Consider the following 72,089-nt stretch of genomic DNA (forward strand, 5'->3'; position numbering starts at 1 on the left):
TAATATAGCCCCTGAATGTCCTATTATCAGGCATGTAGTTTCTACTAGAACATAGTATTATAGCAGCGGCTGTCTTTGGAATAATGAGTAGCTCTTTGCTATAGAAAGTATGGACTTATTATAGAGCCTTAAGAGTCTGCACAGTATTTCCCTTATTGGGCTTGTTGAGGACTCCACAGTGACCCAACTTACTATCAACACTACAAGTACTATAAGACATAATAGGCCATATAGGAAAAGGGGGAGATACTTACACTGCTGCTAAAATCTAATACAGAATATTCTCTTATTCTGAACTCCAATCAAAACTGACATCAGAATTATATAATAAATTGGTAAAATTAGAATTTTCAAATATATTATGTGCTATCTTTAAGATCTAAATAAGCCTACTAAATAAGAGCTGTCACTCTTTCTTAGGGACAGGAACTGAAAGGTTCAATATTGTCTTTTACCATGTTGAGGGTGACTTAGCATACCAGAGTTGTTACTCACCATCAGCAATTGGATTTTGTTGTTTTTTAGCCAATGAGTTATCAATTTTTGCTATCTCATCTTGAAGATCTTCATTTGATAGAAGAGTGGATGTGTATGAAAAGGAAATTGAAGGCATTTTAACAATACTGGTTCTTTCAGTCTGAGTATGGAGTATCTTTCCATTTGTCTGTTTTATCTTCAGTTTCTTTCTGAAGAAACTGTAAAACACTTTTCAAAGGTAAAACGCTCTTTCACCTTGTTGGTTAAGTTTATTCTTTTTGGCGAAATTGTAATTTCTCTTTCTACTACTCCTGGTTAGTGTATAGAAGTGCTGTGGCTTTCTGTATATTAATTTTGTATCCTGCAACTGTACTGAATCCATCCTTTTATTCTGTGAATCCCTTGACTGATTTTTATGGATATAATTGATTTTACTGCTTTTTTGCTTTAACTTCTATACTAGTTTTATAATGATTAATATACTACTTTTATTATATTTAACAGTGAAATTTTTTTCCATAAGGAAAGGCCCAGTTATGGCCTCTCCTTTCTACTCAAAGAATTTACTTTACCCTTTCTTGTAAGCCTGGTTTAGTGGTGATGAGCCCCTTTAACTTTTGTCTAGGAAACTCTTTTATCTCTTTTTCTATTCTGAATGATTGCCTTGCTGGATAGAGTATTCTTTTTTTTTTAATTTAAATTCATTTAACCAATGTATAGTACATCATTAGTTTCAATATAGTGTTCAATAATTTTTCAGTTGTGTATAACACCCAGTGCTCATCACATCATGTGCCCTCCTTAATGCCCATCACTCCAATTATCCCATAGCTGTACCCATCTGCCCTCCAACAACCCTCAGTTTGTTTTCTATAGTTAAGAGTCTGTCATGGTTTTTCTTCCTCTCTGATGGCTTCCCATTCAGTATTCCCTTCATATATATATTCATATGAGTATACATATGAATATACATATACCTTATATATACCTGAGTAATATTCTTATATATATATAAGAATATATATACCTTATATATACTTGAGTAATATTCATTATATTCATAAATTCAATATATATATCTTATTTTTTTAATTCAATGGACATCTAGGTTCTGTTATACAGTTTGGCAATTATAGACATTGCTGCTATGAAAATTGGGATGCAGGTTCCCCTTGAGATCACTATATTTGTATCTTTGGGGTAAATACCTAATAGTGCGATTGCTGGGTCATAAGGTGGCTCTATTTTCACTTCTTGAGGATCCTCCATACTATTTCCAAAGTGGCTGCACCAGCTTGCATTCTCACCAACAGTGTAAGAGGCTTCCCCTTTCTTCTCATCCTCACCAATATTTATTGTTTCCTATCTTGTTAATTTTAGCCATTCTGACTGGTGTGAGGTGGTTAGAGTATCCTTGGCTGCATTTTATTTTTTCTTTCTTTCTGCATTTTGAATAAATCATGCCATTCTCTTCTGGCCTACAAAGTTTCTGGTGAAAAATCAGTTGATATCCTTATTGTATTTTCCTTGTAAATAACTGTTTTATTTTCTCTTGCTGCTTTTAAAATTGTCTCTTTATCACTACTTTTTTTGACATTTTAATTACTATGTGTCTTGGTGTGGAATTCCTTGGGGATGATTTTGTTAGGGGCTCTCTGTACCTCCTGGTTCTAGATCTGTTTTCTTCTCCAGATTAGAGAAGTTTTCAGCTAGTATTTCTTCAAGTAAATTTTCTGCCTCCTTTTCTCTTCTTCTTCTGTGATCCTTATAATGCATATATCATTATACTTAATGACGTCATTGATTTCTCTTAACCTATTCTCATTTTTTATTTTATTTCATTTTGCTGTTAAGGTTGGTTGTTTTCCATTACTCTGTCTTCCATCTCACTGATCTGTTCTTCTATCTCCTCTAATCTACTATTGATTCCCTCTGAATTTTTAATTTCAGTTATTAAGTTATTTATTTTTGATTGGTTCTTCTTTATATTTTCTATCTCTTTGTTGAGGGTCTCACTGAGATTATCTACTCATTTCTTTAGTCCAGCATCTTTACGGCCATTATTTTGAATCCTTTATTACATATATTGCTTATCCTGTTTCATTTAGTTCTTTTGCTTTTGTCTTATCCTGTTCTTTCATTTGAAACATATTCCACTGTCTCATTTTATCTAACTCTCTATGTTTGTTTCTGGTTTTAGGAAAGTCAGTTATACCTCCTGATCTTGAAAGTGGTGGCCTTATGAAGAAGCGGTCCTGTGGTGCCCTGTAGTGCAATGCCCACTGTTTGATAGAACCAGGTGCATCAGAGTATCTCCTTATGTAGGATGTGTGAGTCCTACTATTGTGACTGAGTCTAGTTTACCTTCAGTACAGTCAGCCACAATGGCCCACTTTGCTTGTTGTGGCCCAGGTTTGGTTCCTGTGCTTTGAAGAGGCCAGTCTGAGGTCTTTGTAGGCTTGTAGTTAGGCAGCGGTCAGATCAAATCCCTGCCTTTAGCTGGTTTGGCAAGATTGTGATTGCACCAAATTGCAGGACATTCTCCCTGAATTTTCCAGAGAGGCCTTTCTTAGTCAGCAGGAGTATCACTCAGTCCAGGTACCTGCAGATGCACTGATTGGTAGGGTACTCTGCACTGCCAAGGTTTGATGGCTGGGACTGTGAATATACTGTAAGTATACTGGTCTGTGTGGTCATCTTCCCCTTTCCTAAGGGCTGGAGTCACCTTTGAGTGGCGTTGGTCCCTGCTGGGGCTTGCTGACAGGATGAGACATGGCAGGAGCCATTTTGGAGGGACTCCTGCTGAATGGAATAGGTTTAATGGGGTGGATCCAAAGGAGAATACAGGGGTAGGGCATGATATTAGTAAGTTAGTTGGAGAGTGTTTCTGTTGGTTCTTGCAAGTGTCTGTGTAGATAGTCTAGAGTGGGGAATAAGGGACAGAGAAATTGCATATGCCAGCTCTTATTTTTTGGAGAAGTTTCCTAAAGATTCCTGCCAATCCAGCATGCATTCTGAGATTAGTAAATAAATCTCCTTCATATATACCTCAGGCACTTTTCAAACTGCTGCTTATATTCTGTATCTCAGTAGGACTGCTTGTTATTTTGTCTTTTTAAGGGAAGGACTCAGTTTCTTATCACCCTCAGGTCTCCCAAGCCAAACCCACTGATTTTTAAAGTACTCAGAGTTAAGCTTTGCTAGTTGTGAAAACTCAAGAAGTTAAGACACACACATTTTCAAAGCCCAGTGTTATGGGGACTCATCTTGCTAGTGCAAGTTTCCCATGTCTGGGGTGCCTGTTTTCTCTCTCATCTGTCTGGGGTCTGTTTCTCTCCCATCTCTGTGCTTGTGGTGTCCCTTTACTTCGTGGTTAGTCTCACTGGGAATCTGGTTCCTGACTGCATCTCCATGCCTCCTACTCTTTTTAATGGGTCTTTCTCTCTACAACTGAATGTGGAAAGTCTGTTCTGCCAGTCTTCAGGTAGTTTTCTGGATTGGATGCACTGATATGACTATTAGCAAGGTGTGTCCTTGAAACAAGGTGAGCTTAGGATCCATTTACTCTGCCATCTTCCCAGTAGTTGTCCAACAATTACACCTTAATTCCATTGAGAAAACTTTAGGATGAAATATATAACACATAATTCAATGTTATCTGTGGAGTGGGAAAACTGGTGTAGTTATATGCAGATTCCCATCAATCATTTGTTGAGAGCTCCTCTGGTTAAGGAGTGATACTAGTGGCACTTCTCATCTGCCAGATTGAAAATCTAAATATGAAATTCAGATAAATAGAGGTATAAAATTCAACATGACCTTGAATAGGAAAGATTTCTTAAGGAGAGTCTGAAGTATGCCAGTCATAAAGGAAAACTGGGCAAATTGGATTCCATTAGAATTGAGAACTGTTCTTTATCAATACTCATCGTTAAGAGAATAAAAATTCAGGCCTTAATGAGACAAAATATGCTTGTAATTCATGTATCTGAAAGAGAAATCATATTCAGTACACACACACACACAAAAGAAAAATTCATAGGTCAACATCATCCTGATACCAAAGCCAAACAAGAACACTACAAAAAAAAAAAACAAGCTAATATCCCTGATGATCATAGATGAAAAAATCTTCAATAAAGTATTAGAAAATAGAATTTGATGGTACATTAGGAGGACCATACAACATGTTCAGGCGGGATTTATTCCAGGGATGCAGGGATGGTTCACATCCTCGAATCAATAAATGTGATATGCCACATTAACAAAATGAATGATAAAAATCATGGTTATCTCAGTTAATACAGAAATAGCTTTTGGCAAAATCTAACTTTTTTCATGACAAAAGCTCAATAGATAAAGTATAAATGAAATATATCTCAATGTAAAAAAGGCCATATATAACAAACTCATAGCTAACATCATATTCAGTAGTAAAAAGCTGAAAGTCCATTCAAGAGTAATAAAGTGAGAAAAGCAAATAGAAGAAATCTAAATCTGAAAGAAAGAAGTAAAATTTCCTGTTTACAGAGAACATTATTTTATGCATTGAAAGTCCTAACTACCCCACCAATGGGCTGGTAGAACTAGTAAACAAATTCAGTAAGGCTGGAGGATACAGAATCGATCTGCAAAAATCAGTTATGTTTCTATATACTAATGACAAACTTTCAGAAAAAGAAATTAAGAAAACAATCTCATTTATAGTAGCATCAAAAAGAATAAAATATTTAGGAATAAATTTAATTGAGGCAATGGAAATGTGTATACTGAAAGGTGTAAGAACATTGATGAAGAAATTCAAGAATAAATGAATATTCTGTGTTCATGAATTGGAAGAATTATAATGTTGAAATGACCATATTACCCAAAGTGATCTACAGATTCAGTGCAATCCCTATTAACATTCCAATGGCATTTTTTAAGATTTATTTATTCATGAGAGACACAGAGAGAAAGAGAGGCAGAGACATAGGCAGAGGGAGAAACAGACTCCATGCAGGGAGCCTGATGTGGTACTCAATCCCAGGACTCCAGGATCATGCCCTAGGCCAAAGTCAGGCGCTAAACTGCTGAGCCACCCAGGTATCCCTCCAATAGCATTTTTAACATAAATTTAAAAAACAATATGAATATGGGCCCAAATATCCTAAATAGCTAAAGCAATCTTGAGCATGAAGAGCAAAGCTAGAGATATCACATCACACTTCCTGATTTTAGAAATAAACCCATTCATATATGATCAATTAATTTTTGACAAAGCACAAATAGTACACAATGGGGAAAGGATAGTCTCTTTAATAAATGGTACTAGAAAAACTTGTACTTGCATCCACTCAGTGAAAAACTATCTACTTAAAAAAAGAATGGAATTGAACTATGTTATATCATACGTAAAAATAACTTTTTAAAATGTTTTAAAAAGATTTATTTATTCATGAGAGACACACACAGAGAGAGAGGCAGAGACATAAGGCAAAGGGAGAAGCAGGCTCCTCCTCACAAGGAGCCTGATGTGGGACTCAATCCCAGATCCTGGGATCATGTCCTGAGGTGAAGGCAGAATCTCAACCACTGAGCCACCCAGGCATTCCTAACTTTTTTTAATTTAAAAAAAAATGTTGAAATCCTAAAAGAAAATAAGAATAAGCTCCTTGACACAGGTTTTATCAATGACTTTTTGGATTTGGTAACCAAGTACAGGCAACAAAAGCAAACAAACAAAAATAAGTGAAAATACATCATACTAAAAAGCTTATGTACAGCAAAAGAAAGCCATCAACAAAATGAAAAGGCAACCCATGAAATAGAAGAAAATATTTTCAAACCACATATCCAATATGGGGTTAATATCCAAAATATATAAGGAAATAATACAACTCGATAGCAAAAGAAAAAAATCCAATTAAGAAATGAGCAAAGGACTTGTATAAACATTTTTTTTCCTAAAGGAGACACACAGATGGTCAACAGACACATGAAAAGATGCTCAACATCACTAATCATCAGGGAAATGAGAATCAAAACCACAATGAGACCCCCAACACCTGTTAGGATGTCTGTTATCAAAAAGACAAAAAATAACAAAACCTGGCCAGGATGTGGAGAAAAGGGAACCCTTGTATGCTGTTGATGGGAATATAAACTGGTACAGCCACTATGGAAAACAGTATGGAGGTTCCTGAAGAAATTAAAAATATAGCAGTCAGAAAACCCAGAAATCACACTTCTAGGTATATATATAAAATAAATGAAATCAACATCCTGAAGAGTTATCTGCAAATCCAAGTTCATTGCAGGATCATTCACAATATCAAAGATATGGAAACAACCTAAGTGTTCATTGATGAATGATTTGGTAAAGCAAATCCTATACCTAAAATAGGTTTTTAAGCCTATAGAAGAAAGAAATCCTTATATGTTCAAGAACACGAATGAATCCAGAGTACATTATAATAAGTCAAATAATAAGACACAGAAATATAAATACTGCATTTGTGATATATATTCTAAAAGCCAAACTTACAGAAAGAAAATAGAATGATGGTTTACAGGGGCTATGCGGTGAAGAAAATAGGGAGAAGTTGGCCAAAGGTTACAAGTTTCATTTATGTAGAATGAATAAGTTCTGGCTATCTAAAGTGATTATAGTTGATAATATTGCATTTTGCTAGGAGAATAAATCTTAAGCATTCTCACCAAAAAATGAATGAATGAATGAATGAATGAATGAATGAATAACGATTTGAGGTGATGGATGTGTTACCTTGGTGGAAATCCTTTCACAATGTATACATATATCAATCACATTGTACAGTTTAAATATATTATTTGTCAATTGTACCTCAATCAAGCTAGAAAACCTTAAATGAAAGAAATAAAAATAGTTAAGTTTGTAATTTTATATTATGTGTATTTTGCTGTAATAAAAATGGGGAAAGTGAAAATAAAAGATTGAATTGATAAAAAGTAGATAAAATTGATAAAAGATTGAAATGATAATAAAGTAGAAAGGGCACCTGGCTGGCTCAGTTGGTTACGCATCTGACTTTGGCTCAGGTAATGATCTGGGGATCCACCCCTACATCAGGTTCCACATTCAGCAAGGGAGTGTGCTTGAAGATTCTCTCCTTCTGTCCCTACCCTCATTTGCACTCTCTCTCTCTCTCTCTCTCTCAAATAAATAAATAAAATCTTTTTTTTTTAAAAAGTACAGATAAGTGTATCGATGGAGTTGATCAACAAAACCAAACCAAAAACTAGTCCACAAAAGTTGGTTTTTGCCTAGAAATATAGACAAATCTACCTGATTAGAAGAAGAAATAGCTATATTTAAACATTTACAATTCAGACCCAAAATTGAGTGGTGCTATGGCTAGAATCATCTAGAGTTTGCACATGCTGATTTCTTATTAACTGTTTCTCACTTAGGCAAGTCCATGTAGCACAACTCCCCAGCCCCCCACCCTGCCGTGGTGACAGATATCTCAAGATAGTTAATGAGTATCACTGGAACGTAAGCTACTTGAACTTTCATTGTATGTTCATTTTTAAAATACCACCACTTAAAAAAATGGATAGCATATATAACAATCTCAGTACTCATTTGTTGAATCATTGACTTATCCAAATGATCATGAGAAACCTGCTCATAAGTGAGCTTGCCATTGACAATTTGGTTTAGGGCAGGACTGAGTCCTAAATAGAACTTTAAATTGAGAAAAGAGACATTTCTGATAAAACACTGTACACCTTCTCTTAATTTCTTAAAATATTTTATTTATTTATTCATGAGAGAGAGAGAGAGAGAGGCAGAGACATAGGCAGAGGGAGAAGCAGGCTCCATGCAGAGAGCCTGAGATAGGACTCCATCTTGGGTCTCCAGGATCAGGCCCTGGGCGCAAGGCAGTGCTAAACCACTGACCCACCCAGGCTGCCCACCTTCTCTTAATTTATGGATCATTTGAAACTATAGTTTTGAAAAGACTTGATAAATCAACCATTCAAGCAAATGGAGAGAATTGATGGAATAGGAACAGATAATAAACCAAGAAACCATAGGGAATCAGATATTTTTTTTATGTATATTTAGATCAAGCCTCCAATATAACTTTCAGTTATAGGAAATTTGTGGGTTGAAGAAACATGTTAAATAACCATATTTATACCACCAGCAAAATCCAAATTGTAGAGAACCACATGATGAAGGACCTGTTATCTTCAACAACAACAAAAATTATAAGGAAAAAGAAGTGGTGGAAAGAATATAAAGAATACCTATATTTTCAAAATGATTGGTGAATTTTAAATTTTGAATATGGATGATGGATACATGTGGTTTATTATCCTCTCCTTGGACGTATGTTTGAAATTTCTCTTAATAAAAATTAAAAGAGGGCAGCCCGGGTGGCTTGGCAGTTTGGCACCTGCCTTTGGCCCAGGGCATGATCCTGGAGACCCGGGATCAAGTCCCATGTCGGGCTCCCTGCATGGAGCCTGCTTCTCCCTCTGCCTGTGTCTCTGCCTCTCTCTCTCTCTCTCAAATAAAAAATAAAGTCTTTAATTTTTTTTTAAAAATTAAAAAAGTAAAAAAAAATTAAAAGAATATCTATTAGTGGGTATTTATTAAGAATCTATGCTAAAGCTGTTGACAAAGTAATTTTCATATACTATATCATTAAAGTATCTTGTAAATTAGGAATTTTTCTTCTATTTCAAATAATTAAATTATTTTATCTGTGGTCAAAGCTAATAAGAGATTAAATCCAGACCTGATAAAGTATTTTTAGGTTATTTTTCTTCTATGTAATTAATACTCAATTTTAAGAGAGTTGATTTCTGAGATCGTTTTCTAATTTAAGGAGGAAATAGTATCAGAGACCACCCTTATGCACTACTTTTTCTTTGTCCATATCTTAATACTCAAGGAAGTATGTATGAAAATACCTATCTTGTCTTTTTTTTTTTAACCAGTTTCTTATGCCGTCCACAAAAATAAATTAAAAATGGAGGGTATTATGCTGAGTGAAATAAGTCAATCGGAGAAGGACAAACACTATATGGTCTCATTCATTTGGGGAATATAAATAATAGTGAAAAGGAATACAGGGGAAGAGAGAAGAAATGGGTAGGAAATATCAGAGTGGGAGACAGAACATGGAAGACTCCTAACTCTGGGAAACTAACTAGGGGTGGTGGAGGGGAGGAGGGCGGGGGGTGGGGGTGACTGGGTGGCAGGCACTGAGGGGGATACTTGATGGGATGAGCACTAGGTGTTATTCTGTATGTTGGCAAATTGAACACCAATAAAAATAAATTTATTATTAAAAAAATACTAGTAAAATAAATAAATAAATAAATAAATAAATAAATAAATAAATAAATAAATAAATAAAATACTAGTAAATTTTCTCCACATTGGTATATGTTAAAAATATCAATAATAAAGAAGTTGAGTTTAAGTTTAAAAAATGGATTAAAGACCTAAATATGAGACAGGAAACCATCAAAATCTTAGAAGAGAAACAGGCAATGCCTCTTTGACATTGGCCATAGCCTCTTCTTACTAGATATACCTCCTGAGGCAAGGGAAACAAAAGCAAAAATAAGCTATTGGGACTTCATCAAAATAAAAAGCTTCTGCACAACAAGGGGAACAATCAACAAAACTGAAAGACAGCCCCCTGAATCACTGAAGATTCTTGCAAATGACGTATCTGATAAAGGGCTAGTATCCAAAATATATAAAGAACCTATAAAACTCAACACCCAAAATAATAATCCAGTTTAAAAATGGACAGAAGACCTGAATAGACATTTTCCAAAGAAGACATAACAGACACATGAAAAGATGCCTTATCTTGTCTTAAATGCCATATATGTGTGTATTTGTGTATGCGTGTGTGTGTGAGAGAGAGATGTATACATACTCTCTCATTTATATATGAGGGAGGAGAGAAAGGTGGGGAAGTTGATGGACCTTGTTCATCACATTTACCTATGCTTAGGGAACAAGCCTTTTATGTTTTTTACATATCCATAGACATCTATAGGGGACAGTTAAAAGAAGAGTATTGAGGCTTCAAAAATAATAACTTCCAGTATAGTGTCTCTAGTAGGTAAAGATAAAAGAACATGAAATAAATAATTAATTAATATTAAAGGTGCTCTAACCTCTCTTTTTTATTGTGTTCATGTTTAAGCATTAGTTGGTTTCCCATTATATCATTTTGTTATTGGAATGTATTATTTTTTCCAAAAACTTGCAAGTTTAACCTTGGAGAAGGATACACATAAAACTAGCATCATAAACAACCAAATGTCATACTCCTGTTCATAGTATAAGAAAAAGACAATTCCTCTTATAATTTAGGACTAGACTTCTTAGAAAGAATTCTGAAGGAAAGGTTGAATAATTAACACTGCAAACTAATTCTTTTAGCAAAGCTTATTTTACAGTTTTGCTTCAGTGTTCACCAGCTGTAGAGAAGGCAATTCAAACTCCCTAAATTAATCCCAGCTGCAGTGCTTGCAACACAATTAACACATTTAAAAGTGATAAATATATGTTAAAAAAACAACAATTTGGGGTCAATTTAGAATGAGCTGTCAGAAAGTCGGAGATTGCCTAAATCCTTTTCATTTCTTGTTTGTTAATTGTAAATTTCCATAATTAATTTGGGTGAGGGAAAGTTTTCAAATTACTAAACTACTAATACTATTTTCAAATACGTGTGTACTCTTTAAATTCAAGGTTAAGAATGTGATGAGAAGAACGTTTCATTATTTCAGAGAATTTAGAAGTTACTGGCTTATTCATTTTAACATTTCAGAGAGAAGGGAGAAAAATAATTATTGTGCAGTTATCGAGGGGATACCTCTTGGATAAATAGTTATAAATAATATACATGGCTGCTGTTAGACTGTCTCAGTCATCCACATACCATGTGATTTCCATGCCTTACAACCTTTACAGTGGGAAATAATAAGGAATTACCAGGATTCAGGAAGTGGCAGTTTGATAATCTGTGCACATAGGACTAGTTTGGAGGCTTCCTGCTGCCTTTTCTCACCGCAATCCCACATCCCTGGAATCCATATTCGAAAATACACCCAACTTGGTGAAGATAGTATTTACTTAAAAATAATAATTTTTGTTCCAGGAGCTTTCAGGATTTTAGCTACAGAATAAATTATACTTTTCCTTTTGGAAGCAAATGGAAGGTCTGTTGTATAATTTTTATTTTCCAGTTTATGTTTATTTTATCATTTTATCTTTACAATAACCATTTGAGTATTATCTCCATTTTCATACTTGGAGAAAGTGAACTTCATATTAGAGATTTGCCCAACAATAAAGAACAGTATTCACATGCTAATAAAAACACACACAGTCATTTTTTACTTAAATGTGCACAGCGTTTTTAAACATTTCACAGCTGTATCACTTTATATATTTTGTCTTCATGAAATAAGTGAGAGATATAATACCACCCGTTATTTGAAATAATTTAGCATCTTCATTTGTGGTGGGAGTTATTCAACTAATGGACTTGGCTTAGAGATGTGGCAGAGAGAATAGTTAATAAGACCTGGTGATAAATTGGATACAACAGAAAAGCATAGAAGTAGCAGCTTGGTCACTAAGATTGTGAATTGAGATGCCTGGCAAAGTGTAGAGTTGCTACTAACAGCAGTAGCTAGCTTATAGAAAGACGTTATGTTTTAAATTTTAACAGGTTTTATATTTGGAATGGCTATTAAAGTAAATATTAAGAACATGAATACTTTGCATAAATAAATACTTAGCAAAATAAATTCATATATGTTGGTCAATTTAAATTTAAAATGAAGAATATTTAAAAGAAGGAATTAGAAAAATGAAAAATATTAGCTGGTAAAAAGAAATATAAGAAAATTTGACTAAAATAAAGTCAAAGCTATTTAAACACATAATCGTAGAGATAATTCTTAGGAGATAAATTAAGGAGATATAATACAAAAATCATTTACTGTTTGCAATAGTAAGAAAACAAAAGACAAAAGCTAATGCTGGGTGATTATATTAATTAACTAGAACCCACGGATGAAAGACTGTGATGGAAAACAAAATCTTTAGTAAAAAGAAGTTATATTGTTAAACATACAAAAATAAAATGTATATATTAACAGGAATTTGCTAGCTTATCTGATGAAAATAGAACAATTTCATTTTTGTAGATCTTTGCAATGATTTATGCTGGGCACTTCTCTAACTCCCATGTACAGGATTTTTAGTGCTTCTACAGTGTCAGGAAGTAAATGCTGTTATTTTATTTTACATATCCAGATAAACTAAGTGCCTGGCTAGTGATTGCACACAAGATGATCTGTGGAGCTGGGACTCAAACACGTCATTTCAAAGTTTGTCCAATTCTACTTTATAAGACCTTACACAATATCAGATTTATTTAGAAATAAAGAGATACAGTAAGTAATGTGACCAATTTATGGAAATAAACTAAAAATCTATATAAAAATTAACAAGGAAAACATTCCATCCATAAAATTCTTCCCCCGTAGTTTCTGTGACATTATTTACAACTGTTCTACATACTTCTCCATTCTCAGTTTCTAGCTGGGTTTTTTTCAATCTCTTAATGTTAGAATGCCACATTGTTTCAGCATCTGCTTCTACTTCTTCATTCACACTCAGGATTTCACCAGCTGTTAATTTACACTTACTACCTATAAGACATCTCCAAATGTGTGTCCTCAAGAATTTTACTACTAAAAGACACAAACATTATCTTAGTGACTGTGATTATTTAAAAATTGATTTATTATTCTTTTTATAACTGTGATTATTTAAATATTAAATTAAAATATTGTTAATCCGGCAGCCCGGGTGGCTCAGCGGTTTAGTGCCGCCTTCAGCCCAGGGTGTGATCCTGGAGACCTGGGATCGAGTCCCATGTCCGGCTCCCTGTGTGGAGTCTGCTTCTTCCTGTGCCTGTGTCTCTGCCTCTCTCTCTCTCTGTGTCTCTCATGAATAAATAAAATCTTTAAAAAAATTTAAAGAAAAAAATAAAATATTGTTACTCTTTAAATTTTGTGTATTATTTTATTTTATCCTAACAGTTTAGTAGCTGTTTGGATACAAATGCCTAATAGGTTACTTATACTTGTCTTAATAAATAAAACTTTAAAAGGTTATGATTATCTATCTTTTTATCATCTTTTTATCTAGTTATTTATTCCCTAGGAGCACTGGGAAACAATTTCTGGGACACTAGTATCAACACAAACTGAGAGTTCAGGGATCTGTGCTTTAGATTTCAAATTGGAAAAGTAAAATTGGCATTATGAAAAACTCTTACAAATCAGAAAATTAGTAAAAAAAAAAAAACTTACATGGCATGTTTTGTTTAAAGGGTAGAACTCCATTTAAGACATTTCCATGGAATAAAATATATGGGATATGTTCAATATAATGTAACATTGTGGGTTTTCCAATTATAGGGAATAACCAAATTTTTCTAAGGTGATATTATATTTTGGACAAAATTTTTTGGAGGGAGTGAAGATTGAAGGGGGAATCTAACAGTAAGAAAAATAGCTAGATGCCTATTCCAATTATTGGTTTGAAAAACCATAAAAAGATAAACTAAACCGGTTTGGGAGATGTAGAAAGAAGGACAGATTAAATTTTTTTGAGTTTAATGATAAAGACTAATTTTATGTAAGGAATGAAGAAAAACATGAGTAGTCCAATATTTCTAGCTTTAATGACTGGGATAACAATTACACTATCAGCTGGCTTACTAATACAACTTATTATGGGAGAATTTCTGGCTTAAAACTTCAAACATACAAATATAAGTATTACACACTTCTTAAAGCTTAAGCTCAGATTATCTACCACCACCCTTGTTTTCTGTTTAACATTGATTTTCTTTTCTTACTAGTTACTTTTTCTTACAACTACCTCCCCAAACCCAACTTTATACAGATACGATGTCACCCAGAGGAAGGCAGTATGATCTAATGGTGAAGTTGTGAACTATCTGGAGATAGTGTTCACACAATGACATAGATGCCTTAGGATGATTTGGCACACAGTTCAGGAATTATGCAGCAAAAACCAAACAACAAGATTCCCACAGGTCTTTTTTTTTTTTTTTTTCTTGTAACTACAGTACTTACATGATTTAGATTTAATCAGTAGCACTAACCCAAAAATCTAATTTAAAAGAGAATTGTATCTTTAGTATACTGACTGGGATCATGGCCAAAACAGGTGATTCTGTTTTTAGCAGTATTTTCTTTTTTTGTAGAATGGCAGTTCTTATCTCTGTCTGTCACAGAGGACAGACACACAGGACCACTGAAACTCAGATAAAGCTTATAAATGCCTTCTCAGAATAATGTTTAATCAAGTAGAATTATAGTGGAAATCCTAGCTCATGCAATAAGATAAGAAAATAAAATAGATCTATTGGGAAGAAAAAATAAAACTTTTTTTTTGGCATATGATTTATGTAGGAAATAAGCATCAACCAAAAAACTCTTGGAACTAACAAGCAGTAATAGCAAGGTTTTAGGATACAAGCTTAAAACAATTGCTTTCCTATATACCAGCAACAAATGAATAGAATTTGAAATTAAAATCACATTACTATTTACATAGCATCCAAAAAACTGAAATACATAAACATAAATCTAACAAAATATATACAAAATCTGTAAGGGGAAAATTGCAAAACTGTAATGAAAGAAATCAAGGAACTAAATAAATGAGATATATTCCGTGTTCATGGAAGACTTAGCATCAAGATATCAGTTCTTCCCAAATTGATCTATAAATTTCATGTAATTTCAATAAAAATCTCAGCAGTTATTTTATGAATATCAATAAATTGAGTCTAAATTTTCTAAAATAATGTATTCTAAATACTGTAGGTGAACAAAGTTAGATGATTTACCCTACTCAATTCAAAGACTTACTATAGAGCTGCTGTAATCATGACTATGTGTATTGGTAAAAAAATAAACAATTAAATTAATGGAACAAAATAGCCCAGAAATAGACCTACATAAATATAGATGATTGATCTTGACAAAGAAGCAAAAATAATACAATGGGGAAAAGATAGTCTTTTCAATAAATGGTGCTAGAACAACTAGTATCGAAAGAAAGAAAGAAAGAAAGGAAGAAAGAAAGAAAGGCCAAAAGAGAAAAAAAAATTGAATCCAAAATACAGACCTTAGACCCTTTACAAAAATTAATTCAAAATAGACAAAGGCTGGGAAAAGATATTTGTAAAAGACCTAATTGATAAAGGGCTGTTATCCAAAGTATATCGAAAACTCTGAAAATTCACAATTAAGATAATGAACAACTTGATTAAAAAATGGGCAAAATACCCAGATACAGACACCTCAGCAAAGAATGCATAATGATAGCAAATAAACTTGAAAAGATGTTCAACATCATATATAATTAGGGAATTATAAATGAAAAAAAAATGAGATACACACTTATTAAAATGATGAAAAGCCAAAAAATTGAAAACATCAATTGCTGTGAAGACCATGAAGCAACAGGAATTCTTATTAATTGCAGATTGGAGTGCAAAGTGATATAGCCAACTATGGAAGACAGTTCGGCAATTTCTTGCAAAACTAAACATCTTCTTTCCATATGGTTCAGTAATCACACTACGTGGCATTTATTTAAAAGAGTTGAAAACTTACATCCAAACAAAATCTTGCTCACAGATGTCTATTACAACTTAATCATAATTGCCAAAATGTGGAAGCAACCAAGATATCTTTAAGTAGGTGAATGTATAAATAAACTGTGGTGCATCCATTATCCACTAAAAACAGATAAGCTATTAAGTCGTGAAAAGACATGGATAAATCTTAAATTCTTATTACTAATTAAATTCTTATTACTAAGTGAAAAGAGCTAATATGAAAAGGCTACGCACTATGATTTCAACTATATGATATTCTGGAAAAGGCAAAACTATGAAGACAAAAAAAAGATCAATGGCTGCCAGAGGTTAGGACAACAGGAAGGAGTGAATTGGTAGATCTCAGAAGATTTTTAGGGCAGTGAAACTATTCTATATAATGTTATAATTGTGAATACATTTCATTATACATTTGTCAAAACCCACAGAATGTACAACACCAAGAATGAACTCTGATATAAACTGTAGTCTTTAGATGATAATGACTTGTCAATGTAGGTAGCGAAATACCACACTAGCATAGGATGTTGATAGTGGGAGAGGCTGTGTGTACAAGGGCAGAGTATATGAACATTCTCTGTACTTTCTACTTAATTTTGCTATAAACCTGAAACTGCTCTAAAAAATAATATACGTGTAAAAGAAAACAAATTCACAAAGAAAAGTTAGAAATAATGCATCAAAATAGTTTTTAAAGTTTTCAATATAATATTTGTGTTTTACAATGAAATAAATAACATGATCAAACAATAGGTCTATGACTTATCAAAATCATGACATAATGATGAAGGTATATACTTCATCTTTAGAAATTTACAACTATAATGATATAAAATATCTCTGCATTTTAGTTTTCATAGTCACACGTGCTGTTAATTGTATTGTCTATTTTTATAATTACAGATGTTAAAAAATAAATATGTAATTGTTTTTCCCAACCGATTTCTCAGGCACTCTGAATTCTACCCAAATATCTCTTGGAGTTTCATAAAACAAGGTTAAGAGTCATAATTCAAAATGTCTTTGTAGGGATCCCTGGGTGGTGCAGCGGTTTAGCGCCTGCCTTTGGCCCAGGGCGCGCGATCCTGGAGACCCGGGATCGAATCCCACGTTGGGTTCCCGGTGCATGGAGCCTGCTTCTCCCTCTGCCTATGTCTCTGCCTCTCTCTCTGTGTGTGTGACTATAATAAATAAATAAAAAGAAAAATTTAAAAAAAATGTCTTTGTAAGGCAGAGGCAAGTTCTCCTAGAGAGCAGTTCTATAATATGATAATGAGAGTTGATTCTGAAGTCTCAGCCTAGGGTTTCTTTTTCTTTACATTTTTCACAATTAATTTATATCTACACCTCTTAAGAAATTCTTTCTCCTTACTCTAGCAAGACTGGATTATCTTTCTGTAATTAGAAATTTATTATATATAGTAATAAGAATACAAGATGCATGAAGAATTCAGAAATGCAGGTATTCTATAACCTTTCTCCACTAACTCAGTTTAAGTCACAAGAATAGTATCTGTAGAGTTGTACATTTTGAGGTAATAGATGAAATTTCCATTGGGAACTTAAAAAATACATATATAAACAAAACAAAAATATGTGTGTTATCTGAAGTGACTGGTACATCAAAGCTGGCACTCATATCTAGGTATATATTAGATTCCCTGTCTCTTGCATATTATTCATTTCACACCACATTTTTTCCATTTAAATTTCATCCAACAGAAAGAACAAGCTGCAGTGAAGCCCTACTTCTTTAAAAATGACTTTTTGTACAATACTAATTTAGAAAACACAAACTAGGGGCACCTGAGTGACTTAGTCAGTTAAACCTCTGCATTCAACTCAGGTCATGATCCCAGGGTCCTAGGATGAGCCCTTTTGGGCTCCCTGCTCAGTGGGAAGTCTCCTTCACTCCCTGCACCTCCCCCTACTCATACTCGTGTGCTCTTTCTCTCTCTCACCCTCTTTCTCTCCCTTTCTCTACCTCTATTTCTCTCTCAAATAAAGTATTTAAAAAATACAAATAAAAAGCACAAACTAATTGTTAAGAGACTAATGATATTTTTTTGTAATTCCATTACTTAAACAATTTTGGTGCTTCCCCATTTATACTTAAATATTCTAATGTATATATCAGAATAAATAGAACATGAATAAAGTACTCTAAAAGTCTTAAAAACAGAACACTAAACATGTATAGTGTTTTAGTAGTGATACTACTAGTTTCCTCTATATTGCTTTGCTGAGTTATAGTAGGGAAAAATACTAGAGAGATTATTTTATACATAATTTAAGGTTGGATTCTCTTTTATATGTCAAGCGAACAAGACCAGAATATGTAGGGTGTGCTAGTAAAAGGCAAAGAAACAGCAAGAGAAAAGACTTGGAGAGTTCAAGGTTCATACCCAAATAATACAGTCTGAACTATTATCCAAGGCCAACATCTGAGAGCTATTCAAATCAATTCTGCATTATAAATTTTCTGTCCCAAGGATGAGGCTTTTTATGGACTTTTTTTTTCCTTTATGCCAGGAACTTTATTTTGAAGGGAGATTTCAATTGCATTCTGTTGGACCTCAATATATCTGGGCCAACAACTGAACTGCCAGATGGAACGATAAAGCTGAATGAGATCTAAAAAGATTTACTATTAGTGAATGTGCAGAGAGAAATTTATTCAACTATTAAAGATTATATTTTCCAACCAAAAGAAGAAAAAAAAAAGAAAATAACATGAGAGTCAGCCTATATCAACAGATTGCAGATGAAACCCAGAGTTGTTAATTCAGTAGAGGTCTATAGCATCGCCTGTATCATCATCTACATCTCACAGCATTCTTTGATTTTCAGAGAAAAAATGAGAGCAACACACATTTTGTGGAATGCATCATCCTTAACAGTACACACAGAGGAAAGCAATTCCCACCAGTTTTAACCTGTGAATTATGTCTGAAAATACAATTTTCCATTTCTGAGCTGATGTCTGGCTCTGCCCACTTTTCCATAAAGTTGAAATGTTTACATGTGAAGCAAGAGGGGAAGCCAATACAAAATAATATAGGAAGTAATCATGAATAAACTCCTAAAGGATTGATCTGATTTTCTTAAGATGGACAACACTTAATGTAATACTTATTTAAATTAACTTTCTTTTTAAAAATATTTTTTCTTTAATTCTATGGATTTTTTAGTAAAGTCATAGAAATATTACCTCATATGTATATAGATGATTTGAGTATTATCACTTTAGCGTGTCTCTCTGGAAAAATATTGTTACTTTAAAAATGCTTACTTCAGTGAATGAGAAATCAGAACTTAAAAATAGTTTCTCTAGGCATCTCTATCTTTGCCAGTTTACTTCTAATTTATGTCAGCATGAGTATATACATATCAAGCAATATAGATATATTAGCTCTTAAATATTGTTTTTGACTTGACTAAATCGGAGGGGAAATTTATTTTATGATTAGAATAGGACAAAATCAAATGAGTCATTGATATGGATTGGGTTGGATGGATGGACAGATAGGTAGATAGATAATAATTCACATGCAGAATTCTATCTAATCTTGGCCCATTTATAAAGATTACTGGTAATAATACAATTGTCCAGTGTTTATTTTCCTGAAAATAACTGGAGATTCAATTAATATAATATTGAGTCAACAAGAAAGAACCAGTGCGATATATGGACTATGACAACTTTATCCTCACTTTAAAAAATATAGAGAGCTTTTCTATTTGAATTTTCTCAAAGTTCATTAGGTCTTTACTTGAGGCTGAAAAGACTTAAGTGTTTATGCATTTATGTACATTAGCAAACAGCCTCACCTATCATCAAAGAGACTGCTTATCACAACTGTTTCTTTCTACCTTAGTACCAGAAATGTGGACTTCAAAGAGTGATGCACTTTATTTATATTTTGAAATGAGAATGAAAATTTAAAAAATATATGGCTAGATGTAACATAAAAGCATGGTAGCAATTAAAGGACAACAATAAAATTCAATTTTCTTCTTATTGTCTCAGTTTCTCCTATCAGTAAATTGAAAATTTAGTACTTTAGTTATATGTCCATTTATTTTAATAAAGATGCATATGAAATATTTGGCAATCCAAGAATAATGGAGTGGTGGTATGGTTCCTAAAAAAACTATTAAAATTTGAAGTTCACTAAATTGCCCTGCTTAAAGTAAAGAAAAAATAAAGGGGAATCCTGATACAGTTAATAATATTAACTATCATTTTTAAAAATTACATACTCATACTTCCGGTAATTTACCTACCAATATGTTGCCATTTATCTAAAAGAAAACTAGCTTTGGTGGGGAATGTAATTATAAACTCAACTTGAAATGTATAAATTTCATTATAAATTACAGGCATGGGATCCCTGGGTGGCTCAGCGGTTTGGTGCCTGCCTTCGGCCCAGGGCATGATCCTGGAGTCCCAGGATCGAGTCCCACATTGGGCTCCCTACATGGAGCCTGCTTCTCCCTCTGCCTGTGTCTCTGCCTCTCTCTCTCTTTCTGTGTCTCTCATGGATAAATAAATATAATATTTAAAAAATATATAAAAAATAAATTATAGGCATATCTTGGAGATATTGCAGGTTCAGTTCCAGATCACTGCAATAAAGTTAATGTCACAACAAAGTAAGTCAAATTAATTTTGGATTTTGCCAGGTAATATAAAAGTTGTGTTTACACTATAGCCTATTAACTGCATAATAGCATTACATCTAAACAAAACAATATACATACTTTACTTCAAAGAGAATGCTTGAGACATCATAATTCCAGACATCAAGTTATATTGCAAAGCTATAGTAGTCAAAATAGTATGGTACTGGCACAAAAATAGACACATATATCAATGGAAAATAAAATAGAAAACCCAGAATTGAACCCACAATTTATATAGTCAATTAATCTTCGACAAAACAGGAAAGAATATTCAATAGGTAAAGAATAGCTTTTGAACAAATGTTATTGGGAAAACTGGATGGCAACACTCAAAGAAATGAACCTGGACCACTTTCTCTACACAAAAAGTAAATTAAAATGGATTAAATAACTAAATTGTGAGACCTGAAACCATTAAAGTCCTGGAAGAGAACACAAGCAGTGACTTCACTGGCATTGGCTATTGCAAATTCTTTCCAGATATATTTCCTGAGGCAAGGGAAAGAGAAGCAAAATAAGCTATTGGGACAGTATCAAAATAAAAAACTTCTACACAATGAAGAAAACAATCAACAAAACTAAAAGGTAACCTTTGGAATAGGAGACAATATTTGCAAATGACATATCTAATAAAGTCTTAGTATCCAAAATATATAAAGAACTTAAAAAACGTAACACTCTAAAAAACAAATAATCCATTTTATTTATTTATTTTTTTTAATGGGATAAGAGTTTTTTTTTTTTTTTAATTTATTTATGATAGTCACAGAGAGAGAGAGAGAGAGAGAGAGAGGCAGAGACACAGGCAGAGGGAGAAGCAGGCTCCATGCACCGGGAGCCCGACGTGGGATTTGATCCCGGGTCTCCAGGATCACGCCCTGGGCCAAAGGCAGGTGCTAAACCGCTGTGCCACCCAGGGATCCAAATAATCCATTTTAAAAATGATAGAAGACATGAACACACAGTTCTCTAAAGAAGATATACAGATGGCCAACAAATGCATGAAAAGATACTCAACATCACTCACTGTCAAGGAAATGCAAATAAAAACAATGAGATATCATCTCACATAAGTCATCATGGCTAAAATCAACAACACAAGAAACAACAGATGTTTGTAAAGATGTGGAGAAAGGGGAATCCTCTTACACTGTTGGTGGGAATGTAAACCGGTGCAACCACTCTGGAAAACAGTATGGAGGTTCCTCAAAAAAAGCTAAAACTAGAACTGCCCAATGAACCAGCAATTAGTCTACTATGTATTTACCCATAGAATACAAAAATACTAATTCAAAGGGATAGAGGCATCCCAATGTTTATAGCAGCATTATCTGCAATAGCCAAATTATAGAAAGATCCAAAATGTCTCAACTATCTACTGACTGATGAATGGATAAAGTAGTGGTGTGTGTGTGTGTGTGTGTGTGTGTGTGTGTGTATAATAGGATTTTACTTAGCCGTAAAAGTAGAATGAAAACTTGCCATTTGCAATGATGTGGATGGAGCTAGAGTATGTTATACTAAGTGAAATAAATCAGAGAAAGACAAGTACTATATGATTTTGCTCATATGTGGAATTTAAAAAAAACAAAACAAATGAGCAAAGAGAAAAAATGGAAGAGAGAGGCAGAACAAGACAAAGCCTCTTCACTATAGAGAACAAATTGACAGATGGGAGGTGGGTGGGGAAATGGATTAAATAGTGGATGAGGATTAAGGAACACATTTTGATGAGCACTGGGTGTTGTTTGTAAGTGTTGAATCACTAAATTGTACACCTGAAACTATTATTACACTGTATAGTAACTAACTGGAATTTAAATAAAAACTTAATAAAAAAGAAAATGATTTCTTGAGGTAGAGTCTACTCCTGCTGTCATGCTGTGAAGATTATTGAAATGGCAATGAAGTGTTCAGAATATTAGATAAACTTGGTTGAGAAAGAAATCGAAGGGTTTGAGAAGATTAACTCCCATTTTGAAAGAAGTTCTGCAGGTAAAATGCTATTAAACAGCAGCTATCACTTGTTACAGAGAACTCAGTCATGAAAGGAAGAGACAATAGGTGTGGCAAACTTCATTGTTACCTTTTTTCAAAAGATGTATTGATTTGAGAGAGAGCGGGTGTGTGTGTGGGGTGGCGGGGAGATAGAGCCAGGTAGGGTGCACAGAGGGAGAGGTAGAGAGTCTTAAGCATACTCTGAGCTGAGTATGCTTGGAGCCCCACCCAGGGCTCAACCTCATGGGTATGAGATTATGACCTGAGCTGAAACCAAGAGTCAGACGCTTAACTGACTCTGGTGCCTCCATTGTTATCCTAGTGTAAGAAATTGTCAAAAAAATTTTTTAATGAAAATAAATTTGAAAAAAAAAATGCAAAAAAAAAAAAGAAGTTATCACAGTTATCACTATCTTGATCAGTCAGCAGCTATCAACATTGAGGCAAGACCCTCTACCAGCAGATTATGACTTACAAAAAGCTCAAGTTAGCTTTTTTAAGTTAGCATTTTTTAGTCATATTTTTTTAAGTTTTAATTGAAATTCTGGTTAGTTCACACAGTGTGTAGTTTCAGGTGTACATATAGTGATTCAACACATCCATACAATACCCAGTGCTCATCACAAGTGCACTCCTATGGGCATTTTAACAATATTTGTTCTTCCAATACATGAGCGTGGAATGCTTTTCCCTTTCTTTGTATCATCTTCAATTTCTTTCATCAATGCTTTATAGTTTTCTGAGTAGAGATATTTTATCTCTTTGGTTAGGCTTGCTCCTATGTCTCTTATGGTTTTTGGTTCAACTGTAAATGGGATTGATTCCTTGATTTCTTTTTCTGCTGCTTCCTTATTGGTAATGTAGAAATGCAACAGAATTTCTGTACCTTGATTTTGTATCCTGCAAATTTACTGAATTTGTATATCAGTTCTGGCAATTTTTTGGTAAACTCTTTCCAGTTTTCTTTTTTTTTTTTTTTTTTAAGATTTTATTTATTTACTCATGAGAGAGAGAAAGAGAGAGAGAGGCAGAGACACAGGCAGAGGGAGAAGCAGGCTCCATGCAGGAAGCCTGACGTGGGACTTGATTCCCTGTCTCCAGGATCATGCCCTGGGCTGAAGGTGGTGTTAAACTGCTGAGCCACCCAGGTTGTCCTCTTTCCAGTTTTCTATACAGAGTATCATGTAGTCTGTAAATACTGAAAGTTTTACTTCTTCCTTACTGGTTTGGGTGCCTATTATTTCTTTCTGTTGTATGATTGCTGAAGCTAGGACTTCCAACACTATGTTAAATAACAGTGATAAGAGTGGACAACCCTATCTTGTTCCTGACAAGAGGAAAAATTCTCAGTTCTTTTCCCCATTTAGGATAATATTAACTGTGGGTTTTTCATATATGTCCTTTCCTACATTGAGGTGTATTTCCTACAACCCTATTTTGTTGAGGTTTTTATCATGAATGGATGTTGTATTTTGTCAAATACTTTTTCTGCATCTATTGAAAGAATCATAGGGTTCTTACCTTTTCTTATATTAATGTGATGTATCACATTACTTGATTTACAAATGTTGAACCAACCCTTGCAGCTCAGGAATAAATCCCAGTTGATCCTGGTGAATGATTCTTTTAACATACTGTTGGATTCAGTTTGCTAGTATCTTATTGAAAAGATGTTCATCAGGGATATTGGCCTATACTTTTCTTTTTTGGTGGAGTTTTTACCTGGATATGACATCAGGGTAATGTTGGTCTCATAGAATGAATTTGGAAATTTTCCTTCCTTTTCTATTTTTGGGATAGTTTGAAAAGAATAAATATTAATTCTTCTGTAAATGTTGGTAAAATTCTGAGTTGCCTTGGTGCCTCAGTCAGTTAACCATCCAACTCTTGGTTTTTGGCTCAAGTTGTGACCTCAGGGTTGTAAAATCAAGCCCTGCATCAGTTCTGCACTCAGCATGTATTATGCTTGAGATTCTTTCCCTATCCCTTCCTTCTGCCCCTCCTCTGACTCAAATAAATAAATAAATAAATTATTATTTTTAATGTGTATCAAATGTTTAGTAAAATTCACCTGTGATATCATCTGGCCCTGAACTTTTGTTTGTTGGGGGATTTTTTATTACTGATTCAGTTTCTTTTCTGGTTAATAGTCTGGTCAAGTTTTCTATTTCTTCCTGTTTCAGTTTTGGTAGTTTATGTGTTTCTAAGAATCTATCCATTTCGTCCAGGTTGTTCAATTTATTGGCATATAGTTTTTATTTTATTTTATTTATTCATTCATGAGAGACAGAGAGAGAGAGGCAGAGACACAGACAGAGGGAGAAGCAGGCTCCATTCAGGGAGCCCGATGTGGGACTGGATCCGGGGTCTCCAGGATCAGGCCTTGGACTGAAGGCAGCACTAAACCGCTGAGCCACCGGGGCTGCCCTGGCATATAGTTTTTCATAAAAATCTCTTATAATTGTTTGTATTCCTGTAGTTGGGTTATTTCTCCTCTCTTATTTGTAATTTTATTCATTTGGATCCTTTCTATTTTTTTTTTGATAAGTCTGTATAGGGGTTTATCAATTTTTATGAGTTTTATTAATTTTTTTCAAATAACCAGCTCCTAGTTTTATCGATCTGTTCTATTTTTTTGTGTGTTTGTTTTTTAGTTTCTATATCATTTATTTCTTCTCTAATCTTTACTATTTTCTTCCTTCTGCTGGCTTTAGGCTTTGTATGTCGTTCTTTTTTTAGGTCCTTGAGTAGGTTGTTTATTTGAGATTTTTCTTACTTCTTGAGTATATTACTATATACTTCCTCTTAGAACTGCTTTTGCTGAATCCCAAAGATATTGAACTGTTATTTTTTCATTTTAATTTGTTTACATATTATTTTCCCTTTGATTTCCTGGTTGACAAGTTCATTGGTTAGGAGCATGTTGTTTAAACTCGTATATTTGTGGTCTTTCCAATTTATTCTTGTGATTGACTTCAAGTTTCATAGTGTTATGGTCAGAGAATAGAGATGAAATGATCTCAACCTTTTTGTTCTTGTTGAGGCCTGATTTGTGACTTAGTATATGATCTATTGTAGAGAATATCCCATGGGCACTTGAAAAGAATGTGTATCCTGCTGTTTTGGGATAGAATATTCCAAATATATCTGTGAAGTCCATATGGTCCAGAGTGTCATTCAAAGCCACTGTTTCCCTGTTTTCTTCTGTTTAGGTGACCTGTCCATAGATGTAAGTAGGGTGTTAAAGTCCTCTACTAGTATGGTGTAATTGTCAATGACTTCCTTTATATTTGTCATTAATTAATATATTTGTGTGCTCCCATGTTGGGGGCATAAACATTTACAGTTGTTAGATCTACTTGGATTGTCTCCTTTTTAAAGATATAGTGTCCTTGCTCATCTCTTGTTTTTTGCTGTTGTTTGGTTTAAAGTTTGTCCAATATGAGTGTTGCTATTCTGTCTTTCCTTTGACATTCATTTGCATGATAAATGTTTCTATACTCCCTCACTTTCAATCTGCAGGTCCCTTTAGGTCTAAAATGAATTTCTTGTAGGCAGCATAAAGATTGGTCTTGTTTTTCTCATGCATTCTTGCACCCTATGTTTTTTGATTGAAACATTTATTCCATTTATATTCAGAGTAATTATTGATAGATATGCTTTTAGTGTCATTTTATTGCTTGTTTTGTCATTGTTTCTTGAAGTTTTCTCTGTTCCTTTTTTGTCTTTGTCACTTTAGGTTTTTCCTTTTCACTTCAAGTGTCTCCTTTAATATTTCCTACAGGACTGGTTTAGTGGTCATTAACTCCTTTAGTTTTTGTTTGTCTGGGAAATTATCTCTCTTTCTGTTCTGAACGACAGACTTGCTGGATAGAATATTCTTGGCTGCAGATTTTTCCCATTTAGCACATTGAATATATCATGCTACACCCTTCTTGCTTGTCATGTTTCTCTTTAGAAATCCAGTTGCCTTATGGCTCTTCCCTTGTAAGTTAAGGACTTCTTTTGTCTCGCTGCCTTTAAGATTTTTTTTCTTTGTCACTAATTTGGGCAACCTTAATTTCAAAATGTCTTGGTGTAGGCCGGCTTTTGTTGATTTTGATGGGAGTTCACTGTGCCTCCTGGATCTGGATTTGTTTCCTTCCCCAGATTAGGAGAGTTTTCAGCTATGATTTCCTTAAATAAATATTCTGCATCTTTCTCTTTCTCTTCTTCTTATGAGATTCCTATAATATGAATGCTACTATATTTAATGGAGTCTCTTCAGTTCGCTCAGTCTATTCTTGTACGCATAATTCTTCTTTCTCTCTTTTGTTCAGCTTCATTATTTTGTATTATTTTGTGTTCTATATCACTTATTCATTCCTCTACTTCTTCCAGTATTGTGTTCATTTCATCAAACATGTTTCCAATCTCAGTATTGCATTATTCATTTCTGACTGATTCTTTTTTAACTGTTTTATCTCTGCAGAAGGATTTCCCTGAAGTCTTCCATTCTTTTCTCAAGCCCAGTGAGTATCCTTATAATTGTTGCTTTAAATTCTCCATCAGGCATGTTACTTACATCTGTTTTGCTTCAGTTTCCATTCCTGACTTTATCATGTTCTTTCATTTGGGATGAATTCTTCTATCATGGTCTTTTGTTTAAGTCTCTGCCTTCTTCTGTTTTAGAAAAGCCCATTATGTTTCTTGCTCCTGAGAGTAATGGCTTTATAAAGAAGAGGTCATGTAGTGTCCAGGACCTCATGCCTCAGGGAGTGTCTCTGGTGTGGGCTATGTGTGCTCTGCTATTGTGTTTTGAATGCTCTGTCCAGCAGTTGGCTAGCAGGCTCTCCTTGCCTGCTATGGGCAGTGTTTGGTCCTTGGCCCTAATATGGTGAGTTTTAATTGGGTGTGCTACGGTCTGCTTGTTATACGAGCCTTGACACAAACTCCACCAGTACTGAGCCCCTGTAGAACAATCTGGTCAGGAGAATATAGTGTGGGCAGGGGTATCTGCTGGTCTTCTAGGGAAGGGTCCTGCTGCCCTGGGACTGAGACAAGATTAACTGAGAAGGGCAGTTGCTCCAGAGCACAGTGGGATAGGACTTAGTATAATCAAGTTAGGCAGCCAGTGATGGCACTACCCTGCTTCCAGAAGGTGGCTTTCTGTTTCTGCTGAGGGGCAGGGAAGGAAAGTGGCACCAGCCAACTCGCTTTTTTCCCAAACAGGCATCTCTGTGAACACTGTCTCTCAGGGAGTCACTCCAAAAGAAGCAAATAATCTCCCCTCTGTGTGCCTCAGGCATTCTTCAGATTACTGTTTCCATGCCCTCTTCCTCAAGGTTGCTTGCCTGCCTTCTCTCCAAGAGGAGCACAGTGCCCTCAGAACTCTCTCAGCCAAGCCTACAGACCTTTAAAACTCAGGTCTTTAAGCCCTGCTGATTGCAAGAACTAACAAAAATCAGCTCCCTCATCTTCCCACCCAGTGGCTTAAGGGAAGTGTTCTCCTTTTATGTTCCTCTATGTGCTCCTTTCTCTCTTACTTTTCTCTGTAACAATGGCTCCCTTCCCTCTGCAGCACCCACAATATGTTTCTCCCCTAAATCATGTCACTGCAACTCTTACATTATATTCTCTCCCTTTAATTGTGGAGTTTGTTCTGTCAGCCTTCCAGTTAATTTCTGGGATATTTGGAATGATTTGCTAGTTTTCTAGCTGTGTTAGAGGTATGAGATGAGCGTAGGGTCTTCCTACTCCATTGCTGTCTTAGCTTTCAGGCTCCACTTCTAATTCTAGTTCTCTTGCTATTTCCACCACACTTGTAGTTATGTCCTTCATTGAGGTCTTGAACCCCTCAGAGCCATCCAAACATTTGGAACCAGCTTCTTCCGAATTCCTGTTAATTTTGATATTTTAACCTCTTTCTGTGAATCATGAATGTTCTTAATGGCATCTAGAATAATGAATCTTTTCCAGAAGATTTTTCAATTTACCTCGCCCAGATCCATCAGCAGAATCACTATCCATGGCAGTTATTGCTTTGTGAAATGTATTTCTTAAATAAGACTAGAAGTAGAAATTAGTTGTTAACCCAAGCCCTACAAAATGGACATTGTATTAGCAGTCATGAAAACAACATTAATCTCATTGAACACCTCCATCAGAGTTCTTGGGTTACCAGATACATTGTAAATAAGCAATAATTTTTTGAGAGATTTTTTTTTTCTGGGTAGTAGGTCTCAACAGTGGGCCTAAAATATCAGTAAGCCATGCTATAAAAAGATGTATCACCCAGGCTTTATTATTTTATTTATAAGGCAGAGGCAGAGTCCATTTAGCTTAATTCTTAAGGACCCTAGGAATTTTAGAATGGTAAAAGAGCACTGCCTTCAACTTAGTCACCAGCTACATTAGCCCCTAATGAGTCTGTGTATATTTTGAAGCTTTGAAGCAGGTATTGATTTCTATATCACATCTTCTTTCAAAATAAGGCTGTATTGAAAATTGAAAAAAAGTTCCAAAACAACATTGAAAATATATTGTTTAGTGTAGCCCCCACCTTCATTATTACCTTAGCTCAATCTTCTAAGTAATTTGCTGCAGCTTCTTCATCAGCAGTTGCTGTTTCACCTTGCACTATTATGTTATGGAGATGGCCTCTTTCCTTCAACCTCATTAACCAACCTCTTCTAGCTTCAAACTTTTCTTCTGCAGCTTCTTTATCTCTCAGCCTTCATAGACTTGAACAGAGCTAGGACTTTGTTCTGAATAAGCTTTGCCTTAAGGGAATGTTGAAGCTGGTTTGGTCTATCTAGATTACTCAAACTTTCTGCATATTAGCAGTAATGCTGTTCTTTTTGTTTTGTTTTGTTTTAATCATTTGTGTTCACTAGAATAGCACATTTTCTTTGCAATTACAAGTTGGTTGTTTGCCCAAAGAGGCCTACCTTTTGCCCTATCTTGGCCTTTGACATGCCTTACTTACTAAACTTAATAATTTCTATCTATTGATTTAAAGTGAGAGAGCTGTGACTTTTGCTTTTGCTTGAACACTTGGAGGCCATCACAGGGTTATTAATTGGCCTAATTGCAGTGTTGCTATATCTCAGGGAATGGGAATACCCAAAGAGAGGAAAAGAGATGGGGGAACAGCCTGTTGGTGCATGAGTCAGAATCCATACAACATTTATTAATTAAATTCATTGTCTTATATAGGCACAGTTTGTGCACCCCCAAATAATTACAATAGTAACATCAAAGATCACTGATAACAGATCATCATAACAAAGTAATATTAATTTAAGGATAGAAATATTGCAAGAGTGGTGCCTGGATGGTTTAGTCAGCTAAGCATCTGCCTTGGTCTTGGATCACGATCCCAGGGCCCTCCTCACTGGGCTCCTTGCTTGGCAAAGAGCATGCTTCTCCCTCTCCCTCTGCCCTTCTCCCTCCTTGATCCCACACACTCTCTCAAATAAATAAAATCTTTTTAAAAATTAAGAAAAAAAATATTGCAAGAATTACCAAAATGTGACACAAAGACACAAAAACAAAACAAGAAAATCCTTTGGGAATAATGACACCAATAGATTTGCTTGACACATGGTTGCTAAAAACCTTCAATTTGCAAAAAATACAATATCTGCAAAGCACAACAAAATACCCAGGACCTTGGGTATATATTTAGTGTTAGATGAAGATGAAATTCCTTTATGTCTTCATTTAATTAATTTGCAGGGAGAATAATCAATAAACTAAATAAAAATGATATACTACATATTTCACTTAAATATTAAAAAATAATATTATAAAGTATAAGAGAATAGTTATAATAGATAATAATTATAGAGTATAAGATTATAATTATAATAGATAATAATTATATTCTAAACAGTCCATAACATCCATCTGACCAGTAATAGATTTGAGAAATGAGTACTAGAATTCTTAAAATATATTTTTTAAATGGTGTTAGAAGAAAGCACAATGAGACATACAACTATAAGGTTTTAAGATAAAGAAGTCTACTTAGAAAACTCTATAAATATTTAGTAATATTTTCTTTCTCTATAACAAGGGAAGCAAATTCATAATTTGCTAAAGTTTATACTTTGTATCATTAAAAAAGACAAATACATTTTGGATAGAAGTGGTTTTCTACATTTAATACACATCCTTTTTTGTTATCTAGAAATTTGCGGTTCCTTATCTAAAGAATAACATCAAAATATAACTAAGGAATTCTTCACTGAAAAAATGAACTATGATTTACACATTAGGTTTGATGGAAAACACGAGCCAAACAGGGGGAAAGAAAAATTGGAGTGAGGTCACAAATCAGAGGCAATCTTTTAGGAAGATGGATAATATATGAGCAGAAGGGAAAAAATGTGTTTGGAAGTTTTGTAATTTAGCTTAGTATAACACATAATTCATAGACAAATTGGTTTCAATACTTAAAGCTTCATAATGTCCCGATTTCTTTATATTAAAATCATATTTCATTCTGTATTTGCAAATATTCCAATTTTTTAGGCACTATTTATTCACTATGCTTTTATTTGTCTCTCTTCTTCTTTACAATTTAAGCATTAGCATCCTCCATTTCCTTCACATCAGCACATCCCTGGCTTCCTGATATTTGCTTATTATCACCTCCATTGGAGAAAACCAAAAAATAAATCAATAATAAGAAATATATACACTAGTCACTTATTTTAAATGTTAACCATGCTGCTAAAACTTTAAATAAGAAAAGAAGTTTAAAAATATAAGCTCTAATAAAGCTTCAGGATTTTCTGTGAAATTTAACTACCTAAATAGTGACATTTTAGCAAACATCTTTTAGGGGTGAGATTGCAATTTAAAGGAAGGCTATCTTTTAGTTTATTGTCAATAAGTGGAGGAGTATTTGCAAATATTATTTTTCCTACTGATACTATTAAAAACCCCAAAGGAAAAAAAAAAAAAAAAAACAAAGAAACTGAGATCTTGAGAAAATATAGTATTTATGCCTAGGGTATAACTTTAAAAATTATTCAATGAATTAAATTTTAATATTCTTTTTTTTTAAATATTTTTTTAAGATTTTATTTATTTATCCATGAGAGACACACAGAGAGAGAGACAGAGACAGAGACAGAGACACAGGCAGAAGGAGAAGCAGGCTCCGTGCAAGGAACCCGATGTGGGACTCGATCCTGGATCTCCAGGATCACACACACCCCAGGCTGCAGGCGGTGCTAAACCGCTGCACCACCAGGGCTGCCCAAATTTTAATATTCTTAACAGTTTATTTCAAAGATTTGAATTTTGTCTATTTTGGGAGGACTATATATAATATATATTTATACATATATAATGTGTATAGTATTCATTATATATGTTTATGTAATTATATATAGCATAATTGTGTGTATATATACATATGCAAAATTAGGGTATAGTATTTTGAGGTCTATTATCTAAAATCAGGAATAAAAAAAGACATTAGCTCCTATTTAGACTGAATGTAAGAGAATTCCCAAGTAGATAGCAGAATGTGCTAAGGGAGAATGTGAGCTTCTCTTCACTACCTATATTTAAAGTTGTATTGTTGGTTTAGAAAAGACAAAAAGTAGCCCTGCCTACATTTAAAGGCAGAATCTGTTAGACATCCTCAAACTTTGGGTTTTCACGAATGAGAAAGGCTGACAATATTTTCATTTTCTAAGAAAGATAACACTGAAAATGGTAACTGTGATTATCTCTGGAAATGACAGTAAATTTAAAGGATACAGAAGGGATATATATTCACTTTTTATTCTGTATTCTTAGATATTACTTGTTTTATAAGAACTTCTAACCATTTTGCATAAAAGTATTAAAAATGAAATAAAAGTACTATTCAAGATTTATTATATTTACTTACCTGATGATAGTATATTTATATCTCTGTGTCTAAATAACATAATCACTTAATAATAGAATTATTTAAAGTAAAATAATTTAGTAATAAAAACTCATTATACTGTTTTTATTTTATTGTTTTTCAATGGGTCCATTAATACAACCATAATGATGACAGTGGTAGCTAACAGTGAAAAACACATATTAGATGCTAAACACCGTTTAAGAGACATATATACACATAAGTGTGTATACCTGTTTATTTAATCCTCAAGAAAAAATAAAAATAAAAACTATAACACAAGTAATACTTAATTTTCCCATCGAATACGGAGAAACCTAAGCTTAAAGAGACTTAATAACTTACCCAAGATCTCACAATTATATAAATGAAACAGGATCAAACACAGCCAGTTGTTACTAAGTGGCCTCCATCCTTAATATTTTATGTATGTAAGGTATTGCACAAATTCTAAATTTCACAGGGAAGAATCTGTGAAACTAGTGAAAGCAAAGACAGTGCAGACACAAATTTTGAAAATTCTTGGGGGAAAATACAAATAGTAAGGTTGGTTTTTAAAAAAATGTGGTTACACTCATACTGGATCTCAAGAGAAGGATGCCTAACAAATGTTAGGATTTTTGTGTTTCCCTATATTTCAGGTTAGTAAAGAATTAAAGATTTACTTTTTCTAGTAACTTATTTTTTCTCAAGTTTATATCACTATTGCAAATAGATATACTTCAAGTATCCTGTTGTTATCAAATGACATTTTAGGTAAACACAGCAACTTAATATTTTGATATTTTAGTTGCCATGAATGCGTTTCAAGTCTATATATTTTAAATGTGATGATATTCTAACAATAAATATACATTTATATATACGCACATATGTTCATGTGTGATAAAGTTTCTAGTGGCCGTCTGGTAAATTTAAGATTTTGATAAATTGGTATACACATATTAGTTAAAATTTTTAACAATAATAGCAATATTTAGTGATAATGACACATTTTGAGCTCTTATTATTGATCAGGCTATCTGATGTATGTATTAAGAGTCCTAATTTAAAAGCAATTTTATATTCATTAAATTTTTACTATTTTGATTTTAAATATATTTTCAATATAGTTTTAAAAATTTATTAGCAGGGCAGCCCCGGTAGCGCAGTGGTTTAGCGCCGCCTGCAGCCGGGGGCGTGATCCTGGAGACCTGGGATCGAGTCCCACGTCGGGTTTCCTGCATGGAGCCTGCTTCTCCCTCTGCCTGTGTCTCTGCCTCTCTCTCAAATAAATAAATAAATAAATAGATAAATAAATAAATAAATATTTATTAGCATCCAAAGCTTCCAGACCTTGAAGTATGATTTCAGTTATAGATTATTGGACATGATGAGATTCTCCGAATATGGGAGAGAACAATAATGACTAGTCCAAAAAATCGCTACTGATTTTTGTTTTGTTTTGTTTTGTTTTGTTTTGAATTTTGTAGTGAATGCTTTGTCTGTTTGGCTCTGTAAGAGCACCATCTGGTGGCACCCAAGACTTTCAAAATAATATGTAGACATCATTGTTGCCAGTGATTTTGTGGTGGATAACATAAAACTTGCTAGAATGTAGATTTATATCTTTTAGATTTGTTTATTCTAAGTTCAACCAGACATTTATTATTTTGAGTGAATAATCCATACATGAAGTCAAATTCCATTAACAAAATACATAAAAGACTTTCCACAGGAGAAAAAATACCTTTTCTTGATTACTGATTATTAGACAGAAGTTTACAATGACTAGGGCTTAATCACAGGGAAATCAGTTTGCTTCAAATTGAAATGTGTATATCCCTGCTAAAACTATATTTAGGAGCAGAGAAGCTGTTATCAGACAAGGTTCACTGCCAAATATTCTGCTTATTCCAGTCCTTTGTGTTGCAAGATATTTAATAATTGCAGTAACTTTTTACTGAAAATAATACTAAATGTTAGGATTATTTTAATTGAACTTTAGAAACATCTGTTACATTCAGTCTTACCAGTACTATCCTCATAAAAGTAGCCTTTATGTAGCAAAATGTTTAGAATAGTAAGTGGCTGGCTACCTTGTAACAAGATACAGCTCCAGCAGAATATGATGTCAAATTTAACAAAAATACTAAAAAAAAAAATACTATACTGTTTATATTGTTATAAACTTATAATAAATAATTGTTATTTATTGTAGGAATATAAGGAACCAATTTTAGTAAGTCTTAATTTTTTTTCCTGTATTAAGATAAAGTATGCATCAGTATTTCTTCCATTTTGGTTAAAGATGTGCTTGTTCTCCTATATCAAGTGGATAATTAAAATTTACATATATGTGTACATTCTGTAGATTTTTAGGTCAGCAAATTTCTTCCCAACACATGTTCTACAATCCAAAATATTATAAAATAATTTATATCAATTTTTACTTTTTATTGGCAAATTTTAAAATAACCAAGAAAAGACCAGGGTAAAGAATTTAAGTTCTGAAATTGGGCTATCTGGATCTAAATCATGGCTATGCTCCTTTCTAATTAGATGCTCTTGAACAAATTATTCTCTAGACCATAGTTTCCTTACCTATAAAATGTGGATAAAAGCTTCAATTTCAGAAAGTTGTAATAAGAATTAAATGATTTATTTTTTAAAGGATTTTAAGAGAGAGAGAGAGAGGCAGAAGAGACATAGGCAGAGGGAGAAGCAGGCTCCACACAGGGAACCTGATGTGGGACTGGATCCCAGGACCCCGGGATCATGCCTTGGGCTGAAGGCGGATGCTCAACCACTGAGCCACTCAGGTATCCCACATTAAATGATTTAGTACAGATAAAGAGCCTACTTTTATCAAAGCATTAAATAAATAATAATATGTACTGAAATGTTTTATTAAGAGGTATTTATTTGACTCTACTTTTCCTATGGAAATACATTTAACTGATACTCTTTTTGTCTCTTGATGCAGTGTAAGAGTGATTTTATGCAGTGTAAAATATATTTCTGTGGCAGAATTTTTTAACTATTGCAGAAAATGAATTCCACATTCCTTGGCCATTGGCAAGTCCCCGGCTTTGTTTCCATTGTCTGTGAGGATCCCTCTTTGTCACTACAGTATGTTGAACAAATATTTCTAGGTCTTATCTGTGTAATGACACATAAAGGTTTGGGAAACATTGCTCTAAGTTGATGATGTGAAACAATCATACATTACTATTTCAGTAATTTATCATGTTGTTAGAAAGGCTTAGGGTTTAAAATTCATCATAAGAAAACCCAGGCAAATTCCAAATTGGAGATTTTAAACAAATGGTTCATGTACGCAAATGCATGGAATTCTAGTGAGTATCTCTGATTGCCTCACTGAAGGATCATTTTCAATTTCTTTTATTAATAGTTGGTCTTTTCATAACACCAGGTTTTAGAATTCTAGTTTTTTTTTCCGTAAAAATATGCTCTTCTTCATAAGATTCAACATCTTTTACCTATTTATAAAAATGTGTTTTCATTCTGTTTTTTTTTAAAAAAAAAAAACAACTTCACAGTGCTTGACTCACTATTGATTTTTTTTTTTCAGATATCATCTCACTCAAATCTACTTTTAAGTATTTCACGTTGGTATGGCCTAGCAAATCAAAACAACAATTTATGTAGCAAGTAAATTAAATTTCCATCCATGAAACCAATTCAGAAAAATAAAAATTGAAAGGATAAAGAGAATATGTTATTTTGATATGAATGTGTATATAGTCTAAGCCGGAGCTGAATAATTTTACTTTGAAAATAACGAGTTAATGGGAAAAACAACTTTGTGCCAAATTGATTGCACTTATTAAGATTTGGATATAACCAAATAATTTAGCAGGTTCCATATTCTTCCATCTGATTTTTGCATATATGTATTCATTACCTAAGGATAATACTGTTTAAATAGGAATAAAATTTTATAGAGCAAGAGATTACAGAAATGAGTTGTGTACAAATAAAGCACAAATAAACTAAGGTTATCTAAAAGTATAATGAACTGTTGATTAATAATACATTAGCAGTTAACACAAAAATCAAATTAGTCATCTAAAGAAGTTTGCATATATATGTTTCCCTTGTCATTGATGGGGCTGTAATAGTTTTTAAAGCAAGTATGCCTGTATGATGAGTTCATTTGGTATTCAGTGTAATAGCACAGATAATAATGAAGTCATTTGGCTTCCATTATATAAACATTAGATAATGGATACCTATATTAAAATGCAACTTTTATGTTTGTGCTTATTTTTGTCTTCATTTGTACACAGTACTAAATCTTTAAAGTTGAGCTTTTATGCAGATTGTTGACATTTATAACTCTGGATCTCAAGTGAATTTTATGGACAAAAACATTCCATTATACTGTTTTAGACTCCAAGATAAACAACAGTTGGATTTGTTAAAAAGGGTGCTCTTATATTATTACCAGTTGTCTAATCTAATTCTCCCTCTCTCATGTTTTGTTGGTTTCTTTAACGGAAGCAAACATCCACAAAAACATCTTGACAAAATATACCGTTACATATTTTAAATGTTTGATTTTATTTTTTATTTCTTGGGTTTTAATTTTAATTTTAAAATTATAATAAGAGTTTTCATTTCCAAAGGTTGCTACATCCAGCTAGAGGATAATGGTTTAAAATGACGAGTACTTTCAGCTCCTTTTTCTATTGAATGAAGTAATTTCTGCCACATGAGATGGCAAAAACTCTTTGAAGAGAGCAAGGACTATGCTTATTATACTGCTACATGTTTGTGTTTCTAAGTAATTGCACATTTCAGAGTTTGGAGGCACCAAATATAGGCTGATTTTCTAATGTCAAAAAAAACAAGCAGATACACCAAGCATATTAAATTTTTTTGTATATTATATATGCAAAATTTTTGTAAAACCTCATTGTTGTGTATGTATATTAAAACATATAGCTAAAGGGAAAGTAAATAGATAATTATAATTACGTATTAAGCAATCATAATTTTGGAATAAGAATTGTGCAATTTGTATTACTCTTCATTTTTCGTGGCCTGTTACAGAGAATTCCAAAGTAAGTTTTACTTAAACTATGGAGAGGATAGGAGGTTTAGATTAAACTCTTTTGAAAATGCTTTCTCTGCATAATGAGAAAATCCTAAGTATGACACAGCCTTCAAAGTTGATAAGAATGAAAGAAGAAAGGGATTGGTAGAAGGAGATTACAATTAATGAATAGAATTGGTAAATCAGTTCCTGTGTTTTATCACTCCCTTCTTCCTTTTCTGAAAGCATTCACTATAAGCCTATCCTTCCTTTAGGTCTCAGATTTGGAAAGTAAGCCCCTCTAGCCCTCCTTGGATTGGATGCACCTCAGACAGATTTTCTAATCTCCATCTGCATTTAAACTAATGTGATAGGTTGTTTTAAGAGTACAAAACAAAAAATAAAAGAAAGAAAGAAAAAAAGAAAGAAAGAAAGAAAAAGAAAAAAAGTCATCCAGGCTCACTAACACAGACAAGTAGTTGTAAAACAGAATAGTATTTTAACTGCTGTTTCAGATAATGGTGGATATTCTTTGGTACTACAACAAAATTTAACAGTGGTAGTCATCTGCATTGTGAAATCTAAAAACATACCAATGAAGTTTTCATAAGCTGCTGTATGAAACTCCTTTGACCTATCTGGCATTTTGGATAAATGGATCTTTTATCTATATACGATGTTGTCATTATCACACTTTGGTCATTTAGAAAATAGTGAAAATACAGATTTGCTGACTTATACAGGTATCAAAATGATGATCATTTCATCATAAACAATAAAAAATTCATATCTGTTAATATCACTAATAGTCACATCAAAAAACCTTTAAGTATTGGCATGCTCTGAAGCTCAAGGTGGCAGATACAAGTTTTCCAAAATTACAATTTTCATTTCAATGGTTGAATATTATTATTGGTAACAAATATCATCAGTTGGGTTTTTTTGAAGTGTCAGCCTTTCTTAGCTTATTTGTTAGAAAATGTCTACCAAATACCCGTGTATGAATACCAGTAGTTTGTCTGTCAATTGTCATTTCACGTGAAAATGGTTTTGTATGAAAAAAAGGCATACAAGCACTTTTCTTCACCACCATCATATTTAAGTATATAGTAGATATGCTTTATGCAGTCTTCTCATTTTATAACACAGAATATTAAAAAGACATATTCACATGGTCAGTTTTACTTCTTTTACTCCAAATTTTTACTGCTTCATCAAGGATATTCTTAAGTGAAACTAGCTTTTTATTTTATGCTTCCTTACTACAAATGTGTGGCAGTGTAAAATCAAAATCATCAGTTAGCATTTCTGGTAAAAGGTAAACTTAACATCATATTAGCTTTTCAATATGATGCATTGACATAGACACAGTATCACTTCTATGACATTCTCACTAAAAATTCATAACCTAAATTGAATCATTGATAAAGAAAACCCAAATTGAAGATCATCCTGCAAAATAGCTGTTCTAGTCAAGAGTCAAAGCAAAAGTCAAAGCTAAGGATCTGATTCAATAAAAAGTAGACTGAGGAATATGGCAGCTAAATGCAAATGTTATTCTGTTTTGAAATCTGGACCAAGAAAATGTTTCTCCTCATTAATAGGAGTTTTTTAAAAAACAAAAATACAAAAAGGAAAATTCTGTCATATATGTGTGATAACTCTATATACCCCAATGAAATATTTTATCATGATTTACTTAAAAATATAAGCACTAGGATATCAAAGCCATAATAGATTATTAATAACTTATAAAGTGCAAGAGTAGGACAAAACCCAAACATATCCAAAGAATGGCTAGCAACTTAATGCAGTAAACTGACTAATAATATATCCTTGAGATTTTTATTAATTTCTGTATTAGCTCTTTCTTGAAATATAAAAATAAAGGACAGCCCTGGGAAGTCATACAGCTAGTGATGACTGACTATATTGGGTCTATTCGTTGATACACTGGAACAATAGCAATCATGAAAGCCACAACATGGAAGATCATTAAAAATAAGGCTGAACTGTTTATAGAGATACCCTCCCACCCTCTGGCCCCCATTCTCTACCTTGCTTCTCTCAGTTTTGTTTGTTTTTAATATCAGTATATTTTGATTGTTGGAACAAGATTTAACACTATTGTTTCACTATGATATTTATTATCTTTGCTGATATTGACATCATAGTCTGTGTAGTCAGCATTTCTCTTTCAATTTTTTCCCTGAGGCCCTGGGTTTCCTAGTATATAGCTAAAGTGATCTAGAAAACCCAGAAGTAGTTTTTAGACACATTATTTACCCTTGGGAGCAAACAATACCACTGTCAACTACAATAAAAATGGTTTCTTTATAAATTTCTTCTGTTCTCTCCTACCAGGATGGGAAATACAAAGATATCAGTCCTCTTATATTCTCTTTCTAATTTAGATTCTAGTCTCTTGCATATAGAGTAGATTTTGTCTTTTGTTTTTCAATTGTTGCATTTACATATAATTTTCATTTAAATTCAATTTCCTGTAGACTCTAAGCCATCACCTATATGATTGATAGATAGCAACAATAATTATTTGTCCATATCTTCCAGTGGGTAATCCTGTGTGTTCTCATAATTGTGAGGTAGTCTTTATCTCTCCCATGATCTTCTTGTAGTTCTTGCTCTGACTCCCTTTGGCTGTGCTTGTTGTCCTAGAAAACTAGTGAAGTAGTAACAAAAATCTCTTGACCAAAACAATAATGAGCTTTAAGACGCAATTTAATCTCTTTCACACACAGCAATTTTCATTTATAAAATATAATATTTAACATCAGCATTTAGAGTTAAAGTTGATTTTGTAGCTTTCCAAAAAAAATTTTTTTTTTAAATTTGGGTAACTGAAGTTCTACTGGTGAATTTTCTTAAAGAAAAATATTTTTGTTTCAAAGGTTGTTTAATCTTTGCATCTAGAGACATGAAACTACTTGTAATTTTACTCTCATCTTATTTTATATTTTAAAGTTTTAAATAGGGCTTAGTAATCAGCCAGAACACAGGTTTGGAAAGTTGACCCATTTTTGGTCATCATGATTTTCCTTGGTCACAGAATAGAAGATTTAATCCTGACTTCTATTTACAGATCATCTAGATTTCTGATGTGGCACTCAATGAATAATATGTTGCAAGGTATTATGTCTTTCCTTCTTTCCCCATAAAGAGTCCATGGTTCTTCTACAAATGTAGATGTGTGTGGATTTTGTCAGAGCCTTCCATAAATTGCTTCAGACCTATTTAATTTGCAGTAATGACAATTTATAACCATTATTTCTGTAACCATGCTTTTGGTTTAATGTGCCTCTTAAGCATTGTACTGAATGTGTAGAAGACATTTTCCAGGCATTTAATTCAAAACAGGAATCCCTGAATTTTAAAGTATTTCTAAATTTGTGTCATCTGTGGTACATTTTTCCAGTGATCATCAAGGCAATAGAAGACAGTGTTTAGGCGGACTAGAAAGCTATTAGTAAAAGAGAAGGCAGGTGTGTGCAGTAGAATGGCAAAATGCAAAACTGGGGGTGGAAGGTGTTGTGATATACTATTAAAAAGATTGATTGGTCTGCTAATCACTGCATGTTCCAAGTCTGTGAATCATCTGATTTTCTTATGATATCAAAACAAGAAACATATAAATAGAAGATAAGAGAAAAATAAAGCATGTTGAATAGGCTATGAAAGGAACTCACCAATTTACTCATTTAAGGGGAAAAAAAGGAAAAATCAATACATAACATTTTAAAGGAATACGTTGGGATGCCTGGGTGGCTCAGCGGTTGAGTGTCCACCTTCAGCTCAGGTCGTGATCCTGGAATACCAGATTGAGTCCCACATCCCGCTCCTTGCATGGAGCCTGTTTCTCCTCCCTCTGCCTATGTCCCTGCCCCTCTCTCTGTGTCTCTCATGAATAAATAAATAAAATCTTAAAAAAAAAAAAAAGAAGTATCTTTACATAGAAAAAAAAACAAACAAAACCAAATTCAATAGCTGTAATCTCTAATATAATGCAGATTGGAAGCCAAGTTGCTTAAGGGATGGAATCAGACTAATTTGGGCTCAGATTTGGCTCTGTTGGTTACAAAATGTGATTTCAGGAAAGATCTGTAACCTCTCTGATCTTCTGATCCTCAGGAGTTCTTAGAATCTCCTTCATAGCAATATTAGGAGGAACAAAATGAGAATAATGTATAAAAGTGCGTGGCACAGAGTTGGTGGCAAGTAATGGGTTGCTATTATCATTAGTAGTAGGAACAGTATCACAAGGTCAGGAAAAAAATCATAATGCCCTCTTCAGCACTAAACTCATCTTTTTTTTACAATACTTTCTACTTGATAGGCCCAGTGCAAGATGGTCATATCCAGAGACTCTTAAATTTTAATCACTGCTGATGAATTATATAGTGCAGGAGCTGCTCTGAAGGCAGCTTTTGGAATGGAGACTAAACTTTCACTAGTGGTTGGACGTGGATAAATTAATTTATCTTTTCATCTCGGGTGAGCCCTTGGAGGAAATCATTATCATAAAACATTGTAAATCTATAGACTTGGCAGCTTTTGCCCTGCAGAGTCTCAGGACTTGAGTAAATATGGAGATTTAGAGATTTACTGTCTTTTCCTTTGAAGAGGTTATTTCCCTTGGTAGGGAAAGAGGGACATGGCAATAGGAAAAAAAAAATTCTTGTTTTAACTTTGAACCTGAACCAGCTTTGAAATACATATATCTTTTTACCAGGATAGCTTTCACAGCTGCAAAGCCATTTTTATTAAATTACAATATTAAACTTTAGAGCAAAGATGAGCTGCGGGACAAGGTCTAATTCAATATATGCACCACCTATCAAGAATCAACATTAAAGGCTGTGAACCATTATCAGCATTTTCCTCTGAGACCTGGTGAAACAGAGAAACATCATTAGTATACATTGTCAAGCCAAGAAATTGAAAATGGAAAATAAAAGTAGACATTCAGCCTAAAAGTCAAAAGTTGCATTTGTTTGTAACAATTTTTTTAAGAAAATTGTTTGAGTGGATTCTCACAATAATTATTAGTCTATCTAAATTTATCCTGAGATGCACATAATTTAAGCCATTATATATTCTTTAGATATACATCGGTATCATGTGATTCAATAAAATCATTTTAGAAAGCCTCCTGACAAATGTCTAAAGGGGGACACTCTTTAACAGAGAACATGCATCCTTAAAGTTAAGAAATTTTCCATCTGGAATCAATTCTGCATGACAGCACATAATAATGAAGTAGGATTCAAGCATAGTAGTATCTTGCACATAGAATGGAAGAAAGTGAAGGAAAGTAAGTTTTAGAAGGTATATAATGATTACTCTGAAATGGAAGAACTTGTGGCATCGGATAAGTCGGATTGTTTGTGTTTCTCTACGTGTGTCTGAGAGAGAGAGACTGAAATGAAGGAAATGAGAGGGGATGTATGTATGTGCCACCATGATCCAAACTCTCCAACCTTGGGATGCCTGGGTGGCTCAGCAGTTAAGTGTCTGCCTTTGGCTCACATCGTGATCCTGGAGTCCCTGGATCCAGTCCTACATCGGGTTCCCTGCATGGAGCCTGCTTCTCCCTCTGCCTGTGTCTCTGCTTCTCTCTCTCTCTGTGTTTCTCATGAATAAACAAATAAAATCTTAAAAGAAAAAAAAAAAAAAAGCCACCTCTCCAACCTAATTGCTATTGAGCAACCAGAGGCTAAGCCTTCCTTCTTCCTGTGTGTAGAGAATCCTCCTCCTCTTTCTTTTGTGTCCCTTTTCATAATACCATTGAAAACAATTGGTCAGAAAATTGGTTTACAAGTGTATTAGAATTTTTTCCTTTGAATATGACAACAGAGTACTAGTCATGAGCATATGGAACTTTAAAAAAAGATAGCATATGTGAACATCAAATGGATATACCATGTTACGCATATTTAATAGCCAACAATATCTAATGACAGGTCTCAAGAACATAGGTTAGATACATGTTTTGTGCTTTCTAGAATATCTGATATCTACATTACTCCAAGAAGAAATATATATATCCAAAATATAAATATAAATAAATATATATGTATATATATATGCACACAAATATATATGCACATATATATATATATATATATATCCAAAATAAATAGATATATCCAAAATAAGAGTATCCTGAGGAAATGTTTTCAATATTTAAATGAATACAACCTACCTTAGTTTCTTATAATTCTTCAATAATTGAGATAATAAAACAGTAAATATAAGAAATATATCTTCTCAACAAGGAATTCTAAACACCAAATTGTAAAATAAGGGTTTTTTTGTTTGTTTGTTTGTTTTACTATAATCTCCAAGCATACATCTCAATTAGGCACTAAGGACCCAAAGTTGGAAAAAAGGTTATCATCTTGGGCCAACTACCTCCATTTCTGGACTTTATCAAATAAAATTTACCTTCTGCTAACTGTAACTTTGGAAAGAGCTTGTAGATTGACATATGAGGCCAAGAAACAAAACTCTTAATAAAATTATTACTAACTTATTTTTCCTCTTCTAGGATTCTTTTTAAGTCTATATATTTGTGTTTGTAGAAGTGTGGGAAAAGATGGAAAGATATTTAGGCTAGGTAATATCTGGAAATGTGTCAAGAATTCATGCCTCTATGATTGCCTCAGGAGAGTGGGAATTAGGGAGAAATCAGGGAAAAAGTAGGATATTGAAATTCTAATCTTTGCATTATTTGACTACATGTAATGATTAATAATACATTCTTAGGAAAAGCATTAATAATATTAAAGAATTATTCATGTACTAACCTATGGGTTTTCAACCACTATTTTAAGTACAGAGGTCTCTTCTATCTTCTGCTTCTCTTTATATCTTTTCTTTTTGCTCCTTTTTAATACTTTCTTCTTTTTCTTTTGTCAATGATTAAATGGATGTTTCCTAAACTATTATATAAAACCAGAAGAAAAGAAACAAAGCCAGCAAGATCAAAACACAGATGAGGGCAGGAAAGTAGGTCTTATGTACCCACCATTAAGGAGCAGTGCCTTATTCTCATCTATATGGTATACCCAGGCCATATAAACAACCATAGAATTTTGAAGAATACAGTTGGAAAACTATATGGTTAACTAAAAGAAAAATTGCAGTAATGGTAACATTTCTTTTACTACTTTAGAATTTCACTTTCTTACTTTACACCTATAAGATATTTTAGCAATGAAATTGCCTGCCTACAAATTTAATTCCAGTAAGGCAATAATTTCTTCCTACTTCATCTTTATTTCTGAAATTTTAATCTGTCTTGACTTTTTTTTAAAAGATTTTATTTATTTATTCATGAAAAACACAGAGAGAGAGAGGCAGAGACACAGGCAGAAGGAGAAGCAGGCTCCATGCAGGGAGCCGGATGTGGGACTCGATCCCAGGTCTCCAGGATCACACCCTAGGCTGAAGGCGGCGCTAAACTGCTGAGCCACTTGGGCTGCCCTGTCTTGACTTTTGAGGCTAAATGTTTCATATTAGCTTCTTGGTGACCATAAGATGTAACTTGAATTCCTAAATAATGTTGTTCAAAATCTTACAGAAACCATGTTACTTTCCCCAGTTAATAAAAAAATACTTTGAAAATAATTTCCTAATGTTTTGATGAGCAAACTTATTTATTGGATTATCAGATAATTTGCTTGTTTTTATAAAACAAATACATTACCCAAATATGATCCAGTAGACATTGAAATGGTGATGATGTCTTTTGCTCTTCTTTCAGATTAGTGGTCTTCTTATCTATATTGAGAGGGGTAGCAGAGTAAATCATTTCTAAGTTATGAATAATCAGTATGAAATTGATGTACATTCCTCTGGTGGTCATAATATCTGAAACTGAGAATAATGGAGAGTCTATGTGGAGAAAAAAGAGAGCAACATAGCATATACTTCTAGTATAGCCCCATACTGCCTTATTGAAAAAAATAATTTCTCAGCTAACTTGTCTACTTTCTTTTATTCTTCTACAAAGCATTTTATCTTCATCCATTTTCTCTGACCTCAAACAATATATTTTTGACATTCCTTCCTCAAAATTTCTGACTTTGCAAGTGGTGGAGTTTACTGTCATTACTTTCCATTATATTTTCACCTTTAGTATCAGAAGGCACAAATTGACTAAGACATAGTGGGGGCATACTACCTAGAGATGGTTTAGGGCAAACCAGTATGTTCTATCATTTTGTGAAATGATGATTTTGATTATCAATTTTTAATTGGCTTTATTTTAATAAACACATGAAAGCCTTGCTCACATCTAACATCTTTAATAATAAAAATTAAAATTAACTGAAAAATCAAGTATTTATAAATGCTCTAATACTACATACAAATAAATTAATGAAGATATCATGTTCAGAGTAAAAATTCAAGAATCTATAAAAAAGATAAAACACAAGTAAAAATCTATTTTACAAATAAAATTACTAAAATATTTTTTCAAATAGGTCTGGAAAGACATGGAAGAAATACTCTAGAAAAATTATTCAAAAATTCAAAGATAAGGTGGCAAAAAACTTTAAACATGACCCAGTCTAAGAAAGAGGTCAATAGTTGATGAATAAAAGTTCCTGAAAAGAGAAAATAAACTTGGATCACCATCAATCAAAAATGTTGAAAAGAATTTTCCGAGCTGAAGACATAAATATCTAAATTGAAAGATTCCACCAAAGGCCAAATAATAAATAAATAAATAATAAGAATGAATAAAAGTAATCATACTTGGATTCCTTATTATGAAACTTTGGAATACCAAAATAAGGAAATCTAAAAGCTTTTAATGAGAAACAAAATCAATAAAGAAGGTCCCTACTCCTTCAAGTTTATTAGCTGTACAGTGTGCAAGGTGATAATTCCATCAAAATCATGAAAAAGACACTATTTTCAACCTAGGGTTTTATTAATCATTTGTGAATATAATATGTAGATAGATTTAGCTATGAAGGATTTGGTAAGTTTGCCATCTACAGACTTTTACTAAATTATGTAAAAATTCACTCCAACAAAATTAGACACATGCTAAGAAAAAGCAAAGATATCTTTAAGGAGGCAGTGGTTCCATCTCTGATAAGCAATGAAGAAAAGTTCCACTATGATTGATATCATCAAGAGTAAGAAAAAAAAAAAAGGATTCATATGAAACCAGAGAAAACCATTCATATGAAATCTGTGGAAGAGAAGTTTTCAAGCATATAGGGACTTGATTAGAGAATATAAAAACTTGAGAACTGGAAAAGATGTAAGGAAAAGACAAAAGACATAAGAGTCTTATTTTACAAAATAGAGACTTATTATTGAAAAATTGAGTTAGATAAATCTTTGTTTAAGGATATTATTTAAAAACCACACAAAATAAGAAGAGAAGAATTAATTAAGAGTAATATCAGTATGAATGTAATTGTCAGGTACTCAGCAGAGAGAAAGGAATGGATAATATCAATGAATTATATATCATTAGAAAATCAGTAAGTATCAGCTGAGGTATTTAAAACACTAATTACCTAGCAAACTAAAACAGATTTGAGAAGATAAATATGTGCATATACGAATTAGGTTACTTTCATACTACAATAAACTTATACTGTAATGCAAATAATAAGAAAAAAATGTTAAAGATGCATGATGAATGGAAAAAGCACTTAGTAAAACAAAATAAGTTAAATATCAGATTTTTTTTTCTTTTTAAGTGGTTATGAAGAAAGGCCTGAGTAAGCAGTGCTGGCAGGAGAAAGAAACTGGGGGTTTCTGCTACTGTTTGGCGCCATGTTGACGGGGAGAAAGGCAAGTAAAAGAATAAATGTCTAAAGTTTGCTCAGGAGAACATGGTTCTTTGGGGTAAAGAGCTGAAATAAAAGTGTCTTGACTATATTCTCTTAACAAAAATACACATTTAAGCACTTTTCACTAGCACAAGCAAGCTGATTCTTTATAGCCAGTTTTATATTCAGATAGTGAGTGAACAAAATATTTGTGAGTCATTTTAGTGAATATTAAAATAATGAGAATTTGAATGACAAGACATATTTGCACTACTTTAAAAATATTTATGAAGTCACAGATTCATTCTTTTCCTTTTAACATTGATTCAATAGGATTTATTTTCGTCTAATGTGTAGATTATAAATCTCTATTTCCTTTGTTGCATATTAAATTATTATATGTAAAATTTTTATTTCTGGAACACAGGTATTTTTCAAGCCTACATATCCTGTTTTAATTATTGTTTCTTTAGAAAACATTGTATGACGTGGTAAATGTTGATGTTCCTTTCCTTTATTAATTTTTTTAAAGATTTTATTTATTTATTCATGAGAGACACAGAGAGAGAGAGGCATAGACAGAGGCAGAGGGAGAAGCCGGCTCCCTGCAAGGAGTCCAACGTAGGACCCCATCCTGGGACCGCGGGATCACACCCTGAGCCAAAGGCAGATGCCCAACGGCTGAGCCACCCAGGCTTCTATACTTACTATTAACTGTTATTTAATGTTTTCACTTAAACTAAAACTGAATTTAGCATCAGTTTGTCAGATTCTATAAAATGTCTTATAACATTTACTTATTTATAATCATACCAAACACCTCTTTGCATTTTAAACACTCAAATGAATCCATATGTATGCATTGTATTTCCCCACCCATATCACTAATGATAGTGTGTATATATGAGAAAAGCTATCACAATGAAATTTTTGTTTAGGTTTCATAAGTTATTAGTATATAAACAATTTGTTAGTCTTTATAAACCATTATTTCATTTAAAAATAACCAAAGTATGGGGCACCTAAGTGCCTCAGTGGTTGAGCATCTGCCTTCAACTCAGGACGTGATCCCAGGGTCCTGGGATCAAGTCCCACATCAGGTTCCCTGCGGGAAGCCTGCTTCTCCCTCTGCCTGTGTCTCTGGCTCTCTCTCTCTCTGTGTCTCGCATGAATAAATAAATAAAATATTTAAAAATAATAATAACCAAAGTAATTTTTATAAAGGAGAAGAAATGTAAGTAAGCATTTAGCTCAATACCTGACATAGAACAAAAGTTCATGATATATTTGTTTTCTGTTACCGTCATGAATTGAACCATGATGGACTGATATTTATTATGTTCTATATATTGCTAAATAATACACTGATGTAAACTTGTAAACAAGATCTTAGCAGAATCTTGTATAAACAAAAAAGATTTTTCATGACAAAAAAAGCTTTCAGTAAAATTCATATTAATTGCAAATGCTTAAAGCCTTCCCTTAGGCAATAGTTTGATGGTCTCATTTGAAATACCCTAAGTTCCTTAAAGCAATATTATATATTTATGGTAAAATTATAATTTGCCATTGTTTATATTTTCTTCTTCTCTAATTCCAGATTCGTGAGATATTCTTGTATTTGTAGTTTGGGCATTGTTTTAACATGCAAATGGTATTGCTACAGTTAAGATAATTCATTTGCTGGACATAATTTTTTTTTTTATAGTACCAAGCATTAACTGTTTTATATGTCTTATAATATATCTCAACTCTAAGAAAATTGTCAAACAGATTCACTTTTAATTAATATGGTCTGAATTAAATTTTTCTTGGCGAAACTTCATTCCTGATGATTTGGCCTAACTTTTATTTTTAAGTAGTATTATTTCTACTTTTTACATGATTATACCTACCTTTGTAGGTCTTTGGTAACTGAAAATGTTTTCTTTATAATCATTAATTCAGCAAATGTTCACTTTACCAAAACAATAGTTATTTTATTAGCCTTCTCAAAAAGCACTCTAAAGAGTTTCCTATTTTAATTGAACTATACATTTTATTTCTTTTCATTGCTAACATCTTTTCCACTCATTCCTGTTGATGTTAGATGTTGTCTATTTATGATTTTTTGTTCCCTTGAAAAAAATTAATTAATTCCTCCCTAAATTGTTTTTCTTTTCCATTAAAATAATAAGACATGTTAACAGTGCTCTGTAAGAATTGTTTTGACAGTGTATGACTTACTGCATTGATTTTCCATGATTATTCAGGTGGTTAGTCATTTCTGAATTCTTTTCTGTGGCATCTCTGATAGGCTTCTTACAGAACACAGTGTTTTCCTTTTCTTGATTTGAAACTTATAATTAAGACCTATTTATTTATCTGGTCACATTTAAGGTTATTTAAGGAAGCATGTTGGTTATCATTTTGGAATATACATAAAGTAAAATTTAAAATATTTGCTGAAAGTGTTAATTTCCATCATTTAAATGAAACATTCTCTGTAGAAAGTTTGCAAAATACCACCTTTACTGCTACTGATTTAGATTAAGTCTCAATAATTTTTGGCAGAGATATAATCCTCCCTGCAGGCAGGAGCTAAATGATTCCCCTTTTCGACATACTGTATTTTCAGGCCATTAAAATATTATTTCGTGTGCTGAAATAGTAATCTGTTGAATGGCACCCTGGTGGCTGAGAAGTGCTAATGTAGATTCCAAAAGTTCCATTGAGTAACACATGCATTGGATTGAGAAAATCTTTTTCCAGAGATATCTCAAATAAAACAAACTTATGTGAAATAATATATATTTCCTAATACCCTTAATTTTCTTGTGTCTAAAATCCCATCCTCAGGCTAAAGTTCTTTGAAAGCAATTCAGCAAGTTTAATATGTACATTATAAATTAGTACTTAATATAATTATATAATAATACTTACAAATCTTTAAAAGTATGTACCAAGATTCCTACTTGTGAAATCAATTCAAATTGATTTTAGAGTGAGCTATGAGTTCCTAGATTAAAAAACAAGTTGAAGGTCATAGAAAAGATAATGTAACTGTTATTTATTAAGATTAATGAAACATTTCCCCAAATAATCGCCATAGGCTCACACTTGGTCCAATATCTATATTGTAATTCTAGAGATGAAAACCCATAATGTCATAAGAAAGTGGTCAAACTCTAAGTTGTTGAAATCAACAGTGAGGTTAAAATCAAAGTATGTGAAGAGTTCAAAGAAGAATATATTCAAAAAAATGAAAAAAAAAAAAGAAATTTTGAATCTGATTATTTTTGTGCACTATATTGTAATGCATTAATCTGTAGTGGAAGAAGGAGAATGGCTTGGGTTCACATGTGGGATCAGCTTTTAATTAATTGGATTACCTTGGATAATACAAATTACAATAATAGTCTGTTGATAAAGTAATAATCATAATAAAAGCTATAGTTAACAGTTATTGAGGGTTTTCTGCTGGTCAGACATTATATTAATGGTGCCTATGCATTATCCCATAATTTTTCCAACCTCCTACCTATATATTATTACCGGTTTTTTTAAAGATTTTTTATTTATCTATTTATTTGGGAGAGAGAGAGACTGAGACAGAGATAGCAAGAGAGAGCATGAGCAGGGATGAGAGGGAGAAGCAGGCGCCAGGTGAGCAGGAAGCCCAACGTGGGGCTCCCTCCCAGGACCCCGGGATCATGACCAAGTTGAAGGCAAATGCCTAACTGACTGAGCCACCTAGGTTCCCCTATTATCAACATTTACAGAAGAGAACATCAAATTATAGAAAGCTAAAGTAACTTGTCCAAGTTCATACAGCTTGATAGTAGAGAAATTATAATTTAAAATTAGATTATATGACTCTAGGAATTATAGTCTTAACTTCTAGCTCATGCTACCTCCTAGTTATGTAACTTCTCTAAAGATTAGTTTCTTCACTTATAGGTAAGAATCATAAATTTAAATGCCCAGGACTACTGTGAGGTTCAGGTTTCAATTAAAAAATATTTAAAGAATTCCTGCTATGCACTGGGTGCTATACTATGTATGAAGATACCAATACTCATTATTACAGTGTTTTTAGTATCCTGAGCAATAACGATAAGTAAGCAAGTAATTAGATGAAACATGATGTCATTCTTCATAGTGCTCCTCCCTTCACTCCCATATTTAACACTCAGCATTTCTTTTTGACTCTACTTCTCCATATATTAAATCTAAAACTTATCTTTTGTATTTCTACAAGCTTAGGTCAAGACAAAATCAATGTATCCCCTAAGGTACGTAAGAAGACCTTTAACCAACCTACATGCTTCCCAAGCTCTTCAGAACAGGACAGATGGATAGAGAAATGAGGAAGAGGCAGCTAGACAAGATTTGGAGGGTTAGATTCTAATAAAAGAGTGTTGGGGAGAAAGAAATTACCCTTCAAAATCCTTCTAGTTGGACTAAGAACTATGTCTTAGTTGTCTCGTTGACACGAGACAAATTAATTTAAAAAATTAAAATTTAATAGCCTATGTATGAGGAATAGACACAGACATAGAAATTCCAAAGACAGGCAACATGATGCTCATAGGAGTTAAGGAGATGGATGGGGTAAGGGTCTGAAGATACAAAGGGGAGAAAGATCATTAGCCAGGAAGAGAAAAGATGTTTGGAAAACAAAGGTTGCCTTATGTAGATAAGTTTCTTAGGTAAAGAGAAATCTCTGTTAATAGCTCTCTTGCTGATATAAGCAGGCAGTTGAAAGGGAAGTAAAGAGCTTCTGTTTCTACTGGGTTTTGCTTACTTTAACTCGATATGGTGTTCATGCCAAAGTGGCCCATCTTGGGGAGGCCTGCCCTTGGTCCCTACAAGAGTCTATGGCAGCACCCTCTGCCTGTATAAGATTTAACTATGACAAAAAGTTTAGGATGGAGAATAGAGATTCTCTCAGGAAAGTTAAATCTTAGTTTAAAATAGCATCTTAGTAAAATTGAAGACTGAGTTTGTTAGAAGGAAAGATTATCATAGGAGAAACCCCCCAAATGAGGTTAAGTCAGATCATACAGAGCCTTGTGAGAGATATTAAGGATTTTATAAATCATTTTATAAGTTATGGAAATTTATTAAAAAGTTTTAAGCAAGAAGGAAGGTGGTGAGTTGTGAAATATTTTACTGCCTTAATGGTGTGCATAATATTTGGGATATTTATATCATTTGCATTTTGTATGAGTTTTGATATTGTTAGGTGTAAGTCTATCATGTACTATTTGTTTTCTATTTTCCCAGTCTTATCTTTGCTCCCTTTATCCTTATAATGAGTTTAATTATGCTACTCTTGGGTATTGCTGCATCTACATCCATTTTGCTTGGCCAAGCAGCCTGTGGAGGCCTTTAACTGACATTAGCATCTCATACAAGCACATGATCTAGATAATAGCCTCTCAGTTTACAAGTAAATGTAAGTTCCTATAATGGAACAGACTTTGTATTAATCTCCTTTGCCTCCTAGGGCCTTCCCCTGTGTACTCCTTAGATAAGACCCTTATAGAGCTTCACCAAAAGTCTGCTCTTTTTGGTTTGAATTAATTGATTTGGCCTCAGTTTGGAAACCCCAAAGCACTCCACAGAGACCTTGGAGAAGGCATGTGCCCCTCATCCTGCTGCTTTCTCTGCCTACACCCTGCTTTGACCTCCTTTTGTAGCCCCTGAAGGCATTCTATATATTTTCTGTAAGACCTGTGCATTCATTATACACTTCTCTGTCTCACTGTTTCTTGTGATCTTTTGTTGAACCAAGTCTTGCTATCTAACACTCTGAGACTCCACTAATAAATGTTAATTTAACCCAGTCACAACAATCCCCTTTTTCGTCCTCTTATAGATTAATTTAATCAAATTATAAATCCATTTTACCTCTTTTGCTGGTTTATTAGCTATAATTCATTGTTTTGTCATTTAATGGTTGTTTACATTTATAGTATATTTATTTATCTTATCACCATCTGCCTTCAAGTGTTACTGTAGCACCTTCTGTCTTTCCCCTTCTGGATTTGTATTATTATTGTCATGCCTTCTATGTTTATGTATATAAAAATACATGTCATGTATATTTACATATACTTTATATATATATATGTATATTTTTAAATCCCACAATACAATATGATTTTAATTTTTAAAAATATTTTATTTATTCATTTATTTGAGAGAGAGAGAGAGAACAAGTGAGAGGAGTGGCAGAGGGAGAGGGAGAAGCAGGCTCTCTGTGGAGCAGTGAGCCCAATGCAGGGCTCAATCCCTCGACCCTGGGATCATGACCTGAACCAATGGCAGATGGCAGATGCTTAACCAACTGAGCCACACAGGTGCCCACATTATGATTTTTAAATACAAGTATTTCTCTTTATAATAAAACTTAGGGGCCCCTGGGTGGCTCAGTGGTTGAGCATCTGCCTTTGGCTCAGGTCGTGATCCCAGGGTCCTGGGATTGGGTCTGCAATGGCACTCCCTGCAAGGAGCCTGCTTCTCCCTCTGCCAATGTCTCTGCCTCTCTTTCTCTGTGTCACTCATGAGTAAATAAATAAAATCTTAAAAAAATAAATTTTAGATAATAAAAAAATCATATATATTTGCCTAGATAGCTTCCATTTCTAATGCTATCATTTCATATTTCCATCCAGTTGTCTTTTCTTCCTCTGACTTAAAGAAAATGGTTTTATTGTCATGGTGGTCTGGCAGTGATGTCTGAAAAGTCTTTTTTCACATGTTTTGGAGAGATATTTTTACCAGGTAGATAATTCCAGGTTGGCTACATTTTCTTTCAGTACTTTAAAGATACTACTCTATTGTCTACTCACTTGCACAATTTCTGAGAAGGAATTTATCCTTGTTTTTGTTTTAGTATATAACATGTATTGTATTAAATACGTGATTAAGTTAAATAAGATGTCTTTTGGGGGGGCTACATTAAAGATTTTTCATCACTAGCTTTAAGAAATTTGATTATGTTGTACCTTGGAGTACTTTTCTTGATGTCTCTTGTGTTTGAGATTTATTGAAATTCTTGGACTTTATTGTTTTGTTTTTAATTGAAGTACAGTTGACAAAAATGTTACATTAGTTTTAGGTGTACAGCATAGTGATTTGATAACACTATATGTTATGCTATGCTCACCACAAGTGTAGCTCCCTCAGTCACCATACAATGCTATTATAAAACCATTGACAAGATTCCGTGTGCTGTACCTTTCATCCCCATGACTCAAATCGTTCCATAATGGAAGAAGCCTTCACCTCCCTCTCCTTTTCACACATTCTGTCCCTCCCTACATTCTCCTCTCGTCTGGCAACCACCAGTTTGTTCTCTGTATTTATGGGTTTGTTTCTGCTTTTGTTTTTTATTAGTTGGGTTTCTGATTTTCATCTATTTATTTTTAAAGATTCTGTTTATTCATTCATGAGAGACAGAGAGAGAGAGAGGCAGAGACATAGGCAGAGGGAGAAGCAGGCTCCAAGTAGGGAGCCCAATCTGGTAGGACTGCCAGATCACGCCCTGAGCTAAAGGCAGATGCCCAACCTCTGAGCCACCCAGGCATCCCAGATTTTCATCAGTTTTGAAAAAAAATATTTCTTGAATTTTTTTCCTGTCCTATTTTCTTCCTATTTGATACCTTCTAACCTTTGGAGACTCCAGCTGCACATATTTGAGACCACTTGAAGTTTTCTCACAGTCCACTCATACTTTCTGCTATTTTATTCTCTTTTGTTCTCTGTGTTTTATTTTGGATAGTTCTTATTGTTATGTCTCAGAGTTCACTAATCTTTTTTTTCTGCATTGTCTAATCTGCTGTTAATTCCATTTAGTGTATATTCGATCTAACACATTGTAGTTTTCATCTTTAGAAGCTCATTTTGGTTCTTTTAAAAATATATATTTCATATCTCTAACTTTTTGAACATATGGAATGCAGTATAATAACTATTTGAATGTACTTGCTTGGTAATTTTAACATTAATATAACTTTTGATTAATTATTTTTTCCTCATAATGAGTTATTGTTTCTTCAATCCTTATAAATTTTTATTGAATAAGAGACTTTGGGACTTTCATCAAGTTGAGTGTTGCATATTTTTATACCTAACATATTTTTCAGCTTTGTTCTGGGATGCAACTAGATTACTTGAAAACAATTTTACCCTTTGAGATTCTGATTTTAAGACTTTTTAAAGGAACTGGAGGTGTCCTAAGTATGTTTCACAGATAAAGAGAGCTAAGTATTCTCCATAATCGAGGCAAGACCTTTTGCACACTCTACTCAATGTTCTGAGAATCATGAGTTATCTGGTCTTTCTAGTGGGAAAAGCACAATTCCTTGTGCCTATGAGCATCAGCCACTGTTCCCTTTAATCCTGTCCCTTGGTTTGGGATGCCTGGGTGGCTCAGCAGTTGAGCATCTTTCTTTGACTCAGGGCGTGATCCTGGGGTTGCAGGATGGAGTCCCGCATCGGGCTCCCTGTGAGGCGCCTGCTTTTCTCTCTATCTATGTCTATGATTCTGCCTCTCTCCCTGTCTCTCATGAATAAATAAATAAAATCGTTAAAACAAATCCTTTCCCTTGATTTCCCAGCTTCCGTAGACATGCACTGATTCACCGTATGTTAAATACTAAAAGGATATCCTCTACAGACTTCTGGTACTTTCTGTCTATGCTCCCCTATATTCTCTGATAATCTGACCTTCAAGATCTAACTGCCTAGAAAAATCTTGTTTCTCCTGACTCTCAGATCCAACTTTTCAACTCAGGGAATTTTCCTCGGGCTGGATAGGTTACCCCTCTCTGCAAAGTGAACTGATTCACTTGATTCACATCTATTAGAGCACTGTTGTCCACATTAAGCATCTTAAAAACTGTAGTCTCAAAACCTAGTCCAGGGATTGTTGAATTTAAAGTCCTAGTGGAGATGGATATGTAAATCGAGAAGATTCTGAAGCCCACGACAGTGTTCTAATTGGATATGTGGGCTTGAGAGCAACCAACACACAAGTAGAAAATGAAATCACAATGTGTGATTGAATGTACAGTAAGAGAAGAAAGAATAAGCTAGAAATCTGAGATAGTAGTTCTCAAACTTGGCTGTACTTTGTAATCAACTGAAACATTTAAGAAAATATATTGAATTCTGAGTGTCTCCCCAGATATTCTTATTTAATAACTATAGAGTATGACCTGGGTATCATGACACATCTAAAAACTTCACAGGTGATTCAAATATGCAGCAAAATTGACTTCTGCTGCTCTAAAACATATTTCAAAATTTAAGGAAAAATAGAAAGAGATGTGCTCACAAAGGAGACGGGGCAGGAATAGGAAATGTGATAGGAGGAAATCTAAGAGAATGTAGTATTTTTAGCTAACTTTGCCTGTCATAGGCTCCAAATAAATAAATGCTATGTTCCAATTCTGGATTTCACATGTAACTGGATTTAAGAATGTGTTTTTTATTTTATTTTATTTTATTTATTTATGATAGTCACACAGAGAGAGAGAGAGAGAGGCAGAGACACAGGCAGAGGGAGAAGCAGGCTCCATGCTCCGGGAGCCCGACATGGGACTCGATCCCGGGTCCCCAGGATCGCGCCCTGGGCCAAAGGCAGGCGCCAAACCGCTGCGCCACCCAGGGATCCCTAAGAATGTGTTTTTAACCTAAAGCAACTCACTAAATCAGAACCTCAATACATTTATCTATAAAAAGTGGATGATAACCCATTCTATTTCACTTCATCACTATACGGATAATAAAGATATTTGATAGCACCTTGCAAACAATAATGCTACACCATTCCCAAGTGCGGTTTTAAAGTCAAATTCTGTTCCATTCCTGGTTTCGTACTTTTCTGATTTTCATAGGAAAATCAGGTCTGCATTTAGGAAAGTGACTCAGGAAAGAGAAATTCAGGGTGAGTATAAATGACAGATAATTATTTGAGTTTCCTTTCCCTCCTAATAGCATAACTTCATCACCATTTATGACTACTATAACAGTTCTGTTAATCATGTTTCTGATGAAATTGGCAGTTAGTAGCAAGGGAAGACAGTCTTGGCAGAAGGAGTAGGTTCTTCTCTCATTATTGAAGTAGCAACCAAAACTCTGAAAATTTTGTTTGTTGAGTAATGGCGAAAGAAGCATTATGGTTCATTCCTAGAAGATACTAGATACTGGGAAGAGTATATGCTTTCCATTTCTTCCAGAGAGATTCTTCCTGGTTCAGCCTTGGAGTAGAAGCCTTAAAAAAGACATGCTTAGTAAGCCTCTTGAGGTTCAGATTGGCAAAAAAAAAAAATGATAATAATAATAATAATAATAATAATAATAATAATACAATGGAGAATGACCCTGCCCAGAGAAAAGATTAGAACAGTGACTTAGCAGGCTATATACATCTCTAACTTCTGTGACTCCTTTGGAATTGGGAATAGTAAAGTGATCTTGAATGTTCTGATTAGAACATTAGAACATTTCTGATTAGCAAGCAATTAAATCCCAGATGAATCAATAAATGCCTAGCAGTTTATAGGCAGTAAAATAGAGGATTGCATTACCATCTAAATATCAGATACCAAGGAAGAGAAGGCAGTGCAGCTATATAAGTATATTTGGAGAATATATGTAGATTTCCATGCCTTGATCTTCCAATAGAGACTTAAATCCTGAACAGAAGTTAGAAACACACCAGCAGAAACCAAAAAATTGCATCATGCTAAGGCTTAACATGGTGAAAGATACCACATTTTCTTAGGTTGAGAAAAAAGCTTCGATTTAAAAAAGAGGCTGATTGCACATAAGATAGAGGATCTAAAAGTCAAATATTAAAAAAAGCAAGATATTTAGTCATTTGGAAAGTATGTGATTCAATTTATAATTCACATACTTGGAAAGTATATGATTGAAGTATATCGATTTAATAAAGCAAATTTATTTGTTCACTAATCCATCAATAATGTGTTATTAGGTCTCTCTTTTTTGTGGTATATGTGAAGGTTAATTAAGCTTGACCCTACCTTCTAAGAACTTGCTTTCCTATAGGATAGAAACAAAACATTTATTTAATTTTAAAATATAAGATAGAAAATTATATAGATCATCTGATATATGAATAAAATTAAAGAGGTGGGAGATGATATTTATAAACCATGTATCCATTCATATTCATTCATATCTAGAATATATAAAGAACTCTCAAACTCAGCAGAAAAAAAACAGTCAAAACAGAAATTGGGCAAAAGTTATGAACAGATATTTCAGTGAAGAGGATGTACAGTAGTAAATAAGAAAGATGTTCCACATTATTAGTCATTAGGGAAATGCAAATTAAAACCACTATGTGATATTACTTGCTTCCCATCAGAATGGCTAAAATAAAAATAACAATAACACTAAATACTAGGAAAGATGCAGGAAAACTAGATCACTCATGCATTACTGGTTAGAACGTAAAATGGTACAGCCCTCTAAGAAACAGTTTGTCAGTATCTTACAAAACTAAAACTTATCGTATGATCCAGCAATTACACTCTTGTGCACATCTATTCTGGAGGAATAAAAATGTATGTTCACACAAAAACCAATACACAAATGTCCATACCATCCTTCTTTGTAATAACCTTAAGCTGGAAATAACATAAATATTATTCAGTTCACAAATGGTCAAACAAAATGTAATAAATCCATATCATACAATACAGTATTTACTAATAAGAGTCAACTATTGCTAACATAATAACTAGAAATCTTTAAAGAATTAAACTGAATGAAAAAAGCCAATGTCAAAAGGTTACATACAATATTTTTCCATCTATGTAATATTAATTAAATAACAAAATTATTCACAGAGTGAATAGATTAGTGGCTGCCAGGTGTTAGGGATGAATAGGGGGAGAAACTGTAGATAGAAAGAGGTAACATGAGGGAACCTCATAATTGGTGATGAAACAGTTCTGTAACTTAATTGTGATGATGGTTACATAAATCTGCATGTGTCATAAAATAGTGTGGAACTTTACACACATCTATACAATAAACAAATGGGTGAGTGTACAGCTGTTGAGATCTGCATAAACTCTGCAGATTATACATTTTGGGTTTTTATATTATACTATAGTTTTTGCAAGATGTTATCATTTGGGGATAAACTAGATAAAAGGAGTTTGAGGCTTTCCTCTATAGTTTTTGTTTTGTTTTGCTTTAAGGTGTTTTTTTTTTTTTTTTCATTGTTAGTACTTCCTGTGAATCTCTATTTAAAAAAAAATAAATGATATGAGTATTCAGATTAAAGAAACTAGAGGTAATTTCATGAAAAAGAAAAAGGAATATAACTTACAAAATAAAGATTTGGCTTGTTCAAAGTTTAGAGGGCTCCACATTTAAGAGAAGGACTTTAATAAAGACTATATAGATGGAAGTGTTTAGAACACAGAGGTTACATGAAGTAATTCTGTTGGAACAAGCTTAGAGTCAATGAAGTAGTGACAAATAAGTTTTGGAATCTACGTTGAGCTTAGATGTTACAGAGCACTTCAAATGTTAGGATAAGGAGTCTGATACCATTAAGTTTAAAGCTGATGGTCATGGAAGGTTTGTGAGATGTTAAGTAAAATGATTAAAGCTATGCTAAGTGGATTCAAGATAAAGTAAATATAGGGGGAATTGTATGAAGGCTATCTCAATAGCACAGATGATAAATAATGAGTTTATGCTAAATCAAAATAGATTTGGTGAAAATGAAATCTATCATTTAAAAGAATTGATTGGCTGTAGGATGAATGAAGAAAGGGATTGAATTTGTGACTCTTAAGATGTGTCTGTAAGGAGATAAAGACATTGATGAGCATAAAATTTCATCTGTACTATGAACCTAACTTGCATTTGATCTCCCAGAAATGGTTTTATGAGATTCATATCATCTCACATTTTAGGGGAGCATCTACTGAACCAACCTCTATGAGTTAATGTCAGTATGATCTTGAATGAAAGTGTTATTATTTCATAGAAGAAAAGACAAGGAAATAAAGATTAGATACATTTTTTTTAGAATATGCTGTATAAATATATCATAAAACAATGAATATTTCACTTACTTTATGTATTTGTCTGTATTCTTTTAGAGTGTATTAGAATTTCTTTGTGGGACCTCTGGGTGGCTCAGTGGTTGAGCATCTGCCTTCAGCTCAGGGCATGATCCTGGAGTCCCAGGATCAAGTCCCACATCAGGCTCCCTGCATGGAGCCTGCTTCTTCCTCTGCCTCTCTTTCTTTGGGTGTGTCTCTCATGAATAAATAAATAACATTTTTTTTAAAAAAGAATTTCTTTGTTAATGTTATAAACTTGTAATAAATATGTATATATTGTTGTTATATTTAAATATTACATTGATAGCCTTTGAAATTAATTAGTCTGGATACCATCAAAACATGTCCTCTAAAATGCCACTTATGTCCCTTTGTTGGAGGTAGAGAAAGAGGAATAGTGTAATTTTTGAGAAACAAGTAATTTTATTCACTTTTTGGTTTTTTAGATAACACAATCTACTTTCAGAATATTATGTACAATAAATGCTAGTAAACCATTTGAAGAATATTCTAGCTTCCTCCATAGCTCCTAAACAAGGACTGACTGAACCATTAAACTCAAACTATTTCCTTCTCCTTATTGTAAGTCAATATTGGATGTTAACAGTATATGTCACATATTTTTTACCTTTATTATATTTAGGATAATTCATTCTTTTTCCCAAAATCTTAATCTACATGCAGGCTTCTGCAGACCACTGAACATAATCTGTCTATCCTGAAGCAACTACTTTAGGAGAAATTATAACAATCAAAGCATATGTATCTGTCTTCCCCTTTAGGAAGCTGAATTTCCCACCTCAAAATATCCCTCTTTGACATAAAGATTGTTTTGAGCTGTTTTTAAGAAATAGCAGCCACAGAAAAAGTTCTGAAAATGAGTAGAAGTTACCCTTTTGCAAGAGACATTTACATTTATAAGGGAAGTTTCCATTTGTAAGGGCATCTCCCTCTCTATATCAGGAAGAAAAGAATTACCAAATCTCTACAAATTCTTATCAGTGGAGAAAGCAATTTAATTTGTGTAAAAATCATACTGTGGTTTGTCTGATAACCTTCCACAAATGGCTCTCCTGCCCTCTAACATGTTTCTTTTGTCTTAAACCAGAGATAGCATTTAAAGTGATGGCTTGGGGGAATGCCTGGGTGGCTCAGTTGGTTATGCTTCTGACTCTTGATTTTGGCTCAGGCCATGGACCCAGGGTTGTGAGATAGAGCCCTGGGTCAGGCTCCATGCTTATCATGGAGTCTGCTTGTCCCTTTCCCTCTGCTCCTCCCCTCTGCTCGCTCTCTCTCTCTCTCTCTTTCAAATAATGAATAGAATCTTAAAAAAAAATAATAAAGTGATAGCTTGGGCCATTTTCAGGGAGATATACATGCTATGAGATTTCTCTTTGTTTTTCTCCTGTTAATCTGCCCTTTTGTACAGGGCAGGGTGGGTGGAATGCAGGTGTGGGGGAGTCTCAGCCAAGGACTGAGAAGAATAGAGGAAAATTATTGTTCCGCTCCCACAAATCAAAACTGAGATTTTCCCCCATTTCACACCTAACAGGAAAAATGCCATTGATTGATGCAGGAAGGAAAATCCTTAAAAAGTTGTCAGCCTATGTTCTGATCATTTTAATTGTCTCATTGGTACTAAACTATACAAGCCTAAAAAGAACAAGTTAAATTTTCTAATATTTCCCCTTTTTAGGTTTATTAATAAATAAATAAACTAGCTAGACAGAGTAGTAGCAAAATACTACTTAGCAATGTAAGAACACACAAAAAAATTCAGAATGTCACCAAAAGAAAAACATTTATAAGCATCTTATTGCATATAAATTTACTTTTTAAAAAGATTTAATTTATTTATTAATGAGAGACACAGAGAGAGAGGCAAAGACATAGAGGGAGAAGCAGGCTCCATGCAGGGAGCCTGATATGGGACTCGATCCCACGACCCCGAGATCATGCCCAAGGCTGAAAGAGGGTGCTCAACCAGTTAAGCCACCCAAGCATCCCATTATTGCATATAAATTTAAAAACATGCTTTTGAGGACCTAGATTTGAATTAAGAAAATTTGCCACTACTTTTTTATTTGTAAAAGTAGTGATATTTCAGACACATACTTCAAAAGCAGTTTGTATAAATGCAATCCATGCCAAGAAGTTTTATACATGAAGACAGAAAGTTTAGTATAATAGAATTAAAGGAAAGAAAGAAAACAGCTGAGAAAATTAAATTAGAACTTACGGGTTGAATATAATGAGTAGTCAGGTAAGTAGTAGGGACCTAGAAATGCAAAATATACAGAATGACTTGAGATTAAAGCATGGATCCAGAAAAAATTTCTCTAGACATAGGCCCAACCATGATGTTCTGGATGTTTGAGTGTGATATTTACATGGATGTTTGTTTCAATACTGCTTCCTCAAGTCACAACACTTACACTTTCATTAAAATTAATAATCTAAAATATAATCAGGCAAAAGTAATTAGAGCATTGAAATGAATAGCCAGATAACTCATATTTCTTCAACTAAAAAAATGACATTACTTCTATTTTTTTCAGTATTTTGGGGTAATTATATGAAATAACTTTACAGATGCTTTAAATTATTTTTCTCCTAAAGCAGATATCAACACAAAGACTTGGGTACAAGTAGTCTATCTACAATGTAATCCAAGGAGGTACAAGTGAGAGAATAATAAAGTTAGACAAGGAATGGAGAGAAGCCAAGAACATATATAAATGAACAGATTATCTTTGTAAGCAACAGACCTCAAACACATTGGGAGTCTATAAGAGACTATGTGGAACACACTTCTCTGAATTATTTCACAAGAAGATGAGTATACTAGTGTTGGGAAGAAGAATTTTATTTACCTTTCAAAGTCCTTCTAGCTAGACTAAGAATCAAATTAACCTGAGACAGATTAATAGGAGAAAATAAAATTTAATAGCATATGTACAGGGAATCCACACAGACATGAAAATTCAAAAGACATTCAGGCTAAAATGATCTTATATGATCTAAGGAGAGGGGTGGAGTCTGAGGATACAAAAGGGAGAAAGACCATTAGCAAGAAGGTAAAAGATGATGTTTGGAAAACAAAGCTTTCTCTATTATGTAAGTAAGTTTCTTAAGTACAGAGGAATCTCTGTAAATACTCTCTGATTCAAGGAGGCAATTGAAGGGTAGGTAAAGAGCTTCTTTTGAATCTGCAGTGGTGTGATTGCTTTTAACTCAAAATGATGTTCAAGTCAAAATGACCTATCTTGGGTGGCTTGCCCTTGGCCCGGTAGAGTAGTGAGGGTTGCCCTTGGGCCATTCACTCCTTCACTTTTTAGATTCCACTTGGTCACAGCAAACAATCTCCTGCAGTACAGAAGGAAGCCTTCCCCCAACTTCCTTAGAAGTGGAATAATTTGAGCATTTGAATACGAAGCTATTAGCATGCACAAACTGTACCTCCACAACTGTCACAACTTCAGGTAACTTATGTGGGCAAAAGGATATAAGGCAAGGCATCGACAGTATATGCTACAATTGATGATTCCACATTGAAAATCTAATGTAGAGTAACCAAGTGTTGATAATAGTATATTTACCTTCTTAGTATAAACTCTTCAATTTAATCATGTCATCTGTAAAATCTGTGATAAATTGATAAATGCATGGATTTTTTTGAAGATCATTGTTTAGACAAAAAGATTATAAGAATCTGGCCGCATATTCAATATTAGCGTGTGAGATTAGGGTGTGAAGAACTTATAAATTTTCTCTAGAAAGGTAAAAAAGAAATACAATAAAAGTGGGTGTTTTTTTTTTCCTTTTTAATCCTTTTGGTGTCATAAATGTCTAGCACATCATTTGCCAGGAATCAACTTTTTGCTAGAAAAATCTGACTACTTTTACTGTTGTTAAAAACCAACCTCTGTGCTCTGGAGCAGAAATATGTAATGTGAAAACAAGTTTAGGTGTAAAGGGAAACAATAGCTTTTTTGCTTTGCCAGGCAAAGGAGGCCAGAGGAGGAGGCTGGAAATTTTAGGGGGAAATACAGGATCTAGATGGTTTCACCAGGAATTGTGTACATTTTGCCACCTACTTTCCTCACATTTTTAGGATGGTACCGGGTTCCTGAAACAAAAGACTTAACAAAGAAGGAGGGGAGGCTTGCAGCAGAAAGGAAAAAGGTTACTTAGTTTAAAATCAAGCCTCACTTTTGATTTTTGTTTAACTTAATGCTTTTAAGCAGTGTTTCATTATCAAAGAAATAATATACCCAATGTACTGAATTTTTTAAACTTTAATGGGAAAAAAAACCCTTAAATTTATGTTTTATTACAAAAAACTGGTCAGAATTCTATCAGAAATAGAAATCAATATAATGTTTTGCACTATTGCAAGAAGACATATAGGAGCAAAGTGTAAAACAGATACACCTGTTATTTAGCTTAAAATTCAAAAATACACTGTAGGGGCAGAAAAGTTTCCCTCTCTTCCCTTCTAGATTCCTTGGCTGGAGAGTTCCAGGAAAAACAGAGTAAACAAGGGTAAAGTGGTAATGTAGATTTAAATTGTTGTCTTCTTCACTGATTAGTTTCTGGAGATTGAATCATTCCCTCTATTTCCTGAACACAGCTAGGGAGGCACCACTACAAGTGAAAATTTCCCTTATAAATGTAAATGTCTTTTACAAAAGAGATACTTCTACTCAGTTTTCAAAGCTTCCTGAGGGTCTGCCACCTCTTAAAAATAATAAGTTTAAAATAATCCTCATGCCAAAGAGACATATTTTGCCGTGAATTCGGCTCCTCTTCAGTACTTTGTATTTAAAATGAGAGAATGTCTGTGTTCACAAGATTGCCAGGTACTCTTTAAACTATGGGATTATTCTTCTTCAAATTCAATAAGAGCAGAATGTTCATCAAGGCAAGTAGGAAACTTCATGCACAATTTTCAGTCATTTTAAAATGGAAATTGTGTATTAACTCCCCAAGTTCTCAATAAACACATTTCTTAAGAAGATACTTTAATGTATTTGTTTTCGAAGTTTGATATTTCTTCTATCAAAATGGCTTTGCCACTGAGTTGTTTTTATTCAGTTCTGAAGAAGTGAAGCATAGCCATTTTATTCTCATTTTAAACAAATGTTTTTTAAAAATACATCAAAAAGGCAAATGCCACTAATGAATAACATTAGAATTTCAAAAATCCAATAAAATGTAATAACATGTTGCTTTCAAGGACAAGAATATACATGTTTATATACATTTGTATCTCTGTATCTTTATGTATCCCTTAGAATTCACACATTCATCTTTCTGCAATAACAAAATGAGAGTTTGGCAAAAGAGAATAGATATAAAAAAGTAAATAATCAAAAACAGGCTAAGACATTTTTTTTCTTCCCAAAACAAAGAGGTACAAATTGCCTGATTTAAAAGATCACTGATTGCCAATATAATGGTGGGAATGAAAAATGGCACTGCCACATTAAAAAACAGAATGACAGCATTTTTTAACGTTAAACATCCATCTACTCCTAGGTATTTAGTTAAGAGAAAGAGAAATGTATGTCTACACAAAGATGGTATGTAAATGTTCATGGCAACTTTATTCAAAATAACCAAGAACCAGAAACCAATCAAATGCACATCAACTTGTGAATGTATAAGCAAATCTTATATATTCATATAATGAAATACTACTCATCAGCAAGGAATAAACTATTGATAAAACATCAAATTGGATGAATCTCAAGAACAATATACTAAGTTGAAGAACCCAGACACAAAAAACTGTGTGCTTATATGAAATTTTAGGAAAGTCAAAACTATGGTAACAGATGGGGTGAATGAAAAGGTAGTTACATGATTTTATATATTTTCCAATTTTGTATTGGAACTATTATGCACTTATAGTTTAAGAATTTACTGAGTATATATTTCATCTCAAAGAAGTAACTGTGCACCAGGGGATATCACTGTGCAATATTAGAGCTCTAGGGACAAGAAGAATGCTATAGGGCTTCTGAAAACAAAAAACAAAACAAACAGAGACAAAAAGGATTGGTTAAACTGAAATTTATAATTTTATGCAGGAATAGTTTTCTTACATCAAATTTTGTAATTAAATGATTTACCAATAAGAAAGGTAGAATAAAATTGTTTTCTGACTTGTAAACAGCAATAAAACCCCACATCAAATCAGTATCTCCCATGCACCTTTTCCAAAAAAGATTCTTGGTGATGTGCTATAATAAGTGCATAAACCAAGAACATATTTAAATAGCTGATGCAGGAAAGAAGGTATCAAATATTTGGAGATAGGTGAAGGACTTCCCAAGATCATTTATCAAGGAATTCCAGTCATGACAGTTTGGTAATGGGCCTAGGGAGTAGCAAGTTCCAAATGGTGCAGGAGAAACTCAGGTTCTGATATGATATTAATTAGAATTTGTTCAAGGAAGTAGAAAGCATTCTGTGTAATCCACATCAGAAGGATTTGAATAGACAAACTTGGAGGTTATCATGTCTGTCTGGAGACATTAAGGAGTGAATGGAATACCACCAAAGGACTCAACCTGAAGCACTAAGGCAGATGGTTCTAAAAAACTACTTAAGCAGGAAGCCACTAGTATTCTCAGTTTAAGGAAGTTCTTGCAATTTCAACTTTGATACAATGAAGCTGGTTCTATGAACACCATAGTCCTTCCCACATAGGCTCAAGCATCTGGTTATAACAACTCCTTGATTAATGTCCCTTTCTTTTCTTCTGCCTTTGGAGTCTTACATGACTGCTTATTGACCCATTCTAACCTGGAACCATATGAATAAAAAGATATTGAGAAAAGTAGCTCCTAACTTACCTTCTGAATTATGGAATAGAATTTTGAGGCATTGATGGTGATACAAAATTTTCAGAAATGATTATCTTCAAAGAAAAAAGAATTGACATGGAAAAATTTTCTGTTATGTTGAAACAGAGTTAGAAGATACATTTGAAAATTGATCTCGTTCAATGAATAGAAAACAAATGAAAATAAATTAATGATTAACTCCAAGGAAAGCAGAACTTGTTTAAGAAGTTTAAGAGAATAATTATAGTGTACTTTAAGGCATAGCTTAATTTAATGTCACTATACAATATAAGCATTAAATTAAGACAAACAAAAATTTATTTTAACTATGTGAACAATAGAGGGTAGAATATTAATTGTATGTTGGTTGAGAGTGGCAGCAAGATGATATCCAAATTCTCATCTTCCATAATAAACACTAATAAAGTATGTCTAACATTGGAAAGAAAGTAATAAAAAATAGCAACACAACAGCAGTTTCTCTAACACTTAGTGATCAACAGACATGCCATCTCCAATATGATATGGATCTCATTCTTTGGGTATACTCCTTTGGTTACTTCATGAAGTGTTCCCTATATTATTTGTATGTTACTTATGATTCACGTTGCCAATCCTTCATTACTCTAATCTCAGTTATAGTTATTAATTCTCCATATTGCATTCCCTTTTACATGTTTAAATTACTCTATGGTTTCTGTCTCTTTATTAGACCTTTACTGATGCATTCATTAAAATTAACTTCTTCACAAGAGTATTACTCACAAGAGTATTAAGTGTAATGCCATTTTGAATAAAAATGAAATGCAATAAAACTCAAATGGTATGATGTTTTCCTGAAATACAAGAATTTAAGCAAGAATAATCCATGTTTTAAAAGAATATTCTTTATTTCAAAGATATTTGAGAAGGATATGTTGGGATAAAAGGGCACATTAACATAATTATCTGTTACTATTGTAGTATTGTCCAGTGTTGCAAAATGAGACATAAATAGGCATCATCTTGCTCAGTACAAGGAAAATAATAATAAGAATAATAAAATTATTATTATTATTTTTATAATAAAATTATCATTTTATTAAAATATTATTATTATTATTATTATTATTATTATTATTATTATTCTCTGGAGTCCTTTATCAAAAAGTGGACCAGTATAATGACTGATACTATGCTGTGTAGGTTTGTCCTTATTATAGGCTACAAACCTTATTATAGGTTTGTAGCCTATAATAGTTTTGAAAAACAACGAGTACATAGTTAAGCTCTATTTGAACTATATTGTTAAAAATTTTTCTATCATACTCTTACTTTGAACCTTTTACTTCTTAAAGGTAATAAGCTTTTTACTCTTCCATGGTATATTCAAAGACTCATTCAGTTGATTGAATGAGCTAATTGCTTTTCTTCTTGTCTTTGGCAATTTAAATGGTGGTCTCACCTTCATGGGTTCTTACACTTCTTAAGGAGGAGAAGGAAAACAAGAAAGCACCATAATTCATTTTCTTATTATTCCAATGCTCACCCCTTTATGTCATAATATCATGTATGTATTCGTTTATTGAATACATCTATTATGGGCTAAATTATGTTCTCCTATAATTTTTATGTTCAAGTCCTAATCCCCAGTATCTCAGATATGACAGTGTTTGTATGTAGAACCTGTAAAGAAGTAATAATTAGGGTAAAATGGGGTCATGTGTGTGGGCCCTGATTCACTTGACTAATATCTTCATAGGATAAAGAGATTAGGATACAGACACATACATACACATATGTGGGAAGAACATGTGAAGACACAGTGAAGTGGTAGACATTTGTAGTTCAAGGAGAGTGGTCTTATAAGAAACCAAACCTGTCAACACCTTGATTGTAGACTTTTAGCCTCCAGAACTTTAAGAAAATAAGTTTCTGTTGTTTAAGCCACTCAGTCTGTGGTATTTTATTATGGTGGTCCTAGGAAATTACTATAATACCTATATGCCAAATGTCATGCCAGACACAAAAATGCAAACAAGAATAAGATGTCTTCAACTTTTAGAAACTTATTTTATGGGAGAGAGAAATATCAAGTACATAATTCCAGAATAATGTTAAAATAGCTATATTTTATGGAGAAATCACTGTGGTTATATTGGATAAATTTTAAGACATGATTATTGAGACAGTTACACATAAAAAATTCTGGAAAATAATTCTGACAGTGACTACTTAAATAAACCAGAAAAAACATACACAAAAATCCAGACAGTAGTTATCATATGATCTGAATTTACTGAAAACATGCTTTAAGACTTTATAAGTAGAAAAAGAGCTCCTATTATCTGGTTTGCTGAGTAGATCATGCTCTAATATCCTTGTTGAGAAGTAATGTAAAGACAAATTAAATATTAAATTTCAGTTGTTTGTAAAATACGTTTTTACAGAATTACTATATACAAATGCACAAATCATAATTCTCTAGTTTGACTGATAACTACAAAATGGGCACATATGTAACAATATCGTGTATATATTCATTAATTGAATACATCTATTATGGTCTAAATTATACTCTCCAAAAGGAACCATAATTATGGCTTCATAATATTAGTTTCATATTTGAATTTTTTTAAATATAATTGTAGTATATATTCTTTTGTGTCTGGTGTCTTTTGCTTAGCAAAATATCTATGAGATCCAGCTATATCATTGCATATATAGTAGTTCTTTGGATTCCTCATTGGTTCATAGCAGCAATTCTCAAAATGTGCTCCAGGGATACCTCAGATCCCCAGTATGCTTTTAGGGGATCAGAAGGTCCAAATTATTTTCATAATACTACCAAGACATTATTTGTCTTTCCAAGACATTATTTGTCTTTTTACTTAGTTTACAATTACACTATCAATGCAAAAGCAATGATAGGTAAAACTGGTGGCATCAGGTTAGCAGCACCAAACTAGCAATTGTCAATGTATTCTTCAAAGTCATACTTAGAAAGAAAAAAAAAAAGAGTCATACTTAGAGGGAAAACATTTGCAAATTTCACTTATGAGGCCCCTCATAAATCTGCAAAAACATGAATTTCATAAAATTTTGACATTTGATTACGTGTCTTACATCATGTGTGACAAAGTAAGCATGCATAAAGCAGTTTGCTTCATATCAACATATGGTTGTTGTCTTGAGGAAAAACACTTATGCAACTGTATTGTTATGAACATTCATTTGACATTGTTGATCCTCTGAGAGGGTCTTGAAAAATCACAAAATTTTCCCAGACTGATTTCAAGATACATAGTCTTTAGAGTAATTCCTAAAGACAAACAAGCCAATAGGTAATGGTAATAGCCAGTAGGGCAAATAAAACGATTTTTAAAATAATCTCTTGGAAGCCCAGAAAAGGCAACAACAAGAAGAAAAACAAATCAAAGAATACATAGAATAAAAATAGTAAAAAACAAGGTGATAGATTTAAATCTAGCGTAAATAGAAAGTAAATTAATTGTAGTGCTAAAAAAAAACCTCCAAATAAAAGGCAAAGATGGATACATTGAACAGAGAATGATAGTAAACTATCTACTGAATTTAAGAAAGTCACCTTAATTATAAACAGGTCAAAAGTTAAAGGAGCAATTTTACTGCAATAAAACACACACATACACATTAAAGGATAGAAAAAACATACCTTACAATCATTATTAAAAAAAAAAACTGATTTAGCTATATTGATACCAAACAAAATAAACTTCAAAATAAAATATGTTAAATGGAAAAAGATGGGAAATTTTTTCAGTGACAAATAAATTATTCATCAAGGTGACAATAATCTTAAAAATGTGTGTGTCTAATAATAGAGCTTTGAAGTACATGTAGCAAAACCTGAAAACCTGAAAATTGAAAGCAGAAAGAGATAAATCCACAATTTAAGACTAAGCTTCAAAGAAACGTGTTAGTTATTTAGAGAACATTTATAGAGAAACCAAATATGGATATAAAATATGTATTGTATTATCAACCAGTTTTCCTAATTGACATTTATAGAACATTCTACCCCCAGATAGAAGAGTATACATTTTTTTTCAAATGCAAATAGAATATTTACCAACATATACACTATGTTTGGTTTAATTAATTTATAAGGAGAGAAATCATCTAGAGTATATTCTCTGACCACAGTGGAATAAAGTTAGAAATCAGTAAGTTAGACATTGATAAAATCTCCTAAATTTAAAAACATACTTCTAGGAGAGACTTCCGCTTTTGGGAAGGTGGTGTAAATATTCCACTCTTCCCATCAAGTACAACTAAAACCTGATACATCACATATAAAATAAACATAAGGTGGTGAAAGGTGAAAAAGAAGAAAGCAGATCAGATAGGGACCTTCAAAATAATCACATGATGATGATCATCCTGGGTTTTGTTTTTGTCCAATGTATACCAATCTCACAACCGAATAAGTCAGCAAACTGGAAATGTCAATAAG

The sequence above is a fragment of the Canis lupus genome, chromosome 8 (assembly GCF_011100685.1).
Source record: "Canis lupus familiaris isolate Mischka breed German Shepherd chromosome 8, alternate assembly UU_Cfam_GSD_1.0, whole genome shotgun sequence".
Lineage (NCBI taxonomy): Eukaryota > Metazoa > Chordata > Mammalia > Carnivora > Canidae > Canis > Canis lupus.